A 72,089-nucleotide genomic window follows, 5' to 3' on the forward strand; every position below is an offset into this window, starting at 1 on the left:
AAGGGTATCAACTGGGTTGTGCGGGAGCTATGGCCCATCTAGCCCAGGCTTTTATTTCATATGTTTAGCACATGACCAGTCCAGTTTGTTTTTTTTCTTTCTGAAAATGGCTAGCCAGCTATTTTGTTTTTTGCAGAATAACCAACGTAGGCCAAATTGCTTTTCTACGCCCTGTTGGGCCGGAAATCTTTCAAGACAAGGAGGGATGTATTTTGCCCAGAATATGGGCTATAAGTAATAAGAAATGGGCTATAGGTAATAATAAATGGGCTGTAAAATGAAAAAATACAACAAACAGGCAATTAGTTCCAAAATACTTTTTCCTTTCGGATTTTGATATTTTAAATTTCATTGTTTTTGTGTAGGTAAAATTTCATTGAATTTAAATTAAGGTATATTTAGTTTTAAAATTAATTTGAATTGGCTAGAAATTTCGGGCTGTATGCTGTTTGGGACAGATTTGGAGGCTGACTTGTGGGTCTACTAGGTTGACCTGTATGAAAGGCTTTGTCAACTTAGTCCACAAACGATTCTAGCAGCAGTGACCATTGGATGTTAATACAACGGCGGTGCTGCTTCTTCAATATCTGATCTTCTTGCTCAAGCCGCCCAAACCAGCACCGGTGGGACTGCCTACTCCCGCCTCCCGTGGCCGGCTGTGCTGTCGCACAGGCTGCATCGCCCCACCCTACTCCATTGCTGGCCAGGCCATTCCTCTACTCACCCACACCTCCTGTTATTTTCCGACGACGGCAGCCGGACCAGTAAACCCTGGTACTCCCCACCGCGTGGGAAACCATTGCCGAGTCCTCCCCGGCTCCGTGTCATTCCCTTCCTAGGCCTCGCCGTCGTCCACCTCCATGGTGCTTTCGGCGCAGCCTGGTCAGCGTGGTCAACGAACGACATCCATCGGATGTGGACTGTATGTGGAGAGGATGACAGCTGGGTCCATGGCCGCACACAAGGAAATGCCTCCTTATTACACACAAAATAATGATTCCTCCACCTGACATCCGGGGCCCACTGGAAGGCCTCTATATTTCGCCAAAAACGTGCCCCCCGCTGGCAGGTCAGACCCACCAGCTATATCTTCGCACGCAAGGGAGTGCCTCCTTATTACGCACAAAAAAATGAATACTCCCCCTGCTAGCTGGAACCCAGCATAGTGGGAGGCTGACTTGTGGGCCTACTAAGTTGACGAGGACGGAGGGCTTTGTCAACTTAGTCAATATGAACGATTCTAGCTCTAGTTACTGTATGATGTTCATCCAACGGCCGTAGTGCTTCTTCAACCTCTGGTCTTCTTGCTCCAGCTGCCCAAACCAACGCCGGTCGTGTCGCATGCTCCTGCCTCCCGTGGTCGGCTGTGATGTCGCGGAGGCCTCACCGCCCCCTACTACTCCCACCGCTGGCCAGGACATCCCTCTACTCACCCACACCCCCTGTTGTTCTGCGGTGATGGCAGCCTCACACCGCAGCCGAACTAGTGAACCCTCGTACTCCTCTCCATGTGGGCATCCACTGCCGCGTCTTCCCCGGCTCCGCGTCGTCCCCTTCCTAGGCCTCACCGTCGTCCACCGCCTTGGTGCTCTCGGCACGGCGTGGTCAATGTGGTCAATGACCAACTTCCATCGAAAGAGTACTGTACGTGGAGAGGCTGACAGCTGGGTCCACGGCCGCAGCAAGGAAGTGCCTCCTTATTACGTAGAAAATAATGATTCCTCCACCTCACAGCAGGGACCCACCGTACGGGCAACTGTATCTCACGAAAAAACATTTCCCCCTGACTGTTGGGACCTACCAGCTACATCTTCACACGCAAGGAAGTGCGTCCATATTACGGGCAAAAAAAATTGATTCACCCCCTGACTGCTGGGACCCATCAGCTACATCTTCGCATGCAAGGAAGTGCCTGACAGTCGAGACCCACCTGGTCGAAGCGTACGTAGCGTTGTCATTCTGGTCGCGAACGTGTACATACATACTGGTCGATGTAGAGGCGCGCACGTGTCGTAGTAGAGGCGCATGTGTATAGCGGTGAGGGTGTAAGAAAGAAAATACGGCCACATACGTACATACGGGCGGGGTCTCGAACGCCTACTCGCGCATACGTACGGCCAGGGCTCGTGTAAATGGCTGGGTCGTAACGGAGAAACTGCATCATCACCGTGTTCATGGGGAGGCAACCGGCTGGGTCGGAATGGAATGCGTCATCGTGTTCATCGGGAGGGCTTGGACGGAACAGCCGATGGAAAGAAGGCCTGGCGTACCGCAGAACGGAGGAAACGGCCTTGTGTTCGACTGGCCACGGTCGAAACGGGATCCTGTTCATTGGGGGGGGGGGTCCGGTATACCGCAAAATGGAGGAAACGGACTTCTGTTGGACCTCCTACGGTCGTAACGGGGTCTTATTGATCGGGAGGGGTGTGGCGTACTGCAAAACGGAGGAAACAGACTTGTGTTGGAGCGCTACGGTCGAAACGGGGGTCATGTTCATCGGGAGGGGTGTGGCGTACCGCAAAATGGGACTCCACGGGATACTGTTCATCTACACCGACGACCTCCTCCAGCCTCCACGGGCTATTGTCATCCACCGTCGACCTCCTCCAGCCTCCACCTGCTCCTGTTCATCCACGGGCTCTGTTCATCCATCCTCCATCGCGTGCTACTCCACCGGCTACTGTTCAACCAGCCCTCTCCACGGGCTACTGTTCAACCACCCCTCCATGGGCTACTGTTCATCCAGCCCTCCACCGGCTACTGCTCAACCAGCCCTCCACGGGGTCGTCCTGTTCATCCAGCCCTCCACGGGGTCTGGTTCATCCACCCCAACCGGCTTAATTGGGGTCATGTTCATCCAGAGGCAACACCATGGGGTCCTGTTCATCCACCCCGACCGGGAACTGTTCATTCAACCCCCCCGCCCCCAACAACGCTCACTGTTCATCAAGGGGAGGAGGCAGCAGGGTTCGATCGACTTCAGTTAGCAGCAATAGCGAAGGAATCACTCAGGTTCTGTAACGTAGCTAGTGTAATCGCTCGGGTTGAGTTAGAGCCCAACGCCTCGCTCGGGTTCAGTTAGAGCCCAACGCTTCGCACACACGCGCGTACGTGTACGAGAGAAACACGCATCGCTCGGCCCCCGACCACCCACCGTAACCGGGAACTCCCCGAAATTTTCCTCACCCTCGCTTCTATCATGGTTTTTTCCATCATGGACGGCCCAAAGAATGTCATGCAGCTGCGTCTCCGGCCTGCCCAGGACAAAAAGCCCATTTTCTGTCATGATTTTTTGTCATAGAAGTAGGAGCCCACCACATCTATGATGATACCGCGTTTTGTCACAATTATCGTCATAGAAGTATCATAAGTATGACAGAAAAAATCGTTCGGCCCAAAATGTCACGGATGTGTCTTTTTTGTAGTGCGAATGGACTCCAGATCTGGCCTCCCGATGAAGAACAGGAGGTGGCGGCGGCTCCGTATCGTAAAACATGATGAATCCTTCTCTCTGATTTTTTTCCCCGAATGTGAATATATGGAGTTGGAGTTGAGGTCGGTGGAGGTCTAGGGGACCCACAAGGCAGGGAGGCACGCTCTCCACCCTTGTGGACAGCCGGTGGGTCCCCTCTGGTTGATTCTTTCGTCAATATTTTTTATTTATTCCAAAAATATTCTCCGTGAAGTTTGAGGTCATTCCGAGAACTTTTATTTCTGCACAAAAATAACACCAAGGCAATTCTGCTGAAAACAACATCAGTCCGGGTTAGTTCGATTCAAATCTTGCAAATTAGAGTCGACAACAAGGGCAAAAGAGTTTGGAAAAGTAGATACGATGGAGACGTATCAACTCCCCCAAGATTAAACCATTGCTTGTCCTCAAGCAATTCCGTTGACAAACTAAAAGTGATAAAGAAAAACTTTTACAAACTCTGTTTGATTTTGTTGTTGCAAATATGTAAAGCCAGCATTCAAGTTTTCAGCAAAGATTGTGAACTAACCATATTCACAATAACATTTAGGTCTCACACTTACTCATATCAATGGCATAGTCAGCTAGCGAGCAATAATAATAAATCTTAGATGACAACACTTTTTTAAAACAATCATGATATGATATAACAAGATGGTATCTCGCTAGCCCTTTCTGAGACCGCAAAACATAAATGTAGAGCACCCTTGAAGATCAAGGACTAACTAGACATTGTAATTCATGGTAAAAGAGATCCAGTCACAGTCATACTCAATATCAATTAATAGCAATGCATACAAATGACAGTGGTGCTCTCTAACTGGTGTTTTTTATAAGAGGATGATGAATCAACAATAAAAGTAAATAGATAGGCCCTTTGCAGAGGGAAGCAAGGATTTTTAGAGGTGTCAGATCTTGAGATTTTTGAAACAGATAAATATAATTTTGAGCGGTATGCTTTCATTGTCAATATAACAACCAAGAGATCTCGGTATATTCCATGTTGGATACATTATAGGCGGTTCCCAAATAGAATGGTAAATTTTTTACTACCCCTCCACCAACAAGCACATTCCACGGCTGGTCCGAAACAATAGATACCGTCCATACAAACAACAGCCATGGGGGAGTTTTGTTTGGAGTTATTTTGATTTGATTTGAGCATGGAACTAGCCATCCCGAATACCAGCCACTTTCTCGTGAATGACAAGTGAATCAACACTCATCGTGAGAAGAACCCACCTAGCATGGAAGATGCTGACAGCCCCCAGTCGCTACATGAGCAATTCGGGCATACAAAATAGATTATCATTTGAAGGTTTAGAGTTTGGCACATGCAAATTTACTTGGAACGACAGGTAAATACCGCATATAGGTAGGTACGGTGGACTCATATGAAACAACTTTGGTTTTATGGAAGTGGATGCACAAGAAGTATTCCCGCTTAGTACAAGTGAAGGCTAGCAAAAGATTGAGGAGCGACCAACTAGAGAGCGACAGTAAACATGCATTGAGATTAACCAACATTGAATGCAAGCATGAGTAGGATATAAATCACCATGAACACAAATATCATGGAGGCTGTGTTGATATTGTTTCAACTACATGCGTCAACATGTGCCAAGTCAAGCCACTCGAATCATTCAAAGGAGGATACCATCCTATCATACTACATCACAACCATTTTAAAAGCATGTTGGAATGCAAGGTAAACCATTATAAACTCCTAGCTAATTGAGCATGGCATGAGTAACTATACTCTCTAATTGTCATTGCAAACATGTTTCATTCATAATGGGCTGAATCAAGAACGATGAACTAATCATATTTACAAAAACAAGATAGGTCAAGTTCATACCAGCTTTTCCTCATCTCAATCATTTCATCATATATCGTCATTATTACCTTTCACTTGCATGACCGAACAGTGTGGATAATAATGATAGTGCACACGCATTGGACTAAGCTCTAATTTGCAAACATTTATTCAAAGGAGAAGACAAGGTAATATGGGCTCTTTGTTAGATCAACAATAATGCATATGAAAGCCACTCATCATTTTCATCATGGTCTTATCCACTCGACCCAAAGAAAGGAAAAACAATTTCAAAGAAACACACTGAAATATTTTTAGAGTTTTTGTTTTTCTGAAGAAAGAGAAATAAGAACGAGAAAAACTATTTACATGGGAAAGCTCCCAACAAGCAAAAGAAGAACGATTAATATTTTTGGGTTTTCATTTAATAGTACTACTAATTAAACATGGAAAGGAAACTAAAAGGAAGCTACAACTAATATTTTTGGATTTTCTCAAAGTTTTTGAAACACAGAAGAAGCAAGCGAGAAAAACAAAATAAACTATCATGGATAATGCAATGAAAAGTATGAACACTGACAACTAGAATGAGTGTGTGAACATGAATGTAATGTTGGTGAGAAATACGTACTCCCCCAAGCTTAGGCTTTTGACCTAAGTTGGTCTATGCCCATGGATCAAAGTAGCCCTCTCCGGAGTGCTGAGGAGGATCCTGGGGGTTCCACTGGTTAGCGAGCTCATGTGGCTCCCACTGATAAATAGACTCCTGATAAGGATCAGGTGATGGCTCTTTCTCAGGAACTGGGGATCACGTCCTCTCCTAGTATGCATAAATGTCCTCGGGAAGAATGAGGTATGTGCCTGAATGAATATTGAACAAAGAAGGTGCAGGCAAAGTAATAATCTGACAAGTTTTTTGGCTAAATACCAGGTTATAGATGAGTCTCTTATCCTTATCATCGCTAATAAATCATGTGCTACCATGTTGTTGTAATCTAAGTATAAAGTGGGTAACAGCATCTCCTCTTCCTCATCGTGCCTAATGGTATCTCAAAGTGTTTAGCAAGGCGGGAGGCATAGATACCTCCAAAGATAGGACCTCTCAAACGGTTTAAACTCAACCGTCGAAAGACCATAGCGCCCAAACTGAAAGTTCTATCACGAAGTAAAGCATGGCGCAAAATAGCAAGGTCAGGATCACTAAGGCCTCCACTCTCCCCATGACCAATTAAACATCTCCCAACAAATAATGAGTAATAGCGTAAAACAGGAAAATGTAAACTAGCCACTCTCACTTCCGACACCTTTCTCCTTTCCCCTACGGTAACTTCTTCAATAAAATCTTCCACATCCCTAGGACATGGTTCGTCGACGCTGCCCTCATAAGGTAATTTACAAACCTCACAATAGTCATAAAGTGTCATATCATTGTGCTCATCATATAAATAAAATTCTACCGTGGGTGGTGATCTCCTAGCATGAAAGTGAAAATTTTGCACGAAGGTATTAGTGAGTAGGAGGTATTGATCACACTTATCATGGAGGAAGTTGGTGATGCCTGCATTCTCAGCCAAATAATAGAAATCCTCATAAATTCTGGCCGCCCCCAAGAATGCATCACATGGCCGAACCTCTGCGGTGCGAGGAAGGTTGTACTTGGGCTTCTTCTCTTCATTTTCATTTTCTTTAGAACCCCGGCTTGAAGAGCCTCTCAACCATCTCTTCATCATTTCTTTTCTCTAAAAATTTCTGAGATTTTTAGTGACTTAAAATAAAAGTGAACCAAACTCAACAAGATTGATAGCAACTACTCCCACAAGCGTCTAGAGGCTAAATTATGCATCAAAACTACTTTGGACCATATAAATTTGACATGTAAGTTCAAGAATAAGGTCACCACAACAGAATTTTTTTGCAATAAATAAAGCACTAGAACAAAAACTAATTGGACCATTGGAGGAGTCACATACCGAAGAACAATCCCCCAAAACAGTTTTGCAAATGGAGCTTTGCACAAGGAGATAAAAAATAGCAGCAAGATGAGCAAGAACACGAGTTTGAGCAACGGGATGATTTTTTATGGAGGAAGACGGAGTGGATGGGTGTTGGAATAAGTGAGGGGGCCCACGTGGAATCCACAAGGCAGGGGGCGCGCCCAGGGGGTAGGGCGCGCCCTGCACCCTTGTGGCCCACTGGTGCAACCCCCTGGTGCATGTTCAGTGCCAGAAATTTTAAAATATTCTATAAAAATCATACTAAATTTTCAGGGCATTTGGAGAACTTTTATTTTTGGGACATTTTTTATTGCACGGATAATTCAGAAAACAGATGGATAATACTATTTTTGCTTTATTTATTCTAAATAACAGAAATTAAAAAGTGGGTACAGAAAATTGTGCTTCCTAAATTCATCCATCTCATGCTCATCAAGAGGAATGCATTAACAAGGTTGATCAAGTCTTATTAACAAACTTCTTCCAAATGACATGAAACCGAAGAACTTTCGAATAACACTAGGTTACCTCAAAGGGGATATGCATGTCCCCAACAATAAGAATATCATATTTCTTTTTGTCAGTAGGGAGAGGGAATTCAAAACCTCCAATAGTACTAGTTGAAATTTTTCCAATAGAATTGATACTACGAACTTGAGGTTGTTTGTTTGGAAAGTGTACCGTATGCTCATTACCATTAACATGAAAAGTGAAATTGCCTTTGTTGCAACCAATAACAGCCCCTACAGTATTCAGAAAGGGTCTACCAAGGATGATTGACATATTGTCGTCCTCGGGAATATCAAGAATAACAGAGTCCATTAAGATAGTAATGTTTGCAGCCACAACAGGCACATCCTCACAAATACCGATGGGTATATCAGTTGATTTATCAGCCATTTGCAAAGAGATTTCAGTAGGTGTCAACTTATTCTATTCAAGTCTGCGATATAAAGGGGAAGGCATAACACTAACACCGGCTCCAAGATCACATAAAGCAGTTTTAACATAGTTTCTTTTAATGGAGCATGGTATAGTTAGTACTCCTGGATCTCCAATTTTCTTTCGTATTCCACCCTTAAAAGTATAATTAGCAAGCATGGTGGAAATTTCAGCTTCTGGTATCTTTATTTTATTAGTAACAATATCTTTCATATACTTAGCATAAGGAGACATTTTTAGAATATCAGTCAAACGCATACGCAAAAAACAGGTCTAAGCATTTCAACAAAGCGCTCAAAATCCTCATCATCCTTTTTCTTGGACGGTTTAGGAGGAAAGGGCATGGGTTTCTGAACCTATGGTTCTCTTTCTCTACCATGCTTCCTAGCAATAAAGTCTCTCTTATCATAACGTGGATTCTTTGATTATGGGTTATCAAGATCAACAACAGATTCTACCTCCACATAATTATCATTACTAGGTTGAGCATCACCATGAACATCACCATTAACTTTAGCACTAGGTTCATGTTCATCACCAGATTGTGTCTCAGCATCAGAAATACAAATATCATTTTGGTTTCTCAGGTGTGTCTATAACAGGTTCACTAGAAGCATGCAAAGTCCTATTAGTTTTCCTTTTCTTTTTATTACTAGGACTAGGAGCATTAGTATTAAATCTTTGAGAATCTTGCTCAATTCTCTTAGGAAGGCCCTCGGGATACAAAGGTTCCTGGGTCATTTTACCACCTGTAGTCATAACCCTAACAGCATTATCATTGTTCTTACTATTAAACTCATTGATCAAATCATCATGTGCCTTAAGCACTTGTTCTACTTGAGTCTTAACCATGGAAGCATGCTTACTCATAATTTTCAGATCACTAACAGTTCTACTCATATAATCATCCAAGCAGTCAAGCATGTAAACATTACATTTCAATTGTCTACTAACATAAGCATTGAAGTTTTCTCGTTTAACAATAAATTTGTCAAACTCATCCAAGCATTCACTAGCAGACTTATTATGAGGAATATTACCTTCATCAAATCTATAGAGAGAATTTACCTCTACTACCTGTGTCGGGTTATCAAGACCATGTATTTCTTCAATAGGCGGTAAGTTCTTAACATCTTCTGCTTTAATACCCTTTTCTTTCATAGATTTCTTTGCCTCTTGCATATCTTCGGGACTGAGAAATAGAATACCTCTTTTCTTTGGAGTTGGCTTAGGAGTTGGTTCAGGAAGTGTCCAATTATTATCATTACTCAATATATTATTCAATAGCAATTCAGCTTACTCAATAGTTCATTCCCTAAAAACACAACCAGCACAACTATCTAGGTGGTCCCTAGAAGCATCGGTTAGTCCATTATAAAATATATCAAGTATTTTATTTTTCTTGAGAGGATGATCAGGCAAAGCATTAAGTAATTGGAGAAGCCTCCCCCAAGCTTGTGGGAGACTCTCTTCTTCAAATTGCACAAACTTAACTATTTCCTTTAAAGCAACTTGTTTCTTATGAGCAGGGAAATATTTTTCAGAGAAGTAGTAGATCATATCCTGGGGATTACGCACACAACCAGGAGCAAGAGAACTAAACCATAACTTAGCACCACCCTTTAACGAGAAAGGAAACAATTTAAGAATATAGTAATAGTGATTTTTTTCTCATGAGCAAATAGGGTGGCTATATCATTCAATTTAGTAAGATGTGCCACAACAGTTTCAGATTCATAACCATAGAAAGGATCAGATTCAACCAAAGTAATTAACTCAGGATCGATAGAGAATTCATAATCCTTATCAGTAACAAAGATAGGTGAAGTAGCAAACTTAGGATCATATTGCATTCTAGCATTCAAAGATTTCTCTTCCCACTTGCATAACAATTTCTTAAGATCATCTCTATCCTTACAAGGAAGAAAGTCCCTACCTACCTCTCCATCCATAACATAACCCTCAAGCATAACAGGCAATTCATATCTAGGAGAGCTAGGTCTAACAGGTGTTTCAAAGTTTTCAATTTCAATAATTGCATCAGTTTCAGAAATATCATCATCTTCAACATAATCAAAGGTTCTAACTCTAGCAAGATGTTCATCAAGTAATTCACCCAATGGCACAGTTTTATCAAGTAGAGTAGTTGCATCATAAGCATCATTCATAGCAGAAGTAGCATCATCAATAACATGCGACATACCAAAACCAATAGCAGGTGTATGTGTCGCAAGCTTACTCAAAATAGAAGGTGAATCAAGTGCAGAGCTAGATGGTAGTTCCTACCTCCCCTTGTAGTAGAGGGGAAAATCTTGGTTCTAGTATCTTTCAAATTCCTCATAGTGATCAACAGATATAAATCCCAAGTGGCTCAAAGAATAGAGCTATGCTCAATGGCAACGGCGCCAGAAAAAAGTCTTGATAACCCACAAGTATAGGGGATCGCAACAGTTTTCGAGGGTAGAGTATTCAACCCAAATTTATTGATTCGACACAAGGGGAGCCAAAGAATATTCTCAAGTATTAGCAGCTGAGTTGTCAATTCAACCACACCTGAAAGACTTAATATCTGCAGCAAAGTATTTAGTAGCAAAGTAGTATGGAAGTAATGGTAACAGTGGCAAAAGTAACAGTAGCAGTTTCGTAGCAATTGTAACAGTGGCAACGGCAAAGTAACGTAGCAAAGATCAATATGGGAAAAGCTCGTAGGCAATGGATCAATGATGGATAATTATGTCGGATGACATTCACATGCAACAGTTATAACCTAGAGTGACACAGAACTAGCTCCAAATTATCAATATAATGTAGGCATGTATTTCGTATATAGTCATATGTGCTTATGGAAAAGAACTTGCATGACATCTTTTGTCCTACCCTCCCATGGCAGCGGGGTCCTAATGGAAACTAAGGGATATTAAGGCCTCCTTTTAATAGAGAACCAGACCAAAGCATTAGCACTTAGTGAATACATGAACTCCTCAAACTACGGTAATCACCGGAAAGAATCCCAATTATTGTCACCTTGGGGTATGCGGATCATAACTCGTAATAGGTGTCTACAACTTGCAAGATAGGATCAAGAACACATATATATTCATGAAAACATAATAGGTTCAGATCTGAAATCATGGTACTCGGGCCCTGGTGACAAGCATTAAGCATAGCAAAGTCATAGCAACATCAATCTTAGAACATAGTAGATACTAGGGATCAAACCCTAACAAAACTAACTCGATTACATGATAAATCTCATCCAACGCATCACTGTCTAGCAAGCCTACGATGGAATTACCCATGCACGGTGGTGAGCATCATGAAATTGGTGATGGAGGAAGGTTGGTGATGATGATGGTGACGATTTCCCCTCTCCGGAGCCCGGAACGGACTCCAGATCTGGCCTCCTGATGAAGAACAGGAGGTGACGCGGCTCCGTATTGTAAAACACGATGAATCCTTCTCTCTGATTTTTTTCCTCCCGGAACGTGAATATATGGAGTTGGAGTTGAGGTCGGCGGAGGTCCAGGGGACCCACAAGGCAGGGAGGCGCGCCCTAGGGGGTGCCCTCCACCCTTGTGGACAGCCGGTGGGTCCCCTCTGGTTGATTCTTTCGGCAATATTTTTATTTATTCCAAAAATATTCTTCGTGAATTTCAGGTCATTCCGAGAACTTTTATTTCCGCACAAAATTAACACCAAGGCAATTCTGCTGAAAAAAATGTTAGTCCGGGTTAGTTCCATTCAAATAATGCAAATTAGAGTCCAAAACAAGGGCAAAAGAGTTTGGAAAAGTAGATACGATGGAGAGGTACCAGCTAGCACCCAAGACACATCAAGATTCACCAAGCCGTGTGCCGGCAACCCCGTCCCCTCTAGTTTATCCTCCGTCATAGTTTCTGTTATGCTTAGAGAAGCCCTGTGGAGATTGTTCTTCACCAACACCGTCACCACGCCTTCGTGTTGCCGGAACTCATCTACTACTTCGCCCGTCTTGCTGGATCAAGAAGGCGAGGACATCATCGAGCTGAACATGTGTTGAACGCTGAGGTGTCGTATGTTCGGTACTTGATCGGGATGGATCGTGAAGGTGTACGACTACATCAACCGCGTTGATAAATGCTTCCGCTTAGCGATCTTCAAGGGTATGAAGATGATCTCCCCTCTCGTAGCTATGCATCTCCATGGATAGATTTTGCGTGTGCATAGATTTTTTTTTTTGTTTTCCATGCAACGTTTCCCAATAGGAGCTGCGCCGGCGGGCACAAAAATGCGGTGGAGGGCTTGGCTAGTGGCAGGATTCGGCTACGGTGCACCTCCGGGCCCGTGGCTAGGGGCGTTCGGTCGTGGGCGTCGATTCGCGTCGAACCGCGATAGTGGTTAGGCCGGGGGTGGCCGAAAACAATGGGGGTGATCGGCAAGGGCGGCGGACGGAGTCGGGCCGGTGGCGATCGGCGCTACGGGGCACGGTTTCATGCGGGATCTAGCACGTTCAAACATGGTAACGAAGTCGCGTCAAATTGAGGTGGTGGCATCGCTGGAGTTGGCCGGAGCTGACGGCGGCGAGCGCAATGGTGGCGGTGGGTTCGGCCATGTTGTTGGGGGTGAACTACGGGCGCGGAGAGGGGCAAATGAGAGTGGGGAGACGGCGCGGGGCTCACCACGGTTCTGTAGGCGAGCAAAGTGGGCGCGAGGGAGGCTTGAGGTGGCCGGAATCCTCGACGACGTGCGGAGGCCCGAGGAGGAAGACGTTGGCGCTGCGGGCGCTCCGGTGGCTCCCGGCCCGCGTGCGTGGTCGGGGACGACGACCGAGGTGATGGACATGACGTCGCGGCTCGATGAGGCCTGTGGCCGCGGTGGGGCGAGGTGAGCGACGGTGTTAGCGCTCGGGCGAGGCAGATCCATGGAGGGGGAGAGGGAAGAGAGGGCGAGGGAGTGGGGAGAGCGAGCAAGGGCGAGTGGGAGAGAGGACCGAGGCGTCAGAGGGGACGGCGTCCTTATCCTCCCAACAAGGACGGCTAGGTGGTCGGGGGCGACCGCGGGCGCCCAGTCGGTCGAACATTGGAGGGGGGAAGACGACAGTGGGAGGTGCTAGGTCGGGCCTGTCCCTGTGGCCTTAGGCCTAGGGGCAGGGGTGCTTTTCCTTTTTTTCCTTTTTCTGTTTTTCTTTTATTTCTAAAATAAAAATACTTTTATAAATACAAGACTTGCTCCTAAATTAGTGTTATTAATTAAGTCACTGCCGCAAAAGGTTTGGCATTTAAATAAAATAGTTTAGAATTTTTATAATTTAAAAAGCATTTAAATTATTGTTTTGGCCCTGTTTAAATATTTTAGGGCATTTAAACGCTTTACAATACGTTGGTTTCTCCACCATAATTATTTATGGATTATTTTCCACACTATGAATATTTTAGTTTTCATGTTTGTGAAAATCTTTATTTCACTTATGATTTGAATTTGGATTCAAAGTGGAATGTGAAATGAGATATTGAGACAAGGATGATCAAGCACTGTTTAGCAAATGACTTAGCTTAATCATAGGGGTGTTACAGAGAGGGACTTAGATTCAGATAAGTAAAAACCTTGCACCTCTCCTTGTGTAGATTTAGATTGTTCTTTTTCAAAAGTCCTATAGATTGCATGACATTGTAATTAACCATTTCTATGTCCTTGAAAGAAAATCTGAAACTCGTGTTTTCAACCAACTTATTCTATGTTGTTCCTACATATATTTTTCTCCACTCCTTTTGCAGCTACATAGTTAGTAAGCGACAAAACAAACACCGAAAAAAGTGGAGCGCACATCCATAGCTCAAAAGACATCAGACAAAGACAAACACAACCCACAAGGCCCCGACTAATGCCCAAAAGGGGAAAATACAATATTCGACAAGGGGGGCCTGAATAGGCTAAAGCCCACATGCATGACATCTGCTGACTGAGACTTGATTAAACCTGACTGTACTGAGTCCTAGCCACATCCATATTTTTATGCCATGTAGACTACCCACAAGCTTTTTTGGACTTTGTTTTTTTAATCTAATCTAGCAACCTACAAGGCTCAATTTCAAAGTTGGTTGCCACACATTTGTGGGCTGTCCTTAAGCTTAATGACTTATGGTCATCTCCCGTGGTGTATAGGATTTTCCTTAATGGTGTGGATTATGGGGGCATGGTTCTAGGCGCACCTGCAAACGCATATAGTTCTAAAAAATCTATTACAAATCATACATTTGTGAAACTTTTTTTCTGGCGAACATGGTTGAGTGTTCTACTCATGCATGAAGTTTCATGAAGAAATGGCTTTGGTGTTCTTCTAGGCAAAAGAATATAAAGTTGCAACTTTCAAAAAACTAGAGGAATAATTTTTATATATAACCAATTTTGTTTTCTCTCGCACAAAAAAATGGAAAGTCATTTATTCACGAAACTTTACACGTGGGTATGACACTAGACCATATCAGTTACAAAAAACTTTTACAATTGTTTAACTCTTTTTTGCTATTTTTAAATATATTTTAATGTGGGTATGCATAGACCCAGGTTCCATTGGATAGTTTTGCTGCCCTTAGGGGTACTTTCTTGCTTAGAGCATCTCCAACAGCGTGCAAAATGACCGTCGTGCCGCAAATTTGGCCTTTTTAGCACGCGCAAGCGGTAGAGTGGCTCCGGCGGACGCGCAATAAGCGCGCGCGGCGTATAGAGTTAGACGCGCGGTTCGAATCGCCATCGCACGCTGTGTATTTGGTGCGCCCACTTCCGCGCGCGGCACACTCGAGCGCTCGCGCCGTACTCTCTTCGTCGCGCCACCTTGCCCCGCACGCGCCGTCGCCGGCGAACTGTCCCGATGGACGTCCGTGCCGGCACCCCCCTCACCTCTTCCTACAGCCGCGACCACTCCGCCGCCGCCGCCGCAAACCCTAGAGCGGGGAGCTTTGGCTTCGCCCCCGCCGAAGTTCCTCCGAGCACTGGCATCGTGCGCGGCCTCTTCATGCCGCCGCGGATGACCTGGTGGCGGGTGGCGTCACGCCGGCGCCCGCCGTACCATGTGCCCCCCTTTCGAAGCTCCCAAATGCGGCGGGGCTGAAGAATGCTTCACGTGATGAGGATGCGGCGCGCAACAATGAAGAGGAGGAGGAAGAATCATCTTCGGAGGAGTCGGATGAATCGGAGGAAGATGAGGATGAAGACGAGGACGAGGCTTGATTGTTGTGCCTTTCGTTTGTGTCATAAACTTGGTTTGCATTTTGAACTTGGTTGAATGATGTTGTGGGCATGAATTTGAACTTGTAGGCATGAACTTTTGGTCATCAACTTGTTTGTGATTTAAATTATATGCCATGTCTTTGTTTTGTGATGTGTGAAATTTATTTTGTGTCCAAAATGACATTGCGCCAGCTGCTCGCGCGCGCTGCATTCGCTGTATTTTAGCACGGCTGCTGGAGCCAGCGCTGTGCGCCACATCAAACCTGACGATGGGCGTGCCGCAAACCAGTTTTAAGCGCGCCGCGCGTTGCGCAGCTGTTGGAGACAACCTTTTTTGCACATTGTGGATATACACTAGCAAAGAACTTTGTGCAACTAAGACTTTTGGGATCCACAAGCACTGCAAGAAATAATTTCCTTCATTCTTTAAAATTCAATAAGAAAAGTTATCATGCAATTGTTTCGTGGCCGTTATATTAATCAGAAATTAATAAGGCCACTCTTTTCCTTGACTTATCTGTTCTAGACTGTCTATACTCAATTAAGTAAAATATTCTTTTAGAGGAAAAAGTAAAATATTCAAGCGTATAAGTGTCAGAGAAACGAAAATAACAGAGGATCTTTCAAATCTTGTGCAGGAGCAGATGGGCGGTTCAGTTAACAGGAAAATAAGACGAAATCATGTACGCTTTCTTTGCCACAAGAAGGAGATTCTAATTTCACGAACTGTATTTATATGATGTAAGTTCCTAGTTCTTACAAACGAAAATTATATACGTGAATGAAGGGAATCAACAATATAAAGTGATCAACAAAGAGGAAGCAGAATAAAAACAGAGTCTATAATAGTGTTCTAGTACTTTTCTACGTATTAATATTCAGTTAACGCTTAGGCTAGTTTTGAGAGTCTAGGAAAGCATAACAAGGAGCTTATTATTTCTATGATGTATGTAAATTCTTACAAACGAAAATTATATATACATGTAAAGAGTGATGGACGAGAGGAAACAGAACAAAAACATAGCCTATAATATTTTGGCACTTCATTCTCTAACAATGGTTACTAGATCACTTGTACAGATCATCTTCATCCTCATCAGCTGTCGCGGTGGTGTCGGCAGCAGCTTCTGCTGCCTGTGGCTGCGCCGGGAAGCGGAACTCCGTACCGAACCCCCTAGACTGCTGCAGCGTCTGCGCGAAGGCTTGGTACTTTCTGATGTCGGTGTCGCTCACGCTCCTTCTCGCGTACTTCATCGACTGCTCGAAGTGAGCCGCCTTTATCTCAGCCACCTCGTCCTCTTCCTGCCCGTTGTCCACCTCCATGGTGTCTTTCCCCATCCTCTGCCTCTCCATGTCCTTTTCAATGTCTTCTCTGATCGCGTACTTGCATGCCTTCTGGCAGATTTCCGTGATGTCGGCACCGCTAAAGCCGGCGGTGAACCTTGCGAGAGCACCGAGGTCGACGTCCTTGGCCACGGGAGACTTCCTGAGGCAGGCCTTGAAGATCTGGTGCCGCGAGGCCTCGTCCGGCAAGGGGATGTAGATGAGCTGGTCCAGGCGGCCAGGACGGAGTAATGCCGAGTCAATAATGTCCGGCCTATTGGTGGCGCCGATGATGAAGACCGTCTTCTTGGCGTTCATGCCGTCCATCTCGGTGAGTAGCTGGTTCAGGACCCTGTCCGCCGCACCACCGGCGTCGCCCACTCTGCCGCCCCTTTGGGTTGCGATGGAGTCAAGCTCGTCAAAGAACAGCACGCACGGCGCAGACTGACGCGCCTTGTCAAAGATCTCGCGCACGTTGGCCTCGCTCTCACCGAACCACATGGTGAGCAGCTCTGGCCCTTTGATGCTGATGAAGTTGGCCTGGCACTCGTTGGCGATCGCCTTCGCCAGCAAGGTCTTGCCGCATCCTGGTGGCCCGTAGAAGAGGACGCCCTTGGACGGCGACATGCCGAACTTCTCGAATTTCTCTGGGTGCTCAACTGGGTACTGGACGGTCTCTTGCAGCTCCCTCTTGACGCCGTCGAGGCCGCCGATATCGTTCCAGCTGACGTTGGGCACCTCCACGACGGTCTCACGTAGCGGGGACGGGTTCGTGCCGACGAGAGCCGTCTTAAGGTGGTCATTGGTGACGGCCATGGAGTTCAAGATCTCGGCGTCGATGGTGTCGTCCTCTAAGTCGATCACGTCCATCTTCTCCCTGATGCACTGCAGCGCCGCCTCGGTGCAGAGCGCGGCCAAGTCGGTGCCGACGTAGCCGTGCGTATCCTTGGCAACCACCTCCAGGTTGACGTCCTCGTCCAGCTTCATGTTTTTGGTGTGGATGCGAAGCACTTCGAGACGCCCGACCTCGTCCGGCACGCCAATGTCGATCTCGCGATCGAACCTCCCGAAGCGCCTCAAGGCAGGGTCGATGCTATTGGGGCGATTCGTGGCGCCCATGACGATGACATGCGCGCGGGCCTTCATGCCATCCATCAGTGTCAGCAGCTGGGAGACGATGCGCCTCTCGACCTCGCCGTGAGTCTTCTCCCTGTTCGGAGCAATGGAGTCGATCTCGTCGATGAATATGATGGAGGGTGCGTTCTTCTTGGCTTCTTCGAAGGCCTTCCTCAGGTTGCTCTCGCTCTCTCCGGCCATCTTGGACATTATCTCTGGGCCGTTGATGAGGAAGAAGAAGGCCCCGGTCTCGTTGGCGACCGCGCGGGCGATCAGCGTCTTGCCCGACCCGGGAGGGCCGTAGAGGAGGATGCCCTTGGGAGGCTTGACGCCAATGCTCTTGAAGATCTGCGGATGCCTGAGCGGCAGCTCGACGAGCTCCCTGATCAGAGTGAGCGGTTTCCCCATGCCACCCACGTCGTCGTAGCCGACGCCGTCGAGCCTCTCCTCGTCCTCCCGCTTGACCGGCTCGCCCTCGCAGAATATCTTCGTGTCGGGCGCCACGACGCAGTAGTCCACCGCGGGGTCGATCTCCATGACCTTGAACTCGACGCTCCGCATGCCGCCACGCACGAGGAAGAGGTCACCCTTGTGGACCGGGCGGTAGGCGTCCACGAAGTAGGGCTTGAGGTAGGCGTCGAAGAGGTTCCCCGCGATGCCCTCGACGGTATCGTCCAAGGGGAGGATGTGCACGCGTCTGCCGAACTTGGCGTCGTGGCACAGGTGCACCGACACGACGTCGGCGATGCACACTCGCAGGTTGGAGCGGGCCACCTTGTTGATCCTGAGCTTGTGCCTCTCGCAGGTGTCGTCGGGCAGTGCCATGCAGACCGTGTTGTGGCGGCGCTTGCCCTTGAGCAGCACGATGTCGCCTTTGAATATGGAGAGCTTCTCCATGGTGGCGGGGTGGAGGGTGCACACAGAGTTGTCGTCGTTGGTGGTGGCCTCCTCCACCACCAGCCGGTTCGCCGCCTTCTTCGACGCCGCCACGCTCGCCATCGCGTTCAACTCTCTTTGGTCGATTCGCTGCGTCTCTCGTGGATTACTACTCTCGTTGGATGTCGAGGGCTTCGTGTTGTGGTGAAGAGGGTACCTGGGGGTCAGCCCCCCTTTTGAAGGCCCGGCCTGAAGAAATCGACTCGGGTTGGAAGGCCCGTACGTTCCGAGTCGAGATCGTTCGCCTCATACTCGTCCACGGACGTGCACGTGAGCGGCAGGGGTTTGCTCCATGGACACCGGTGAGCGCTGTGAGGAGGGAGGCGTGCTGTCCTACAACGGCAGGAGGTAGGAGAAAGGGTGGTACGGGGAGGAGGTCGGAAGAGCTCTCCCGCCGGGCTCGCCATCAGCCTTCACCCGTTGGGCTCATCCCCGGCGGCGACCGGAGCTTCTTCTTTTCTTTTCCCTCTGCCAAATTGATGCGAGCTCCATCCCCGCCTCAGTCCAGGATGGTGGCCACTGCAGCGTACGGGCGGAGGCGCCAGCGACCTCAGGCACCCGTCACTCGGCGGTGACAGAGACAGACGCTTATTCTTCCTCTCCCGCCGTCAACATTACGTGTGCTCATGTCCTTCATGTTCTCTCCCAATCTGTCTGTCTTTATTTTTCTGCCTAAATGCTACGGTAATTCACTTCTGAGCCCAGTCTCAGCTGCACCCCCCCCCTTATGAAAAAAATCAAAACAAATACTAGAAAAATTCAAAAAAATCAGTTTTTTTGTATGTGGTAGATAATTTGATGCGTGAGGTACGCTTCAATTTTCAAACCATTTGGACATATGAGCAGCTCTCAGCAAAAAAGACAAACTTGGGGTCTGTAAAAATGCTTACTGTTTATGCATTGTACTGACCTGATTTGTCTTTTTTGCTGAGAGCTTCTCAGTAGTTCAAATGAGCTAAAAATTTGAGAGGACCTCACGTGATAAATTGTCTACCATGGAAAAAAGACTGGAATTTTTTAAAAAAAAATTAAATTTTTTATGATTTTTTTCTGGACCGGTGCAGATGAGCCTGGGCGCCGAAAAAGCTATCTATATTTATGTGTTGTGGCAGTGGGAAGGTGAAGCCTGTCCGAGGGGTGAGATAGATGAAAGATGTTACTGAAGTGGTTCCCGATCGGTTATCCCTCTTTTGATCCCCATTTCCGATTTCATTTCGCGCAGTTTGTGTTTGTTATACTCTTTTTTCTTCTTCTAAAGAAGTGTCTCATGTCAATACTGGATGAATGCTAAAAACTAAGAGCAACTCCAACGGGCCAATCCAAACGGACATCGTTTTTGTCCGTTTTTCGTCCGTTTGGATTGGCCAGACGGACATGCGCGTCCGTATGGGTCGGCTTGGCCGTCCAACAGGAGGCGATCCAAATGTGCTGACATGCAAAAAAAATGGTCACACGAAATAAACTTAAAATAGACATAATTAAACATAAGTGGCCGGTCAAACGCCGGCCAAAGTCCACTTAAACATAATTAAACATTAATTAAAACATTAAAAAAGTCTGCGCCCGCCTTCTGCCGCCTCGCACGCTGCCCTAGATGTCATCGGCCTTGCCCTTGCCCTTGGCGTTGACGCCGTCGTCGCCATCGGCGGTGAGGTCGATGAAGACGAGCAGGGCCTGCCTACCTGAACGCCGCCTGGTACGCTGCCAGGGCAGCCTCCTCCGGCGTCTGCTGGGACGGCGGCATTGCGGCTAGCCGCGCGTGCTCCTCCTCCTCCTCCTCGAGCTGGAGCGCCTCCGCATCGCGCTGGAGCATGGCCTCGTAGCGCATCTGCTGCTCGCCGTCGGCCTGCTCCTGGCGAAGCCAGTGCGCCTTCCAGCGCTCGAGGTGGGCGGCCTCCTGCTCTGGCGTCGCGGCGAAGTGGACGGGGGGCGCGCTCACCCACTCGCGGTACTGGCCTGTCCATGAGTAGGCCTCCTCCGGCCAAGTGGGTGGAGGCGGGGAGCGCTTCCGCATCGGCTTTGGCTCCGGCTTGGGCTGGATGGGCGGCGACGGTGGCGGTGGCGGCATGAACAGCGGGGAGTGGACGGAGTCCCCCGCCGCCGACAGGGCGAGGGCTTGCTCCAGCCCATCCCAGGGCGCGTCCTCCTCGAGGCGGCTAGCCTCCAGCCCCTGATGCAGGGCCTCCTCGAGGGCGGCCTGGTACTCCGCCTCTGCCTCCTCATCCTCCGGCTGTACCTGCGGGGGCGGCGGTGGGAACGGCGATGGGACGGCGTCGACACCCGAGCGTCGTTGCTCCTCGTGTTCGAGGGCGAACCAAGCCTCCCAATTAGGAGAGTCGGCGGCGTACTTGGACAGCCGACGCAGCTCCGGCCTGAGCTGCGCGCGGCACCGGCGCACCTCGTCGTCTTGCGCCCAATGGCTCCGCGGAACCGCCGGCACCAGGATCCGCTGGGGATCCAAGTGCCAATGGTGCGGCAGCTTCACGTCGGGGTAGGGGAGGGGCTGCCTGTACTCCCAGTGTTGAGGAACATAGTAATTTCAAAAAATTTCCTACGTACACGCAAGATCATGGTGATGGCATAGCAACGAGAGGGGAGAGTGTTGTCCACATACCCTCGTAGACCGTAAGCGGAAGCGTTATGACAACGCGGTTGATATAGTCGTACGTCTTCACGATCCGACCGATCCAAGTACCGAACGTACGGCACCTCCAAGTTCAGCACATGTTCAGCTCGATGACGATCCCCGGACTCCGATCCAGCAAAGTGTCGGGGATGAGTTCCGTCAGCACGACAGCGTGGTGACGATGATGATGCTCTACCGGCGCAGGGCTTCGCCTAAACTCCGCGACGATATAACCGAGGTGGAATATGGTGGAGGGGGGCACCGCACACGGCTAAGGAACGATCCGTAGATCAACTTGTGTGTCATGGGGTGCCCCCTGCCCCCGTATATAAAGGAGCAAGGGAGGAGGAGGCCGGCCCTAGGAGGAGGGCGCGCCAAGGGGAGTCCTACTCCCACCGGGAATAGGACTCCTTCTTTCCTAGTCCAACTAGGAGAAGGGGGAAAGGAGGGAAGTGGAGAAGGAAGGGAGAGGGGGGCCGCGCCCCAAACCCTTTGTCCAATTCGGACTGGGCTTGGGAGGGGCGCGCGCCACCTCCTGGCTCCTTCCCACTAAGGTCCATTAAGGCCCAATACTCTTCCCCGTACTCCCGTAACTCCCCGGTACTATGAAAAATACCTGAATCACTCAGAACCTTTTCGAACTCCGAATATAGTCGTCCAATATATCGCTCTTTACGTCTCTACCATTTCGAGACTCTTCGTCATGTCCCCGATCTCATCCGGGACTCCGAACTCCTTCAGTACATCAAAACTCATAAACTCATAATATAACTGTCATTAAAACCTTAAGCGTGCGAACCCTACGGGTTCGAGAACTATGTAGACATGACCTAGAACTATTCTCGGTCAATAACCAATAGCGGAACCTGGATGCTCATATTGGTTCCTACATATTCTACGAAGATCTTTATCGGTCAAACCGCATAACAACATACTTTGTTCCCTTTGTCATCGGTATGTTACTTGCCCGAGATTTGATCGTCGGTATCCAATACCTAGTTCAATCTCGTTACCGGCAAGTCTCTTTACTCGTTACGTAATGCATCATTCTGTAACTAACTCATTAGCTACATTGCTTGCAAGGCTTATAGTGATGTGCATTACCGAGAGGGCCCAGAGATACCTCTCCGACAATCGGAGTGACAAAACCTAATCTCGAAATACGCCAACCCAACATGTACCTTCGGAGACACCTGTAGTACTCCTTTATAATCACCCAGTTACGTTGTGACGTTTGGTAGTACCCAAAGTGTTCCTCCGGTAAACGGGAGTTGCATAATCTCATAGTTACAGGAACATGTATAAGTCATGAAGAAAGCAATAGCAATATACTAAACGATCAAGTGCTAGGCTAACGGAATGGGTCAAGTCAATCACATCATTCTCCTAATGATGTGATCCCGTTAATAAAATGACAACTCATGTCTATGGTTAGGAAACTTAACCATCTTTGATTAACGAGCTAGTCAAGTAGAGGCATACTAGTGACACTATGTTTGTCTATGTATTCACACATGTATTATGTTTTCGGATAATACAATTCTAGCATGAATAATAAACATTTATCATGAAATAAGAAAATAAATAATAACTTTATTATTGCCTCTAGAGCATATTTCCTTCAGTCTCCCACTTGCACTAGAGTCAATAATCTAGTTCACATCACCATGTGATTTAACACCAATATTCATATCTGTATATGATTAACACCCATAGTTCACATTGCCATGTGACCAACACCCAAAGGCTTTACTAGAGTCAATAATCTAGTTCACATCGCTATGTGATTAACACCCAAAGAGTACTAAGGTGTGATCATGTTTTGCTCGTGAGAGAAGCTTAGTCAACGGGCCTGTCACATTCAGAGCCGTATGTATTTTGCAAATATTCTATGTCTACAATGCTCTGCATGGAGCTACTCTAGCTGATTGCTCCCACTTTCAATATGTATCCAGATCGATACTTAGAGTCATCTGGATCAGTGCCAAAACTTGTATTGACGTAATCCTTTACGACGAACCTTTTGTCACCTCCATAATCGAGAAACATATCCTTATTCCACTAAGGATAATTTTGACCAATGTCCAGTGATCTACTCCTAGATCGCTATTGTACTCCCTTGCCAAATAAAGAGCAAGGTATACAATAGGTCTGGTACATAGCATAGCTTACCTTATAGAACCTATGACTGAGGCATAGGGAATGACTTTTCATTCTCTTTCTATTTTCTGCCATGGTCGGGTCTTGAGTCTTACTCAACTTCACATCTTTGCATCACAGGCAAGAACTCCTTCTTTGACTGTTCTATTTTGAACTATTTCAAAATTTTATCAAGGTATGTACTCATTAAAAAATCTTATCAAGCGTCTTGATCTATCTATATAGATCTTGACGCTCAATGTGTAAGCAGCTTCACCGAGGTCTTTCATTAAAAAACTTTTATTCAAGTATCCCTTTATGCTATCCAGAAATTCTATATCATTTCTGATCAACAATATGTCATCTACATATAGTATCAGAAATGCTACAGATCTCCCACTCACTTTCTTGTAAATACAGGCTTCACCGCAAGTCTGTATAATACTATATGCTTTGATCAACTTATCAAAGCGTATATTCCAACTCTGAGATGCTTGCACCAGTTCATAGATGGATCGCTGGAGCTTGCACAATTTGTTAGCACCTTTAGGATTGACAAAACCTTCTGGTTGCATCATATACAACTCTTCTTTAAGAAAACCATTAAGGAATACAGTTTTGTTTATCCATTTGCCAGATTTCATAAAATGCGGCAATTGCTAACATGATTCAGACAGACTTAAGCATAGATACGAGTGAAAAAATCTCATCGTAGTCAACACCTTGAACTTGTCGAAAACCTTTTACGACAATTCTAGCTTTGTAGATAGTAACACTATCAGCGTCCGTCTTCCTCTTGAAGATCCATTTAATCTCAATGTCTCGCCGATCATTGGGCAAGTCAATCAAAGTCCATACTTTGTTTTCATACATGGATCTTATCTCAGATCTCATGGCCTCAAGCCATTTTGCGGAATCTGGGCTCATCATCGCTTCCTCATAGTTCGTAGGTTCATCATGGTCTAGTAACATGACTTCCAGAATAGGATTACCGTACCACTCTGGTGCGGATCTTACTCTGGAAGACCTACGAGGTTTGGTAGCAACTTGATTTGAAGTTTCATGATCATCATCATTAACTTCCTCACTAATTGGTGTAGGAATCACTGGAACTGATTTCTGTGATGAACTACTTTCCAATAAGGGAGAAGGTACAATTACCTCATCAAGTTCTACTTTCCTCCCACTCACTTCTTTCGAGAGAAACTCCTTCTCTAGAAAGGATCCATTCTTAGCAACCAATGTTTTGCCTTCGGATCTGTGATAGAAGGTGTACCCAACAATTTCCTTTGGGTATTCTATGAAGACGCACTTCTCCGATTTGGGTTCGAGCTTATCAGGTTGAAACTTTTTCACATAAGCATCGCAGCCCCAAACTTTTAAGAAACGACAATTTTGGTTTCTTACCAAACCACAGTTCATAAGGCGTCGTCTCAACGGATTTTGATGGTGCCCTATTTAAAGTGAATGCAACTGTCTCTAATGCATAACCCCAAAACGATAGTGGTAAACCGATAAGAGACATCATAGATCGCACCATATCTAGTAAAGTACGATTACGATGTTTGGACACACCATAATGTTGTGGTGTTCCAGGTGGCGTGAGCTGTGAAACTATTCCACATTGTTTTAATTGAAGACCAAACTCGTAACTCAAATATTCATCTCCACGATCAGATCGCGGAAACTTTATTTTCTTGTTACGATGATTTTCCACTTCACTCTGAAATTCTTTGAACCTTTCAACTATTTCAGACTTATGTTTCATCAAGTAGACATACCCATATCTGCTCAAATCATTTGTGAAGGTCAGAAAATAACGATACCCGCCACGAGCCTTGATACTCATTGGTCTACATACATCAGTATGTATTATTTCCAACAAGTTTGTTGCTCGTTCCATTGTTCCGAAGAACGGAGTTTTAGTCATCTCGCCCAAAGGCACGGTTCGCAAGCATCAAATGATTCATAACCAAGTGATTCCGAAAATCCATCTTTATGGAGTTTCTTCATGCGCTTTACACCGATATGACCCAAACGGTGGTGCCACAAATAAGTTGCACTATCATTATTAACTTTGCATCTTTTGGCATCAATATTATGAATATGTGTATCACTACGATCGAGATCCAACAAACTATTTTCATTGGGTGTATGACCATTGAAGGTTTTATTCATGTAAACAGAACAACAATTATTCTCTGACTTTAAATGAATAACCGTATCGCAATAAACATGATCAAATCATATTCATGCTCAACGCAAACGCCAAATAACATTTATTTAGGTTCTACACAAATCTCAAAAGTGTAGGGAGAGTGTGATGATGATCATATCAATCTTGGAACTACTTCCAACACTCATCGTCACTTCCCCTTCAACTAGTCTTAGTTTATTCTGTAACTCCTGTTTCGAGTTACTAACCTTAGCAACTGAACAAGTATCAAATACTCAGGGGCTACTATAAACACTAGTAAGGCACACATCAATAACCTGTATATCAAATATACCTTGTTCACTTTGCCATCCTTCTTATCCACCAAATATTCAGGGCATTTCCGCTTCCAGTGACCACTTTCTTTGCAGTGTAAGCACTCAGTTTCACGCTTTGGTCTAGCTTTGGTCTTCTTCACGGGAGTGAAAACTTGCTTGTCATTCTACTTGAAGTTCCCTTTCTTTCCCTTTGCCCTTCTCTTGAAACTAGTGGTCTTGTCAATCATCAACACTTTGATGTTTTTCTTTGATTTCTACCTTCACCGATTTTTGCATCACGAAGAGCTTGGGAATTGTTTTCATCATCCCTTGCATATTATAGTTCATCACGAAGTTCTACTAACTTGGTGGTGGTGACTAGAGAATTCTGTCAATCACTATCTTATCTGGAAGATTAACTCCCACTTGATTCAAGCGATTGTAGTACCCAGACAATCTGAGCACATGCTCACTAGTTGAGCGATTCTCCTCCATCTTTTAGCTATAGAACTTGTTGGAGACTTCATATCTCTCAACTCAGGTATTTGCTTGAAATATTAACTTCAACTCCTGGAACATCTCATATGGTCCATGACATTCAAAACGTCTTTGAAGTCCCGATTCTAAGCCATAAAGCATGGTGCACAAAACTATTAAGTAGTCATCATATTGAGCTATCCAAACGTTCATAATGTCTGCATCTACTCCTGCAATAGGTCTGTCACCTAGCGGGGCATTAAGGACATAATTCTTCTGTGCAGCAATGAGGACAAACCTCATATCACGGATCCAATCCGTATCATTGCTACTAACATCTTTCAACATAATTTTCTCTAGGAACATATCAAAAATAAACATAGGAAAGCAACAACGCAAGCTATTGATCTACAACATAATTTGCAAAATACTACCAGGACTAAGTTCATGATAAATTAAAGTTCAATTAATCATATTACTTAAGAACTCCCACTTAGACAGACATCTCTCGAGTCATCTAAGTGATCACGTGATCCAAATCAACTAAACCATAACCGATCATCACGTGAGATGGAGTAGTTTTCAATGGTGAACATCACTATGTTGATCATATCTACTATATGATTCACGCTCGACCTTTCGGTCTCCGTGTTCCGAGGCCATATCTGCATATGCTAGGCTCGTCAAGTTTAACCTGAGTATTCTGCGTGTGCAAAACTGGCTTGCGCCCGTTGTAGATGGACGTAGAGCTTATCACACCCGATCATCACGTGGTGTCTGGGCACGACAAACTTTGGCAACGGTGCATACTCAGGGAGAACACTTCTTGATAATTTTTAGTGAGAGATCATCTTAAAATGCTACCGTCAATCAAAGCAAGATAAGATGCATAAAGGATAAACATCACATGCAATCAATATAAGTGATATGATATGGCCATCATCATCTTGTGCTTGTGATCTCCATCTCCGAAGCACCGTCGTGATCACCATCGTCACCGGCACGGCACCTTGATCTCCATCGTAGCATCGTTGTCGTTTACGCCATCTATTGCTTCTACGACTATCGCTACCGCTTAGTGATAAAGTAAAGCAATTACAGGGCGTTTGCATTTCATACAATAAAGCGACAACCATATGGCTCCTGCCAGTTGCCGATAACTTCGGTTACAAAACATGATCATCTCATACAATAAAATATAGCATCACGTCTTGACCATATCACATCACAACATGCCCTGCAAAAACAAGTTAGACGTCCTCTACTTTGTTGTTGCAAGTTTTACGTGGCTGCTACGGGCTTAGCAAGAACCGTTCTTACCTACGCATCAAAACCACAACGATAGTTCGTCAAGTTAGTGCTGTTCTAACCTTCGCAAGGACCGGGCGTAACCACACTCGATTCAGCTAAAGTGAGAGAGACAGACACCCGCCAGCCACCTTTAAGCACAAGTGCTCGTAACGGTGAAACCAGTCTCGCGTAAGCGTACGCGTAATGTCGGTCCGGGCCGCTTCATCTCACAATACCGCCGAACCAAAGTATGACATGCTAGTAAGCAGTATGACTTGTATCGCCCACAACTCACTTGTGTTCTACTCGTGCATATGACATCTACGCATAAAACCTGGCTCGGATGCCACTGTTGGGGAACGTAGTAATTTCAAAAAAATACCTACGTACACGCATGATCATGGTGATGGCATAGCAACGAGAGGGGAGAGTGTTGTCCACGTACCCTCGTAGACCGTAAGCGGAAGCGTTATGACAACGCGGTTGATGTAGTCGTACGTCTTCACGATCCGACCGATCCAAGTACCGAACGTACGGCACCTTCGAGTTCAGCACACGTTCAGCTCGATGACGATCCCCGGACTCCGATCCAGCAAAGTGTCGGGGATGAGTTCCATCAGCACGACGGCGTGGTGACGATGATGATGCTCTACCGGCACAGGGCTTCGCCTAAACTCCGCGACGATATAACCGAGATGGAATATGGTGGAGGGGGGCACCGCACATGGCTAAGAAACGATCCGTAGATCAACTTGTGTGTCATGGGGTGCCCCCCCTGCCCCCGTATATAAAGGAGCAAGGGAGGAGGAGGCCGGCCCTAGGAGGAGGGTGCGCCAAGGGGAGTCCTACTCCCACCGGGAGTAGGACTCCTTCTTTCCTAGTCAAACTAGGAGAAGGGGGGAAAGGAAGGAAGTGGAGAAGGAAGGGAGAGGGGGGCCGCGCCCCAAACGCTTTGTCCAATTCAGACTGGGCTTGGGAGGGGCGCGCGCCACCCCCTGGCTCCTTCCCACTAAGGCCCATTAAGGCCCAATACTCTTCCCCGTACTCCCGTAACTCCCCGGTACTATGAAAAATACCCGAATCACTCGGAACCTTTCCGAACTCCGAATATAGTCGTCCAATATATCGCTCTTTACGTCTCGACCATTTCGAGACTCTTCGTCATGTCCCCGATCTCATCTGGGACTCCGAACTCCTTCGGTACATCAAAACTCATAAACTCATAATATAACTGTCATCGAAACCTTAAGCGTGCGGACCCTATGGGTTCAAGAACTATCTAGACATGACCTAGAACTATTCTCGGTCAATAACCAATAGCGGAACCTGGATGCTCATATTGGTTCCTACATATTCTATGAAGATCTTTATCGGTCAAACCGCATAACAACATACTTTGTTCCCTTTGTCATCGGTATGTTACTTGCCCGAGATTTGATCGTCGGTATCCAATACCTAGTTCAATCTCGTTACCGGCAAGTCTCTTTACTCGTTATGTAATGCATCATTCCGTAACTAACTCATTAGCTACATTGCTTGCAAGGCTTATAGTGATGTACATTACCGAGAGGGCCCAGAGATACCTCTCCGACAATCGGAGTGACAAAACATAATCTCGAAATACGCCAACTCAACATGTACCTTCGGAGACACCTGTAGTACTCCTTTATAATCACCCAGTTACGTTGTGACGTTTGGTAGTACCCAAAGTGTTCCTCCGGTAAACGAGAGTTGCATAATCTCATAGTTACAGGAACATGTATAAGTCATGAAGAAAGCAATAGCAATATACTAAACGATCAAGTGCTAGGCTAACGGAATGGGTCAAGTTAATCACATCATTCTCCTAATGATGTGATCCCGTTAATCAAATGACAACTCATGTCTATGGTTAGGAAACTTAACCATCTTTGATTAACGAGCTAGTCAAGTAGAGGCATACTAGTGACACTATGTTTGTCTATGTATTCACACATGTATTATGTTTCCGGTTAATACAATTCTAGCATGAATAATAAACATTTATCATGAAATAAGGAAATAAATAATAACTTTATTATTGCCTCTAGGGCATATTTCCTTCACCCAGTGCCACCGTGCTTGGTGCACCGGGATGTGCAGGCACCGGCGTTCAGGGCAGAAACGCGCCGACGGTGGAGAGGGAGGGGGAGCACGGGAGGACGAGGCGTCGGGAGTGCCCTTGCTCTTGCCCTTGCCATTGTTGCCGAAGATGCCCATGGCGGCCTAGGATTTCCTGTCGCCGGCGAGGAAGCAAGCAAGTGGTGGGGGGCCAGATGTGGACGGGAGAAGTGGATGAGGCTGGCCCCCCGCCGCACGCGTGCTTAAAAAAGGACGTTTCCTGAGGCTGACAAGTGGGCCCGCTGTCGGTGATCGTCATAAATAAGACGACCGGTGGCGGTTGTGTGGCCTACAGGTGGGGACACGGCGGACGACGAGAAGACACGCGGCGCGTCTTCTTTGCGTCCGCGCCGACGCATTCCAGGCGCAATTTTGGGCCAGAAGTGGGTCCGCGCGGACGCCAGACGAACGCGATTTGCGTTTGCGTCGCCGCGTTGGGCCTCCATTTTTGTCCGCGCCGACCCAAACGGACGCAGGCAGACAAAATGGATCGCCCCATTAAAGTTGCTCTGATTAATTATTTTCGTAACCACATTAAAAAAATTAGTTTGTTGTTTTGATGCCGTGTTTGTTTGCCAATGTTGATTCTGCAGGTTGGATCGTCATTTGTGAGTGCATTCTTAGTATTTGGCGGCTCAGTCTATTTACCCTTCATTTGCTTTTGTTTGTAAGAAGGAAGATTCGACGAGGGATATCTACACTTCTGCCATAGATAGGAAGGGAGATTAGAGGAATTGGCTCGTTTAGTTCTGACTGTGACTGGTACATGTCACTTGTGGTGGATTGCTTTCTGTAGTGTATGTTGGGATTCTGCCAACAATCCAGCACGCAACCATATGTTGTTCCCCTACAACTTAGCTTATCATCAACTTAATTTATTCATTCCTATTCATTTAGCTCGTCATTATCATTTATCCACATCTGAAACTAGCCTTTAGTATTTAGATTCAGAGGGCACTTAGCATTGAAACTGCATGCGCACTTGTTTCTTCAGTATTCACTCCTATTATATACCTATCTTCCTCGCCCTTTCTATTACCCAATTTCATACTAAGAATCTCTCAAGTCGCGTTTATATACACTTGCTCATTTGCTTGTGTGTTAGTTCATTCTTCAATCAATCTTCAGATTAATTGAAGAAATTTATATTGTTCGTATTTATCTAGTGCCATCCGTAATTGGTTTTAGAGTATTGACGATAAACTTGGTTGAGGGACTAATATGTTCGTGAGATTCACTGGAGAACACAGGTAGAAGTCCCTATTGATTCGGTTTACCCATCGAAGATGAACCCTAAAAATATATAAAGACATTGAAGACACTGGTGGTTCGCGAAGACATACGTGTCAAAGATAATGAGACGTGAAGATCATTTGCTTGAAGACAATGGAGTGCGAAGACATAATTCTTTTGTAGTTTCATTTTCTTCTTTCTTGAGTCATAGAAACCACCGAACTGTCAAGTGGGGTTCAAGCGAACAAAGTCAGAAAACTGACGTGATGCTTAACCCAAATCCGATGTCTTCGAGCGAAGACAAATGAGAGAAAATGTTATCCTGAGTTGGATGAGTCAGCTTTGCTTGCAACCCAAGTCAAGTTGTCGCGTGTGTTTAAAATCCGATCGTTGGACAGTGTCGGTTCCCCAATGACCAAGGGTCATTTCGAACAAATCATGCCGGGTTGCCCCCTGGCTATAAATAGTCATCCCCTTTCACCATAAATTGGTGGCTGAGTTAGTACACGGCTTTTGTCGTTTGAGAGCAACCTACCTCCAAAGCCTTTGAGAGAGAATCCTTGCGAGGACAAAACCCAAAACATCCAAAGCCTAAAGAGTGTTCGGCATCACTGAAGTCTTTCTGTTCCGCGTGATCAGAGAACTTATTACACTTGAAGAATTCCAGTCGGTTAGGCGTCGCGTTATGAGGATCCAAAAGTCATTGTGAATCGCCGGTGAATAAAGTCTGTGAAGGTTTGAAAGTCTACCTTGAAGACTTACCTGAGGGATTGGGCGAGGACTAAGTGATCTTAGCTCAAGGGGAATAAGGTGAAAACGTGGTCTTCTGAGTTCAATCTCAGTCGTCTTAACCAGACGTACAGTTGTCACAGCAAGTGGAACTGGTCTACCAAATCCTTGTCTTCTTCGAGCAAAGGGTTCTATCACTTCACCTCTTATCTTTCTGTTTAACTTCGTGAAGTCATTGTTTGCCTGCTCTGGTTGAATACTTGTGTGAAGACATTCACTCTGATTGCATATTTGGCTTCACACTGTCTTTCTATTCTGATCTGTTCTACCTAGCTGCTACTTGTCCTCGTGATTTCTCTGTATTGTAGGCTTTGTTTCAACTGCCCGACTTCGAAGACATTGTCTGTTTCGAAGTCTTTCATAAAAATCACATATTCACCCCACCGTAAAGAAGAGAAGAGCGCCACCGGCAAGAAGGGTAGGAGGGTGGCCTTGCTTTGACACAATCAATCGTCGTCTTTCCTGGGAATCTTTTCATTCACGCCGGCACTTTTGTGGTTATTTCAATGCTGGTTTCAATCGTACGAGTACCAGAATCACCCAAATCATTGAGGAAGTACACGTGCTTTTCTTTTGAGGGAGAGTACACGTGTTAATGTCATATAAAACATAATCCGGATTGCCAGGTATTAGCAAATATTACATCAACCGAACTTGCATAACCCTACTACGGCTACAAAGAGATTCCAGTCATACATAAACACATCAAAATAATCCTTGTTAGTACACGGTTTCGCACCGAAGTGCAGGTCACATTCGATATCTTCATACTCCTTAGTACTATGTTTGAAGCAGTCTACTACCCAACCAATCTGTGTCCGGCCTTTCAGAGGCGACTACAGTCTACCTTCATGTTAGCTGTTCAGCGATATGAACCGCTAGAAATATATACAACAGGAACAGGATGAACCAGGTACCCAACCTTTTTCTGGTCCACAAACGAGACAAGTCATCAACCATTGCAGTGCCCCCAAAGGCACAATGGCGCAGCTCCTTCATCCTCCCTGTACTAAAACCGGAACAACTGGATATCCTTCTGTAAAAGAACAGCTGGGTATCCTAATTGGTTCTTTAGTCGAAGTATGGCCTTGAAGACCGATCCAGAACCAATTCTCTATCATTCCGATCCAAACCGACAGCACGCTTTTGAGGTACTTCAAGCTGTTGAAAACAATATTCACTCGAAAGTTTGCAACATAGAGCGAACTTGTAAGCCTGTAAACCCTGAAATTTCCCCCGAGAACACTCGTCTAGGTTAAACTTGGAATATCAATAAAAGATAGCAACAGAGTGGATAAACTACCTGCAGGATGGAACCGCCATCACCACCATATGTGCTTGCATAACCTTAAGCACCATATCTCTTCAAAACTTTGCTTAGTGCTGGCATCACATTATATGCTTGATAGGACCTTCTAAGTTCAATGATTGAGCCCACCTAAATGATCATTATAATACATGCCAAAATTAGTATCTAATGCCCATTAATGAATGAAAGCACGCCGTTAAATCTAATGTAGCAGTTCACAATCAGAGGCTCGGTGACACAGAAATTCTGCAAAGCTTAGCTTGATCAAATGTAATGCTTTTAAGGTTCTGACATATTGTTAGGTCTGTAGCTAACTATATGGTACCTGTCAGCTATACCCAATTTTTATTTTATATTTGAGATGAGCTATACCCCAGTTTTGGGAGTTGCTTTAGGGCTTGTTCGGTTAATCCCTCCCACAAGGGGATTGGATGGGAGAATATCTGGTACTCCCACCCCTATGGTGCTCCCGGTGCTCAAAACTCGGTAGCACATTTTTAAATGTTCAGAAAATTCTGAAAAAAATCCAGCACATAGACACAACACCAACGTATGTTGTCACAAAATTTGAAATCAAAACTCGAAACATAGCTTGAGAAACATAAATGACAAATTCGACAGTAAATAGCACACAACATAAGTTGGGCTTTAGATTTGGCCCATTATCACACTGATGTCGATTTTGTCATTTTTGTATCTCGAACAATGTTTTCAATTTTAATTTGAATTTTTTGGACAACATACATTGATGTTGTGTCAATGTGCTAGATCTTTTTCAGAATTTTTTGACCATTTAAAAATATGCTACCGAGTTTGGAGCAGCGGGAGCACCCTAGGGGTGGGAGTACCAGATATTCTCCTGGGATTGGAAAAGATTGGAGGGGATTAAGGTGAATTTTGACTTGTAGGGGATTTAATCCCTCTCAATCCCCTCCAAAACCCTTCAAATCTGAAGGAACCGAACAAGGCCTTATGTATCACTGAAAAACGCCCAGTTTCATCATAGGCCACTGAAAAACGTCAAGTTTCATCATAGGCCACTGAAAAACGCCCAGTTTCATCATAGGCCACTGAAAAACACTATTCATTGTATATGACTCACTTCCATAATCTCTTCATTCTTTTCTTTCCCTGTTAGCTGGGTGGGTGTTATGACTTTTGTCAAGTAAGTAAAGTGACCATTGTATCCTGGTTTAGCAGTGTGGCTACTGTGTTCGCCACTTAAGGAGTGCTAGTCCACTGCCACCATGGGTGCCTTACAGAGGTGAAGCCTCACATACAGGAAGCCATGGGGGAGCATCAAACCAGACAAGGCCTATTAGTTGTTGATCATGGCCAATTAGGCAGTTATAAGTGAAAATACTGACATCTATTTACCCCTTAATGGAAGTACACCAACAGCACACTCATGGCGGTGACCAACAGTGAAGTTTTGGAAGTGGGTTGGTACAGAATGAATTGGGAATCTTCCAGTGGTATATGATAAAACTGGTAGTAATTCAGTAGCATATAAACAATTATCTGTTTTCAGAAAATAAGCTTCAGGACACAGCAGAAGTGTCCCAATTTCTAAAGGGGGCAGCCTGGTGCATGTAGCTCCCGCTTGCGTAGGGTCCGGGGAAGGGTCCGACCACTTGGGGTCTTTAGTACGCCGCCTTTCCCTACATTTCTGCAAGAGGCTGTTTCCAGGACTTGAACCCGTGACCTCATGGCCACAAGGCAGCAGCTTTACCACTGTGCCAAGTGTCCCAATTTCTAGAGGATGAAAAATCAATGTTGGTGGATGGAACTATACACATTTAACAAAAACACCACATCCATCAAATATTTTTATTTTGAATTCAGAAGAGAGGAACATGCATTATTATTTTTCTACCAAAGGCAGCAAAACAAACAGCAAAATAGTTAGTGGGTGGCATCTATATAGTTATATATGGTAGCACACAACATGACATCAATAGCGTTGAAAAACTGCAAATCAGCTGAAATCCCTGCAAGCACTTCGGCAAGTTTGATTTCATTAAATTTGAAGTCCTCTAGAATTTAGAATTTTAGATCCAGCTATCTAGATCTGATTCAGCGCCATTATATCTACACAATCTATGTTTACAAAATAGGCAATAGCTGATGAAGTCAACATAAACTTGCAAATCACAACTATATTTTTTCAAGATATCAATAATGAAGAATTTGTTTGAGATGAACTCACGATAATCAAGACTGATGTGAAACCTATAGAAAACCCCTCATTTATTTGTCTGAGATATCTGTCAAGTAATAACGAGGAAGTTGCCAGCAAGCTCAGTAGTAGACCTCCTACAAGGGATAGATATAGACAAAATGACATGTCTGCAGGAGGTAAAACCAACGAAAAGTTTCACCATGTGAACCTACCCCAGAAACGTGTCGATGTTTGTATCTTTGTAAGATAATCCACTGTTGCTCTTCCAGGTTTTATCTTTGGCACTCTGGCACTCATCTTATTCAGGTAGTCAGATATCTCTTTTGGCAAGTTGGCCTGCGGTGCATGGTATGTAGATTAAGGTACATTTCGGTAGCGCGTGTACAAATGGAAGTGTGCCTCAGAATCTAAAATAAGGATATCATGCTCCTAAAAAATGTAAAAAACAAGCATCCACTAATAAATTATAAGAGTCAAGATTGAAGATCATAAGCTGTCATATTTGTGAAAAATTATAAAAGCAATATCCTAAATGCCAGTGTGGTAGTACTTGCTTCCATATACACTAATGGCAAGCAACTATTATAGAACATCAGGCAACTATAACAGTAATACAACATCATGACAACAAGATAATCAAGGTATAGGTTTATCCTGAGAAACAAAATGCACTAATATTCAATCTTCACAAGTACTAAGCAGTTGAACGCAAAGCAGGCAAATTTTAATGTTTAGCATACCTTTAAGTGTTAGTACAAAGGTATTCGATAGCAGCCAAAAGAAAAATAATTCTTGGCTGTCTCAAGAAGGTGCACATTATAGCAGCCCAAAGCTAAACTAGACACAAACATGAACCCTGTTGCAAGAGTCTTTACGTTTTAGTTTAGAAGTCCATACCAATACATTAGTGTGACATGATGCATAACTCTATTTTGTGAAAATAGAAATGAAAAAAGTATATTCATTATTTTCACGCACTTGTGTGTGTTGAACGTGTGTCTTATAGTGTTGGCAGGTTCTTTTTGGTTGTTTTGGTGAAATAACATTGGTCACTTTGTTCATTCCATCATTTGAAAAGTTCAAGCTAGCAATGACTAAACCCTTCCCGGACAAACAATTATAGTATAATATATTTAGAACTGACAGTTTAGTTGTGTGTGTCTTCTATAATACATAGTGCATGAATGCTTATATATCTGTTAATTGTTAAGCCAGTTTCTGCAATAGCACTTCAAGGTAGGGATGCCACGAGTTATGAAGATTAAAACAAACTTACAATGTCAAAAATGTTGAAGACGAAGACGAAAAATGCATAGGTCAAATAATAAATCCAAGGACTACCACCAACTGAAGTCATTGGATTCAAAATTTCCTTCAAATTTTCCCAAAATGGCGAACGAAAAATGCTGCAGAAAATCCACATCAGAATTAAAGGAAAAGTGGACATGCACACACATGGAAACAATGGATTACCTGGCCATAATGCTTGGAAACGCAAGTAGGTATGAGGTTGTAAGCAAAGGCTGCATCCCTGTTGGGTTTATATTGAAGGGGATATATGGCTCAACCTCTGTAACTGGGGAGTTTTCGTTCCTACAAAAGATTGGGGAAGGGAAATAGAAGGGAAATTATAAGGATTCAATCTACTATCAGCAAAAATTTCGTTCGATGGGTGATGGTAACCATCAAGTAATTTCTGTTGGTCAAAATGCATCCAGCATCTCATTATGACATACCAGGGTAAAGCTAAACAGTTGGTAGAAGAGTACAACAATACATGCTAAAAGTACACCGAAGAAGCACCGTGGTTTTCTGAGTGATGTTAAGTATTTCTTATTAAGAAAGTTTATAATAGAAGTATCTTCCTTTCCTCTGTAAATAACTGACAGTTAAGGCAAAAAAAAAGGCTCCTGGCGAAACATTTCTTTGACCTGGACCGTAGTACAGCAGACTAACTTAAGAATTCAGCTTAGCCTAGCCAAAGACAGGATGAGAGGTGACGGTAGTCATGAGCTAAATGCCGCGCATCTCCTAAGATCAGTATATGATGTAAGCAATGTAACCCTTATTTTTAATAAATACAATTATAAGGAAAGCATGTGCTAACTTAATAAGTACTCCTAACAGGTAACCATTTCCATCTTGCGCACATAATGTTCTAGTGTGACATAATAATTTTTGCAAGTTCGAAAGAAAGTGATGATACATCTTCAGAGAAATACAGTGTTAAGCAACATAAGAAAAAACTAATAGGTAACCATTTTGCAGATAATGTTCCAGAGTTAGCTGAGAGTTTTTGCGAAGTTATTGGCATATTGCCGCAAATAACAGCATTCAAAATTGTGCCGCAACAAAAATTAATGCAGAATCAAACTACTTTATTACCTTGCACTAGAAGCCAACTTGAATCCATAGTACTGAAGCTTTATCTTCCTACATCCTTCAGTCACCAACACTGCCCCCATGGTAACCATCATAAAGATCCCAGCTACTCCCAAGATGTAGGGCCAAGATGTGCACACATTTCCTGCTCCGACAGGCAAGGTCAATTGTTTAAATAAGAGGAAACAATATGAAACGGAACTCCGCCTATGTCTTCTAGGCATAGCCGGTCCCAAGCCCGGGTAAAGGACGAGGGTTGTGATAGGCTTGGCGAGCCAAAGTAAAAACTAGCCAGTCCCATGGGTATGAAACCCATCTGAGCGAGAGTAGTACTAGGATGGGTGACCTCCAGGGAAGTCCTCGTGAAAGGGTTTCATATCTAAGGGTTGTGATAGGCTTGGTGAGCCAACGTAAAAACTAGCCAGTCCTTTGGGTATGAAACCCATTTGGGCGAGAGTAGTACTAGGATGGGTGACCTCCTGGGAAGTCCTCGTGAAAGGGTTTCATATCTAGCCTACCCCAACTTGTTTGGGACAAAAGGCTTAGTAAGTAAGTAAACAATATGAAACAGAACTGTCACACTATCAGTTACTGCATATTCTACTACATAAACTAACACAAATGTTCAACTGAAGCACTTTGTGTTATAAACACGATGTTGACATAAAACATGTTAAGATTAAATGGCACTAACTGTTCACAGCACACATGATGCTGGATGAGCTACAATATGTTATGTTGAGCTAAAGAGATAGATCTAATGGCATAGTTAGAAAAGATAGTGTCACTGCCAAGATATCACAAAAGAGGCAATATGGCAGCATTCCCTACAATTTAACTGCAAGCTTCAACATAAGATTTTCCTAAGCTTAATTAATTAAAACACAACCAAAAAAATAAATTGAGGGAATTCTTTAATTTATTCCAGTAAACTTGGCAGAATACAATGATAATTTGATCTTTTTTTTTTGAGAAAACGCAAAAAGGCTTTTGCGTTTCATTAAATTGAAAAGAGAGGGATAGTTTGTTACATCCTCCTAGGAGGCACCATTACAGGCGAGAAACACAAAATAACTTCAGTGGACATCCCAGGTCTGTGGGAGGATGACACGCAGGCCTCGAGCACCCGCGGTCGCCCAGAGCGCAGCTTCTTCTTTGATCTTTGCAACCAAGACGCTAGTCGAAGGGGTGGCTGCATTGAAGACACAGTCGTTGCGATGCTTCCAGGTCATCCAAGGGATCAGCAGCGTCGCGGATGTTAGTCCTTTGTGCATCAGCTTGGGTGTGGTCTGCCGCGCCGTGTGCCACCAGGTCGACAGGGAGTTTTCACCATTAGGCGCGCTGCAAGGGAGGTGCAGCCAAGACAGGATGTCGTGCCAAATCTGCTTGGTGAAGGGGCAGTCCATGATCAGGTGGTTCATCGATTCCGGCATCTGATCACATAGCGGGCAGCGAGGAGGGTGTGGCAGTCCGCGGCGAGCGAGACGATCAGCTGTCCAGCAGCGTCCCAAGCTAGCGAGCCAGTGGAAGAACTTCACTCGCGGGGGGGCCCAGCCTTTCCAATTAAGTTTCCATGCCGGGCAGGAAGTAGAGCCATGGAAGGTGGCTAGGTACGCGGACTGGGCGGTGTATGTGCCAGCAGCATTCCACTTCCAATGGAGCTGGTCTGGATCACCAGAGAGAGTGATATTCTCAATGGCCCTCCAGGTTAGCAAGTATTGGCCAATCTCTTGGATGCCAAGGGCGCCATGGATGTCTGATGCCCATGTGTGCGTCTGGAGGCCATCGGCCACTGTTCTTATTTTGCGGCGGCGCTTGGGGATGAGGGCATATAGCTGGGGGGCGATCTCAGAGATGGATTGCCCGTTGATCCATCGGTCTTCCCAGAACAATGCTCGCCGACCATCGCCAAGGACCATGGAGGTGGACGCAAAGAAGAATGCACGTTCCTCACTGGAGAACTGCAGATCGAGGCCAGCCCAGGCCCTGTTTCCGTCTGTGCGCGCGAACCAGAGCCATCTGGTGCGCAAGGCAAGGCCCGTGCGCTCCAGGTCATGAATGCCGAGGCCGCCTAGGCGTGTGGGGCGACAGACGCGGCGCCAGTTCACGTGACAGTTGCCATTTTGAGCCTCGGTGCGGCCAGCCCAGAGGAAGCCTCTCTGGATCTTCTCAAGGAGTTTGAGGACTTTCTTCGGTGGCGCGAGCACAAGGAGTTGATGCAGGGGAATTGCACAGAGCACGGATTTGACAAAGGCGAGGCGTCCAGCCTTGTTCCTGAGGTGCGCCTTCCAAGTGGGCAGCTTCCCGGCAGTCTTGTCGACGATGGGTTGCAGTTGGGCAGCAGTCGGGCGTCGCAAGGTGAGGGGGATACCCAGGTAGGTGATGGGGAACTGCGCGATGGGGCATCCCAGCGTCGCGATGGCCGGAGCGACCTCCTCGGCTACGCAACGAATCATCGTGGCCGTGCTCTTCTGAAAGTTTACCCGCAGGCCTGAAGCTCTGCCAAAAAGCTGCAGGATCTCTCTGACCGCCAACGTGTCGCTAGGTGAGGGGTGGCAGAAGAGGATGACGTCGTCGGCATAAAGCGAGATGATGGGGATCGCACGACGGGGGTGCAGCTGTTGCAGGATGTTGAGCTCAGCAGCCCGGCGAAACAAGCGCCCCAATGTGTCGACAGCAAGCACAAAGAGCTGCGGTGACACCGGGTCGCCCTGGCGGAGTCCACATCGATGCGAGATCGCCGGGCCAGGCGCGCCATTTAGGAGGACTCGGGTGCTGGCCGACGAGAGCAGGATGGCGATCCAGCCAAGGAAGCGATCACCGAACCCATATCGACGCAGGGTCTCGAAGAGGAAGGGCCATGAGACGGAGTCGAAGGCGCGGGTGAGATCAAGCTTGAGGAGGATGCGCGGAGCTCCCAGCTGGTGGAGGAGGCGCGCCGACTGTCGCACGATCAAGAAGTTGTCGTGGAGGCTGCGTCCGGGGATGAAGGCGTTCTGGATGGGACTGATCAAGTCATTGAGCTTGGGCGCGAGGCGGAGAGACAGCACCTTCGCGAAGATCTTGGCGACGAGGTGGATGAGGCTGATGGGCCTGTAGTCGAACAGGCTGGCAGCGTCGGCGCGCTTTGGGATGAGTGTGAGCAGCGCTTGGTTCAGATAACTGAATCCTCGTCCACGGAGCGAATGAAGCTGCTGGAAGGCGCAGACGAAGTCGTGCTTGACAACGGGCCAGCAGGATCGAAGGAACTCCGCGGTAAAGCCGTCCGGGCCGGGCGCCTTGCGCGCCGGCAGGCGTTTGATGGCTTGCCAAATCTCGTCTTCAGTGAATGGGGCCTCCAGGTCGTCAAGGGCGGCCGGCTCGATGAGATGCTGCAGGTCAAGGGCGCAATCTCGAGGTCGATCGGTCCCGAGCAGAGAATCGTAATGCGCGAAGGCCGCCGCAGCCATGTCAGTCTGGTCGGTGAGCACGACGCCGTCAACCGACAGGGAGTGGATCCTGTTCTTTTGCTTGCGATAAGTGCACTGGCGATGGAAGAAGGATGTGTTGGCGTCCCCGTCTTTGAGAGAAGAGATGCGCGCGCGTTGTCGAGCCAGGGTTCGCTCGAGCGAAGCGAGGCCAAGGTATGACAGCTTGATCTGTCGGCGGAGCCAGTCCTCGTGGGGCGTGAGCTGGCGAAGCTCCTGGGCCGAGTCAAGACGCAGGAGCAGCTCGCGCGAGATCGCGAGCTGGTCGCGGATGTTGCCCACGGCGCGAGCGCTCCAGCTCGTGAGTCTGCGTGCGGTGGCCTTCATGCGCCGCATTATGCGGCGGAACGGGCTCGGGTCGTCCACCGAAGACCAAGCAGCTGCAACCACGTCTTGGAAGCCGGCAATGCGCGTCCAGTATTCCTTGAATTGGAAGCGCCGGTGCACCGGGGGCGAGGGCGAGCAGTCCAGCATGAGCGGGCTGTGATCGGAAACAACCGAGGCAAGGCAGCGCAGGTGGCACTCGCCGTGCCGCTCCTCCCAATCCGCGGTGCAAAGGACTCGGTCGAGGTGAACCAACGTGGGCGGGGTCTGCTCATTTGACCATGTGTATCGTCGACCGTTGAGGTAAACTTCCTTAAGCGCGAGGTCGTTGATAACACGACGGAAGCGCCCCATCATGCGTCTGTTAATATTCCCGTTGTTCTTGTCTTCGTCTCGGTAGATCAAGTTGAAGTCTCCGCAGAGCATCCAAGGGCCGTCGCAGTTAGCACGGACGTCGCGGATTTCCTGAAGAAACGCGATCTTCTCCTGGTCTTGCTGCGGCCCATATACAATGGTCAGCCACCAGGGGGCGTCCACGCTCGATGGAGTCAAAACCTGGGTGGTGAGCGTGTTGGGGCTGAACATGTGATTGTCAATAGTCACCATCCTGCTCTTCCAGGCCAGCAGGATACCACCGCGAGTGCCAATCGCCGGCAGGTAAACATAGTCATCAAAGTCCGAACCAAGCGTTTCGAGGATAGTGGACATGTGGATGAATTCCATCTTGGTTTCCTGGAAGCAGACGATCGACGCGTCGGTAGACACGATCAGCGAGCGAATGGCGGTGCGCCTAGCGCGGGTGTTTAGTCCGCGCACATTCCAGACGATAATCTTCGGTCCATGATCCATAAAAGCATGATCGACACAGGGGGCACAAGCGCACAGCTAGGCCTCGATCGGCCTGCCAGCGATGACCGTAGTAACCGGTGCGACAGAGGGGTCGGCGGGAAGCTCGCGCCCAACTAGTGCCGCAATGGCCGCAAGGACCGTCTTGGGAATCGGCGCGGCAAAGATGTCATCATAAGCTTTCATGGCCTCCGGGGTGATCGCCTGATCCGCGTCAACGATACCGAGCGTGCGCAGTATTTGCACCTGTGTGCGGCGTGCGGCAGTCGGCGGTGCCCCGGTCTTCGTCTTGGCCACGGTGGTCGAGCGCCCGCGCCGAGGTTGGGCAAAGCTCGGCGGCTGCCTTCTCGGTTTACGGCCCGGAGCGGGGAGGACCGAGCTGAGCTGCCTGGTGGCCGCGGCGAGAAAGTCGCCAAGGGTCCAAGAGCTTGTCGAGGGGGCACGCGGGCAGCTGCGGCGGAGCGTGACAGGGGGGGACGCGAAGCGTGTCGCACTTCTGATGGTCGGCGTTGGCGTCTGGACTGCATCTTCATCTAATGGGCCGTCAGCGAGAGGGCCGGAGGGCGGTGGCCTGGGAGAGTCCAGGTTTTGGGGTCTTTGAAGGATCTGCAGTTGTGTGTGGGCCGCTTCAGGGCTTGCGGGCTGGCCATCAGGTGCATCAGCAGTCGGAGCAATCAGCTGGCCATGGGTTGGCGGCTGGGCGGCACCAGGTTGGAAGTCCCGCGCGTCCGCCCGCGCGGATAGATCAGCATGTGGTGCGGCGGCCGTAGGCGCTGATGTGCACGAACTGACATCTTGTCCCGACAAAGGATCATCATCCACTGTGTCGACGGGCGGCACCATTGGTTGGGTGTCCAGGACCGCGCTGCATGTGGGCTCAACAACAGTCGCCGTGCCCACCCAGTCGCTAGGCGACGCATGTGACGGGGCCGCGTCTGGCCCGGCGTCAGAGGTGGGGGGTGGGTTGGCGCCAGCAGTTGGGGGCCAGATGGGGCAGCGACATGCGTGTCCCCCTGCTGAGGCGATCTTGTCGGGGGAGTTGGCACCAGTGGATAGGGGCCAGCAGGGGGAGCGACATGCACGGACTCCCGCTGAGGCGATCCTGTCGGCCTGGGATCTGCTGCCGCCGCAGCCTTGGTGAGCGCAGCCTCCTTTCTTTCACGCTTTTTCTTTCCTCCCCTCTTTCCTCTCTTAGCTTTGTGACGAGAGGGGTGGCCCTGGGTGCAGGCGGTGGGCCAGGCGTCCATACATCGGGCCGGCGACGGTACGGGCGGTGGCGTGTCTGCGCGCACGGCGTTGCAGACTCCGGACCAGCGATCGGCGACGGCTAGGCCGTCAGCGCGGTGCTGGCCACGGGGGTGCGTCCAGCCGGCAGCGTCGACAGTCATGCCGTCGGCACGTCCCTCCGGAGCAGCGGCAGTGCGGCGGCGCTTGCGGCCGCGGCGACGCGAACAGCCTCGTCCGGGGCCCTGGCCGGCATCGGCGTCGCCATCAGCCGCCGCGCGCCTGTCACCCGCGCCATCTGGGCGAGCTGCATGACCAGAGGGGGCGCGAGCTCTGTCGACGTCGGATCGGGCAAGGGCGATGGTGATGGGGTACGTGAGGGTGGTGACCGTGGGGGCGGAGGAGGCGGTGCGTCCCGGAGTGACCTCGACGATCTCCAGTGTCGCAGCGCGGCGGATGTCGGCAGGGTCGTGCGCGCGACCAGAGAGGCGGAACGTGGCCAGGTCGGCGCGGGAGCGCGTCTGCGGATGGAGGCGCTCAATCCAGACCCCGGTCCCGAGGATGTGCTCCGCCGTCGCTAAGTGCCAGGCATGGGCGGGGATGCCGCGGAGCTCGAGCTCGACGCGGTATTCGAACCCACCGGAGCCGGCGTGGGCAAGCTTGCACCAGGGGCGAAGCGACAGTGAGAAGCGCGGGCAGCGGATGTAGTGGTCGCCGTTCATGCGGTCCTTGGAGGCGCGGGAGCCGAAGATGATCAGGAAATCTTCCGGCTTGTGGAGGTGGGTGGTGAAGTCGCCTTCTTCAAAACCGAACGTGGAGTAGAGGAGCTCAGCAACGTCGGCGGCGGACACCTGGGGACGAGTCCCAGTGATGGTGGCCACCATCGCCCGGCTGAGCACCTCCTCCGCTTCCTCCATCTCAACAGTGCGCGACATGATGATGCGCGTTGGTGCAGCAGCGCTCATGTGCGCGACCGTAGCTGGGGCCGGTGGCTGGGGGGCGACCTGCACAACCGGAGCAGGAGCCGGTGTCTGGGGCGCGGCAGTCCGCTGGGCGGCGGGGGGTCGCGGCCGGCGTGGTGCTCGGCAGCCCTTGGGGCGGCGGGTGGAACGCGCCCAGCGCGGCGGTGGAAGTCGTCACATCCACGGGAGTCGTGGCCGGAGATGAGGCACCGTCGGCAGCGAATGTCATTGGTGCAGTCGCGGACGCGGTGGCGGGGGTCGAGGCAGCGGAAACAGAGCCCGGCAAGCTCTTCGGGGGACAGGCTGCGCTGGCGCCGCAGCGACGGGCTCCGCGCAGGCTCGCGGCGAGGCCGACGTCGATTTCTGCGGCGTGGCTGCTGGTAGCCGTCGGCGTCCACCGAGGCGCCGCGCGAGACGCGGTGCACCTCCGAGCGGGGGCCAAGGCGGGCGGAGGCGGGCAGCCTGGGGGCCGCCGGGGCGGGGCCGCCGGGCGCCGACGCAAGGACGATGTCGTGGACGGGCGGAGCCGGCGGTGGGGTGCGAGCGACGTCGCGGTAGGAACGAGGGGGAGCCGCGCTGTCCGAGCCGGAATCAGACCAGCGGCTGTCGCCGGAGGAGACGCGCTCGCCGGAGAGGGAGCGGGTGGGCGAGGGGGGGTGGGGGGCCATGGCAGAGCAAGGGAGGGGGGCTACCGGCGTGGAGTCGACGGCGGCGGGGTTGGTGGAGAGGGGAGCTAGGGGAGCGGGAGGGGCATCAGGACGCCCTTGTTTAACGTGCTTGGTATGCATCATGATAATTTGATCTACCAAGGAGTATTAGAATTTAAGATTTCAACCATGATTTTTTGTTGCCAGTATGAAAGGCAGCCCCGAAATAAGCAAGAAAATAGGGCATGTAAAAGTAACAAATACAGTCTAGCAATATACAAATCACCGTCTCTAAGGTTTAACTTGCGTGGAAGACTCAATTAATAAATAAAACATACAAACAATTAGTAAGGAGGGATTACCTGAAAATTGAGTTAGCATCTTGTGTAGTGTATTTGTGTAACCAGTCAATATTCCAACACAGATAATCAAAGATGAGCCATGCCCTGAGCGGCAAAATACACAAGAAGCAGTAAGCATGAAATTGCTAGCCAATAACAAGATATGCACTGCTATTGATGATAATAAACATGGTAAAGTTTACCTCACTACATCCACATAAACATTTATAGAAATGATTTTGCATATGCTATTTTTCAAGTCCATGCAGTAGGAAATCCTACTCATTGATTTTCATATATAGCGAAATCCTTCTCATTGCACAGTTTAGTAATCAGCGGATGAACTAGAACAGAGTGAAAGCCCCAATTCAAAATCACTATTTTATTTTTCTCAGCAACAGTAGTAGCAGCAGTCACATTGGTTGGGACTCAAATCAGTTAGGAAAAATGAAACGAAGTGTGGAATTATTTCTGTCATGAACAGACGCTCCCATATAAAAAATGACCAAATCGGGAAGCTCTTCCACAACATGAGCATGCATTTTTTTTTCCATTAGACATACTGTTAGGGATAAACATCATAGAAAGTAGATCGACTGCGAAGGTTTGAAGAACAGCGATTACAGGAGAAAGTACCCACGCTAGGGTGGAGAGAAACTAGATTAGAGAGAGATATTTGAGGACTGAGTCTCATTGATAATTCTTACTACATCCAACTTGCGGGCCTTCTCATCCCTAAATAGGAGGATACCTAGCAATCAATCTAATTGAACATGCTAGTACTAGGTAACAGATGGCATACAATCATTTCCCATCTAGAACGTGTTTACCTCAAACATAACAACCTAGCATCAGCACTAGCTTTTGCTGATTCTATTGGATTATTGGTACCATGCCAAAGGCCGCAGGACCACATAACATGCTGAGTGCAGCTGCCAGGTTGCAACGCCTAAACTGCTGCTGCTGTTGCACATAGACTGCCCAAAAGGATGTATTTATTCAGCTTATACAGTACAGGTTCAGTTTATTTGGTGCAAACAGTATGCAGAACAAAAATAGAGGGCAGGCCTGGCGCAGTGGTGAAGTCCTCCCCACTTGTGCCAAGAGGTCCTGGGTTCGAACCAGCCTCTCTGCATTGCACTTTGCAGGGGTAAGACTAGGTTCCTATAATCCCTCCCCAGACCCCACCTTGTGTGGGAGCTTCTATGCACTGGGTCTGTCCTTTTTTAGTATGCAGAACAAAAATATCTCATTCAGACAAAAACAACAATCAAATGGTCACAACTTAAGGATATGATGCGTAGACATGTACTCCCTCCATTCACAAATATAAGATATTCTAACTTCTTTGTGAATCGGATGTATATAGACACGTTTTAGTGTGTTTGCTCACTCATTTCAGTCCGTATGTAGTGAAATATCCAGAACATCTTACATTTGCGAACGGAGGGAGTACTATACTAGTAATATGAAAAATGTGACTCAAAACAGCCTCTTATGAATAACCATTCAAGACTTCCATGTACAGCATGTACATGACAGAATGTTGAATAGTACAACATAATAACACAAAAGAGTCAACTCATGCAACTAATGGTGCTAAAACAAAATATGAAAGAGATGAAAGTACTACCAAAGCCAGATTCCGTTATGGTGTCACAGATCCAAGTCGTCGACATTGCACCAAGGACAAGCAGAAAGCTTGTTAATATGACATGCTTAACCCTGACACAGATGAAAGCAAAATAAATAGAGTAACAGAGAGAACAGAAAAGCATCCCTCCAGTTCAATCAAATTAGGACAACTTATAATGTCTCGTCAGTGTACAAATGAGTCAGGGCATGCCGTAAATCAAATGATAAGTTATATGCAAACTCTGATAATAGCATACATTTGCGCTAGTTCTAATTTTAAAGTGCCTCCATCTTCCATTGATGTATGGCAAAAGAAAAGGAAAAAAATCAAAGGAACAGGCACGATGTGGTCAATGGTGGAGCACTTCAGCAAGCTTGCCAGATACGAGTAGAACAGAAGTCAAAGTATCATATCATATACGCAAAAAAGGTAATTTACCTGTAACTTGCTGCATATATGGAGTACTGCAGTGAATAGCATGACACAGTACAAGCAGCCACAATTGCAAAACCCAATGATAGCCACCATCTAAACATCAAGATGGAGGAGCTCAGACTAGATGAAGATATACAAAATGGAACAGTTCCCAAGAGAAATTCAATCTCGCTGTTAAAGATAGACGACTAAACACACATATAGCTTTTGATCTTCTCATGCCCGTCTAATCCTTCCTTGCGAATCTTTTCAAGTGATGGAAGAACATGGCAAAGAACCTAAAATAGACACAAGTTGTTATTGTAATAGTAGTATAAAGGGTTGTTATATCTTGGAATAAAAATTGTCTTCAGCTAGTATAGTCAAAAGACACTCTGAAGTTATCCAATTAGACTTTTAGTGGCTTGAGTGTCATAGTTACAACTAAAAAGTGGTTGTTTATAAGGATTCTGGTTTTCTGTGAATGGAGAACTAAGATCTAGGAACAACTTGCTTGTGCCACTAGCCACAGCCTAAATCTCAATCTTACGCTCTTCTTTTCAGACTTGTCCCTACTGCTATCACACCGTTGCTTCAATACATGCATGACATCCAGGTCTGATATTCTCTGCTTGGCCTCGGCAGCACAAAATTAAGACCAAAACCCACCAGTTGTATGACAACAGACCTCATTTCTTGCTCCATTGCGCTAAGGGTATGTTAATTTTGGCCTCTTTGTTTGAAGGGTTGCCAGTTTTTTGCCGTGTCAATGGCTCTTTGCCCACTCTAGTTCATTTTTCTTGCCTATGTTGACACCAACTCATGGGCAACCAAAAGCTTAACAAAAAATTTGGCTAGCCAAATATTTGGCAAGCTTGGGAAAGAACCAAACATAGGCAGCTTCTCTCTGCTACACGAGCTTATCTTATGTGCAGCTGTAATGGTACGTACTAAACGCAAAAAAACTTGAAACTATGTTTTGTATGGATGAAATGGAGCCTAACAGATACAAAAACCTGAACTTTTGTTATGTTTGGAATTTTAAGTGTGGATTTGGTTATTGTCCATGGCATGTTGAAGTCAGGTGCATAAAATCCTTTGGTCATGTTCATTTTGGTTGCGACAATAAACTTCTTTGCCACTGCATAACATATGTCACAAGTTATCTTCGGCTGAGGGTTCAGGCCTTCAGGGTTTAAGGGTTTAAGGGGGGCTAACAGCCGGCTGCCCGCTTCTGCCCACGCCGTCCCGCATGTGTTATGTGGGCATTTGCGGCAACCCACAAAGCGGCACTGTCTAGTATGTATGCTATGTGTTCCAGCTAGTATGCTAGATTGGACACACAGTAACTTTCTCCTAACTGAAATTAATCGATTAACAAACAGAGATATGCATAGTTAAGCTCACTATGTCCGGATAGCGACGGTAATTGATGGGAACGCTCATGTATCAATAAATCAATTTCAGTACTTGTTAAGACCAGTCTAGATGTTGCATATGAACATGAATCAATCGGTGGCACACATCATCAACAGATGATGTCACAACAAGAGTGGAGAGAGACTGATGTGTTCACGCTTGTGTTCAGATTTGACTTCACTGTCTAAGCTGCAGCATGCAATGGCAGAGGCTGATCGATGCGGCCGTTCGCACAGACCACGCGAGAAGTGAGCTTAGTTGTGACTGAGCGGGATGACCCACAAGTTCCACATCTGTTGTGTGCTAACCTGCAGGCATCCGTGTACCATCTTATGTGGGATGGTTCATGCGGGCACTGCTGGAGGCCCACTCCCACTTGGACCTTAAAGTGGGGTTAATCCGTTAATGGGATCTGAACCTAGTTGAACCACATAATATGTCAGGTTCTAAGTCTTGAACTAGCAAAACAAACCAGCTCTGATGAAACGGTAATTGATGGGGATGCATGAATGTAAATTCAAACAACAGTGTAACGGCAATAGTGAGAACTGAGAAGGCAAAAAGAAACGATACATATGAGATTTCTGCTGTGGCTAATGACATTGGAGTATTGCTATCGGAAAAGAGAAGCACATGACAGGACAGAGGAAGAGAATATCTAAATCTAACCTGCATCACAATCGATGCTGATATCTGATGACTGATTCCCAGCTGGAAAAATGACAGCTTCAGTTCAGAAGCAAAATCAACGAGGTCATCTGCATAGATGAAGGCGCATTGCAAACTGCAATTTAAGATGTTTGCTAAAATTCCGTGGCATGCCTACACGCTTCAGCACATGTAGTACAGCTAGCATGACCGAATAAACCGGGGGACAGTAGTACCTGCAGGGAGCGGGGCGAAGCTGAGATACGAGTCGGGGATAAGGCGGCGGTCGAACCCGGGAAGCGGGACGAAGTAGCCGACGCGGCTGAGCACGATGAGCACGGCCGTGACGGCAAGCCGCCGCCGGATTTCGCTGCGGAAGAAGGCCTCCGCCGCGCCTTCCGCCACGGCCCCAAGCCGCGCCAGGTCCAGGAACCTGTTCCGGAACCCGGGCGCCTTCTTCCCGCCCGCGCCACCCTCACGCGCCGGCTCGGCGAGGGATGCGGTGGACGACGAAGCCCTGCGGGCGAGGAGGAGGCGGCGAGGCGGGGGGAGCGGGCGCTGGGGCGTGCGGACGAGGAGGTGGCACTGGTTGGCGCGGAGAGATGGGTGCTTGGATGCGAGGCGAGGTGGCGGGAGGGGGAGCGCGCACCGGGGTGGGAGCGAGAGCGCGAGGGAGGAGGACATGGCCGTGGTGGCCGACGAACGAGCCTCCGCCTCGTCGCGCGGCCGCAATCCGCTGGGACGGGACGGGAGGTTTGGGAAAGCCTAACGTGCAACGATGCAGACTCGATTACAGCTACGGAGCGGTCGTTCGGTCGCTGGACACCGCGACTCTCCGCGAACCCCGAGTCGCTGGCTTCCCTCGGTTGCTCTTGCTCCTACACTCCTTCTTTCTTTTTTCTCTTTTTCTCTTGAACATCCTTTTTCTTTTTCTTTTTTATGAATATACACTCCGCTTTATTCAATCGGCGAAGGCTTAGATTACAACACACAATTTAGAATGTCAGGGATTACATCATAGTTGTGTAAAACTTCTCTCGCAATGCGATGAGCTGCCTCATTCATTTGCCTACGAACGTGTAAAAGGTTAAACCCTGGAAATAAGAAACTATCTCTAATTTCATGGAGCACTTGATAGGCACCAAAACGTTCTAAACCATCATTCTAGAGTGTACAGACCTCCTGACAACCAGTCTCCATGCACCTCCTGACAACCACTCTTCATGCGTACCTTTAATATTTCTTTATTGCGTGCAAATAGCACTACATCGGCATGCAAGTATCTCAATAGCGAGAGGGGCTACAAACTAGAATACCATCATATCTCGCTCATGTCGCTGCCACAAAGGTCCCAGAGTAGTCTCTGTCGATAAAGTGAATTCCCTTCGTCATCGCCCTACATCGATTGCTCCATCGGTTTTGATCTTGACCCAGCCAGCTTCCGGCGGTTCCCACTTCACCTGCACCACACCTTCTTGTGTTATTTCATGTGTCGGTACCTCGAGGGTACTCGCAATATCATCAACGTTGATCATCGATTTGTGCAGCTGCTACTGCTCTTCACCATGCGTGAACTTATTTTTCGAATACCAAATTACCCATGTTACCATGATCATGATTGCCTCGTCATGCTTGGGGATCATCTTCGCATACAGCATATCTTTTGACCATGTTGCAGGTGTAGTTTGGACGCTTTTGATGTTGAATTAAACCAGGACAGCCTCCCAAAAACGCCTCGCATGATCACATGACAAATAGGCTACGATAAATACTCTCCCGCTCATGACCACACATCAGGCGGATAGCCTCGGTCTTAATATGTCGCCAGTTTAATTCTTCAAAGCATGGTAGCATATTATGGACCACCCTCCACCATAAGACTCTGATCTTTGGTAAGACGTTTACGATGTGTTTGGTTACTGCTCAAGTAATGTAGCGGGTCTCGTTATCAGGAAGCACTGCTTTCGATCTACTTTTACCAGATACGAGCTTTGATTGGTTCGTGAGGTTTGGTCATGTTTCCTAATCAGCTGTCGTTCGGCTGTTTTCGACTCTGTGAAGCGGCGTATCAAAATACACTATTACGGAAGAGGTAGTACTCGAACCAAATGCAATACACTATTATGGAAGACGTATTACTCAAACCAAACGCCATCTATTATTTTGGAAAGCATAGGAAATAGAAAAACTGTGCCAAATCGACTAAACCAAACATGTCGTTAGTTTCCATAGGGGTTTCCAAACAGTAGTATCATCACATGAGTTGCCCACTGAAAACTTTCCTTTCATACGAGCGCCCATGACTTCTCTGTGAGTCAATCGTACTGAAAAGATGCCATTCTTCTCCCACGCCCATGCCCATATATCCCCCTTGGGCCTTCTTGGTCTCGGCATATTGTGGATAGCATCTGCATCAGGCACAAGGAAATCTCCTTATACGCTCAAGGTTCCATTGTCCTATTTCTTCATGGATCAAATCAGACACAAGTTAAACTAAATTTTCCTTAAGCATTCTCATTGGTTTCATGGTGTTAGTCCTGACAATCCAGATACTTTTTCTTTCATGTCGTTCCCAATTCGCCTGACAAGACCTTTCTGAAGCATGTTTCTTGCCCTGATGATAGTTCACCACGTTGGTGAATGACCGATGGGCTACCAACCGATTGGAACTCCCCATGTGGGTAATAGCGCCACTTCTATACATGCAGACATAAGCTTTGCGGGTTTTCCAACAGTTGCAATGCCTACTTAGGGCATCTCCAACAACTTGTATGTTAGCTTGTTGATAAAATATGTCATGTCATCAACCAACACCTTAACATACAACAATCCAATGGATTGTATCTAGTTTGCCCAATAGGATGTGAGATAATAAATAAGGTGCTCTCTCATTCTACATTGGAGCTTGTGCAAGGGGTGTTGGTTCATGTACATACAACCTTCCTCTCTTCTCTCATTTATTGTATGACACATCATCAAAAATCCTATGTGGCAAAGTCTACCAACAACTGTCTTACAACCATTGGAGATGCCCTTAGCTAGCATAACATCATTGAATAGTTCTAGATCCGAAAGCCCAACCCACCTTAGACTTTGGAACAACCATATTCTCGCATGACTTCCAATGCATACATTTCCAACTCAATGATCTAGTCCATCGGTATTTGGATATGTATGCCATTAATTTCTTGCACAAACCTTTTGAAGGAAATATGCCCTAGAGGCGATAATAAAGTTATTATTTGTTTCCTTAATTCATGATAAATGTTTATTATTGATGCTAGAATTGTATTAACCGAAAACTTAGTACATGTGTGAATACATAGACAAAACGTATAGTCCCTAGTATGCCTCTACTTGACTAGCTCGTTAATCAAAGTTGGTTATGTTTCCTAACCATAGACATGTGTTGTAATTTGATGAACGGGATCACATCATTAGGAGAATGATGTGATGGACATGACCCATCTGTTAGCTTAGCATTATTATCGTGTCAATTTCATTGCTACTGTTTTCTTCATGACTTATACAAGTGAAAAAGTCCATTTTACTACCCTGAAAAAAGTTGGTGGTTCACACAACTCCCTGATCTTTATTTCGGTTCCTTTCACCCCCTAAACAATCCTATACCGGGCAAAATCAATCCCTGAATGGTTTTGACTCATCTTGGCGCTGATGTGGCAACAGTCAAATGGTGGTTTTGACCCGTGGGTGGGCCTCCATCAGGTGGACCGCGTTTTGTTGTCGCCTACCTCCCCGAGCATCGCTCCCTCGCACCCGAACCTTGCCCCGCCTCCGACCGACGCCGGTGATTGCCGGAGTTCCAAGGCGCTACCCCGAGCGCCCCGCTTCTCCTTCCTCCCTTCTCTTTCCTCTCCCTCTCTCTTCCCTCGTATCTCTCTCTCAGGTACAGGTCACTCCGCCGCCACAAGCTCGCCGCCGTACCATCTTCACACCACCGCCGGAGTCCGGATCCGGCCGGAACCAGATCAGATGGGAGCGCCACCCTCAGATCTGGTCGTCCCTCGCCTCCCCGGGCCGCCTGCATCGCTGTAGCACCGCCACCTCCACGTCCATGGCCGGCCCTTGCTACCGCATCCACACACCCCTGGCCGGCCGCCTCTGGTCAATGGGAGTCCACGACCTCCGCAGCCGCCTTGACCGTCGCCCCGGCCTCCTCTGCGCACGGCTGCGCCTGAGCACGACCGCGCCGATGCGCCGCCGTTGAAGCCCTCCACGCCGGCGACCTCGGAGCAGGACCACGCTGATGTGGCATCATTAGTTTAGGTCCCCTTCTGTTAATCTGAGACATTGACATGTGGGTCCCCTTCATCACTAGGGTTAGTCTGAGACATTGACATGTGGGTCCCCTTCTGTTAATGATGCAATTAGGGCTAAACTAGTCCCTTGTTAATCTCTGAGATGTGGGCCCCATGTGTCATATTTGACCGGGCCCAATAGTCAGTGAGAGTGTCTAGCTGAGAGGGCCCCACCCACGGGCCAAATACCGCCTTTGACTGTGTCCACATCAGCATCCGATATAGGCAAAACCAGCTAGGGATGGTTTCTGCCCGGTTTGGGATTGTTTAGGGGGTAAGGGAACCGAAAAAAAGATCAGGGGGTTATGTGAACCACGAACTTTTTTCAGGGTAGTAAAATGGACTTTTTTCTATACAAGTTCCTCAGACTATGAGATTATGTAACTCCCGTATACCGGAGGAACACTTTGTGTGCTACCAAACATCACAAGTAAAAGGGTGATTATAAAGGTGCTCTACAGGTGTCTCTGAAGGTATTTGCTGGGTTGTCATAGACCGAGATTAGGATTTGTCACTCCGTGTTTCGGAGAGGTATCTCTGGGCCCTCTCGGTAATACTCATCACTATAAGCCTTGCAAGAATTTTGTGACTAATGAGTTAGTTGCGGGATGAAGTATTACGGAACAAGTAAAGAGACTTGCTGGTAACGATATTGAACTAGGTATGATGATACCAACGATCGAATCTCGGGCAAGTAACATAACGATGACAAAAGGAACAACGTATGTTGTTATGTGGTTTGACCGATAAAGATCTTCGTAGAATATGTAGGAACCAATATGAGAATCCAGGTTCCGCCATTGGTTATTGACCAAAAATGAGTCTCGGTCATGTCTACATAGTTCTCGAACCCGTAGGGTCCGCACGCTTAACATTCGATGACGATTGGTATTATGAGTTTATGTGATATGATGTACCGATGGTTGTTCGGAGTCCCAGATGTGATCACGGACATGACGAGAAGTCTCAAAACGGTCGAGACATAAATATTGATATATTGGAAGACTATATTCGGACACCGGAAGTGTTCTGGAGAAGATTCAGATAAAATTGGAGTGCCGGAGGGTTATCGGAACCCTCGGGGGAACTATTGGGCCTCGATGGGCCTTAGTGGAGAGAGAGAGAGAGGCGCCAGGGAAGGACGCGTGCCCCCTCCCCCTGAGTCCGAATAGGACAAGGAAGGGGGGGCCTTTCCTTCTCCCTCTCCCTCTCCTTCCTTCCCCCTCTCTCCCTTTTGGTGGAAACCTACTAGGACTTGGAGTCCTAGTAGGATTCCCCTCTTGGGGGCGCGCCAAGGAGGGCCGGCGGCCTCCCCTCTCCTCCTTTATATACGGGGGAGGGGGACACCCCATAAACACACAAGTTGATCTTTTAGCCGTGTGCGGTGCCCCCTCCACAGTTTCCCTCCTCGGTCATATCGTCATAGTGCTTAGGCGAAGCCCTGCGCTGGTAACTTCATCATCACCGTCACCACGCCATCGTGCTGATGGAACTCTCCCTCGGCCTCAGCTGGATCTAGAGTTTGAGGGACATCACCGAGCTGAACGTGTGCAGATCGCGGAGGTGTCGTGCGTTCGGTACTTGATCTGTTGGATCGCGAAGACCGACTACATCAACCGCGTTACGTAACACTACCGCTTTCAGTCTACGAGGGTACATGGACACACTCCCCCCCCCCGGTTGTTATGCATCACCTAGATAGATCTTGCGTGATCGTAGGAATTTTTCTGAAATATACTGCGTTCCCCAACAGTGGCATCCGGGCCAGGCCTATGCGTAGATGTTATATGCACGAGTAGAACACAAAGAGTTGTGGGCGATAATAGTCATATTGCTTACCAGCATGTCATACTTTGATTCGGCGGTATTGTTGGATGAAGCGGCCTGGACCGACATTACATGACCGCGTTCATGAGACTGGTTCTACCGAGGTGCTTTTGCACAAAGGTGGCTGGCAGGTGTCTGTTTCTCCAACTTTAGTTGAATCGATTGTGGCTACGCCCGGTCCTCGTTGAAGGTTAAAACAGCACACTTGATGAAAAATCGTTGTGGTTTTGATGCGTAGATAAGAACGGTTCTTGCTAGAAGCCCGTAGCAGCCACGTAAAACTTGCAACAACAAAGTAGAGGACGTCTAACTTGTTTTTGCAGGGCTTGCTGTGATGTGATATGGTCAAGGCATGATGTGATATAAATTGTTGTATGAGATGATCATGTTTTGTAACAAAGTTATCGGCAACTGGCAGGAGCCATATGGTTGTTGCTTTATTGTATGCAATGCAATCGCCATGTAATTGTTTTACTTTATCACTAAGAAGTAGCGATAGTCGTAGTAACAATAGTTGGCGAGACCACAATGATTCTTCGATGGAGATCAAGGTGTCGCGCCAGTGACGATGGAGATCATGACGATGCTTCGGTGATGGAGATCATGAGCACAAGATGATGATGGCCATATCATGTCACATATTTTAATTGCATGTGATGTTTATCTTTTATGCATCTTATTTTGCTTAATACGACCATAGCATTATAAGATGATCCCTTACTAAATTTCAAGGTACAAGTGTTCTCCCTGAGTCTGCACCGTTGCTACAGTTCGTCATGCCGAGACACCACGTGATGATCGGGTGTGATAAGCTCTACGTTCACATACAACGGGTGCAAGCCAATTTTTGCACACGCAGAATACTCGGGTTAAACTTGACGAGCCTAGCATATGCAGATATGGCGTCGAAACACCGAGACAGAAAGGTCGAACATGAATCATATAGTAGATATGATCAACATAGTGATGTTCACCATTGAAAACTACTCCATCTCACGTGATGATCAGACATGGTTTAGTTGATTTGGATCACGTGATCACTTAGATGATTAGAGGGATGTCTATCTAAGTGGGAGTTCTTAAGTAATATGATTAATTGAACTCTTAATTTATCATGAACTTAGTCCTGACAGTTATTTTGCATGTCTATGTTATTGTAGATCAATGACACGTGCTACCGTTCCTTTGAATTTTAATGAGTTCCTAGAGAAAGCTAAGTTGAAAGATGATGGCAGCAACTACACGGACTGGATCCGTAACTTGAGGATTATCCTCATTGCTGCACAGAAGAATTACATCCTGGAAGCACCGCTAGGTGCCAGGCCTGCTGCAGATGCTACTGATGACGTTAAGAACGTCTGGCAGAGCAAAGCTGATGACTACTCGATAGTTTAGTGTGTCATGCTTTACGGCTTAGAATCGGGACTTCAAAGATGTTTTGAACGTCATGGAGCATATGAGATGTTCCAAGAGTTGAAGTTAATATTTCAAACAAATGCCCGAGTTGAGCGATATGAAGTCTCCAACAAGTTCTACAGCTGCGAAATGGAGGAGAATAGTTCTGTTAGTGAACACATACTCAGAATGTCTGGGTACCATAACCACTTGACTCAGCTGGGAGTTGATCTTCCAGTTGATAGTGTCATTGATAGAGTTCTTCAATCACTGCCACCAAGCTATAAAGGCTTCATGATGAACTATAATATGCAAGGGATGAACAAGACTATTCCCAATCTCTTCGCGATGCTAAAGGCTGTGGAGGTAGAAATCAAAAAGGAGCATCAAGTGTTGATGGTCAATAAGACCACTAGTTTCAAGAAAAAGGGCAAAGGGAAGAAGGGGAACTTCAAGAAGAACGGCAAAAAGGTTGCTGCTCAAGAGAAGAAACCCAAGTCTGGACCTAAGCCTGAAACTAAGTGCTTCTACTACAAAGGGACTGGTCACTGGAAGCAGAACTGCCCCAAGTATTTGGCGGATAAGAAGGATGGCAAAGTGAAAGGTATATTTGATATACATGTTATTGATGTGTACCTTACTAATGCTCGTAGTAGCGGCTGGGTATTTGATACTGGTTCTGTTGCTCATATTTGCAACTCGAAATAGGGGCTACGGATTAAACGAAGATTGGCTAAGGACAAGGTGACGATGCACATAGGAAATGGTTCCAAGGTCGATGTGATCGCCGTTGGCATGCTACCTCTACATCTACCATCAGGATTAGTTTTAGACCTGAATAATTGTCATTTGGTGCCAGTGTTGAGCATGAGCATTATATCTGGATCTTGCTTGATGTGAGACGGTTATTCATTTAAATCGGAGAATAATGGTTGTTCTATTTATATGAGTAATATCTTTTATGGTCATGCACCCTTGCTAAGTGGTCTATTTTTGTTGAATCTCGATAGTGGTGATACACATATTCATAATATTGAAACCAAAAGATGCAAAGTTGATAATGATAGTGCAACTTATTTGTGGCACTGCCGTTTGGGTCATATCGGTGTAAAACACACGAAGAAACTCCATGCTGATGGACTTTTGGAATCACTTGATTATGAATCACTTGGTGCTTGCGAACCGTACCTTATGGACAAGATGACTAAAACTCTGTTCTTCGGAACAATGGAACGAGCTACTGACTTATTGGAAATAATACATACTGATGTATGCGGTCCAATGAGCGTTGAGGCTCGTGGTGGGTATCGTTATTTTCTTACCTTCACAGATGATTTGAGTAGATATGGTTATATCTACTTAATGAAACATAAGTCTGAAACATTTGAAAAGTTCAAAGAATTTTAGAGTGAAGTGGAAAATCATCGTAACAAGAAAATAAAGTTTCTATGATCTGGTCGTGGAGGAGAATATTTGAGTTATGAATTTGGTCTTCATTTGAAACAACATGGGACAGTTTCACAATTAACGCCACCTGGAACATCACAGCGAAATGGTGTGTCCGAACATCGTAACCGTACTTTATTAGATATGGTGCGATCTATGATGTCTCTTACTGATTTACCGCTATCATTTTGGGGTTATGCTTTAGAGACGGTTGCATTCACTTTAAATATGGCACCATCAAAATCCGTTGAGACGACGCCTTAGGAACTATGGTTTGGCAAGAAACCAAAGTTGTCGTTTCTTAAAGTTTGGGGCTGCGATGCTTATGTGAAAAAGCTTCAACCTGATAAGCTCGAACCTAAATCGGAGAAGTGCCTATTCATAGGATACCCAAAGGAAACTGTTGGGTACACCTTCTATAATAGATCCGAAGGCAAAATCTTTGTTGCTAAGAATGGATCCTTTCTAGAGAAGGAGTTTCTCTCGAAAGAAGTGAGTGGGAGGAAAATAGAACTTGATGAGGTAATTGTACCTTCTCCCTTATTGGAAAGTAGTTCATCACAGAAATCAGTTCCCATGATTCCTACACCAATTAGTGAGGAAGCTAATGATGATGATCATGAAGCTTCAGCTCAAGTTACTATCGAACCTCGTAGGTCTTCCAGAGTAAGATCCGCACCAGAGTGGTACGGTAATCCTGTTCTGGAAGTCATGTTACTAGACCATGATGAACCTACGAACTATGAGGAAGCGATGATGAGCCCGGATTCTGCGAAATGGCTTGAGGCCATGAAATCTGAGATGGGATCCATGTATGAGAACAAAGTGTGGACTTTGGTGGACTTACCCGATGATCGGCAAGCCATAGAAAATAAATGGATCTTTAAGAAGAAGACCGACGCAGACGGTAATGTTACTATTGACAAAGCTCGACTTGTCACGAATGGTTTTCGACAAGTTCAAGGAGTTGACTACGATGAGACTTTCTCACCCGTAGTGATGCTTAAGTCTGTCCAATTCATGTTAGCAATTGCTGCATTTTATGATTATGAAATTTGGCAAATGGATGTCGAAATTGCATTCCTGAATGGATTTCTGGAAGAAGAGTTGTATATGATGCAACCAGAAGGTTTTGTCGATCCAAAGGGTGCTAACAAAGTGTGCAAGCTCTAGCGATCCATTTATGGACTGGTGCAAGCCTCTCGGAGTTGGAATAAACGCTTTGATAGTGTGATCAAAGCATATGGTTTTATACAGACTTTTGGAGAAGCCTGTATTTACAAAAAAGTGAGTGGGAGCTCTGTAGCATTTCTAATATTATATGTAGATGGCATATTGTTGATTGGAAATGATATAGAATTTTTGGATAGCATAAAGGGATACCTAAATAAGAGTTTTTCTATGAAAGACCTCGGAGAAGCTGCTTACATATTGGGCATCAAGATCTATAGAGATAGATCAAGACGCTTAATTGGACTTTCACAAAGCACATACCTTGATAAAGTTTTGAAGAAGTTCAAAATGGATCAGTCAAAGAAAGGGTTCTTGCCTGTGTTACAAGGTGTGAAGTTGAGTCCGACTCAATGCCCGACCATTGTAGAAGATAGAGAGAAAATGAAAGTCATTCCCTATGCTTCAGCCATAGGTTCTATCATGGATGCAATGATGTGTGCCAGACCTGATGTGTGCCTTGCTATAAGCATAACAGGGAGGTACCAATAGTAATCCCGGAGTGGAGCACTGGACAACGGTCAAGAACATCCTGAAATACCTGAAACGGACTAAGGATATGTTTCTCATTTATGGAGGTGAAAAAGAGCTCGTTGTAAACGGTTACGTCGATGCAAGCTTTAATACTGATCTGGATGACTCTAAGTCGCAAACCGGATACATATTTTTATTGAATGGAGGAGCTGTCAGTTGGTGCAGTTCCAAGCAAAGCGTCATGGCGGGATCTACGTGTGAAGCGGAGTATATTGCTGCTTCGGAAGAAGCAAATGAAGGAGTTTGGATGAAGGAGTTCATATCTGATCTAGGTGTCATACCTAGTGCATCATGTCCAATGAAAATCTTTTGTGACAATGCTGGTGCAATTGCCTTGGCAAAGGAATCTAGATTTCACAAGAAAACCAAGCACATCAAGAGACGCTTCAATTCCATCCGTCATGATGTGTCGGAAGGGGACATAGAGATTTGCAAGATACACACGAATCTGAATGTTGCAGACCCGTTGACTAAGCCTCTTCCACGAGCAAAACATGATCAACACCAAAGCTCCATGGGTGTTAGAATCATTACTATGTAATCTAGATTATTGACTCTAGTGCAAGTGGGAGACTGAAAGAAATATGCCCTAGATGCAATAACAAAATTATTATTTATTTTCTTAATTCATGATAAATGTTTATTATTCATGCTAGAATTGTATTACCGGAAACTTAGTACGTGTGAATACATAGACAAAACATATAGTCCCTAGTATGCCTCTACTTGACTAGCTCGTTAATCAAAGATGGTTATGTTTCCTAACCATAGACATGTGTTGTCATTTGATGAACGGGATCACATCATAAGGAGAATGATGTGATGGACATGACCCATCCGTTAGCTTAGCATTATGATTGTGTCAGTTTCATTGCTACTGCTTTCTTCATGACTTATACACGTTCCTTAGACTATGAGATTATGCAACTCCCGAATACCGGAGGAACACTTTGTGTGCTAAAAAACCTCACAACATAAAAGGGTGATTATAAAGGTGCTCTGTAGGTGTCTTCGAAGGTATTTGTTGGGTTGGCATAGACCGAGATTAGGATTTGTCACTCCGTGTTTCGGAGAGGTATCTTTGGGCCCTCTCGGTAATACTCATCACTATAAGCCTTGCAAGCATTGTGTCTAATGAGTTAGTTGTGGGATGAAGTATTACTGAATGAGTAAAGAGACTTGCCAGTAACAAGATTGAACTAGGTATGATGATACCGACGATCGAATCTCGGGCAAGTAACATACCGATGACAAAAGGAACAACGTATGTTGTTATGCGGTTTGACCGACAAGATCTTCATAGAATATGTAGGAACCAATATGAGCATCCAGGTTCCGCTATTGGTTATTGACCGGAGATGAGTCTCGGTCATGTCTACATAGTTCTCGAACCCGTTGGGTCCGCACGCTTAACGTTTGATGACGATTGGTATTATGAGTTTATGTGATATGATTTACAAAGGTTGTTCAGAGTCCCGGATGTGATCACGGGCATGACGAGGAGTCTCGAAATGGTCGAGACATAAAGATTGATATATTGGACGACTATATTCGAACACCGGAAGTGTTTCGGAGAAGTTTCAGAGAAAACCGGAGTGTCGGAGGGTTATCGGAACCCCCAGGGGGAACTATTGGGCCTCGATGGGCCTTAGTGGAGAGAGAGAGGGGCGCTAGGGAAGGACGCCCCCTCCCCCCTGAGTCCGAATAGGACAAGGAAGGGGGGGGGCGGCGCCCCCCTTTCCTTCTCCCTCTCCCTGTCCTTCCTTCCCCCTCTCTCCCTTTTGGTGGAAACCTACTAGGACTTGGAGTCCTAGTAGGATTCCCCTCTTGGGGGCGCGCCAAGGAGGGCCGGTCGGCTTTCCCTCTCCTCCTTCATATACGGGGGAGGGGGGCACCCCATAGACACACAAGTTGATCTTTTAGCCATGTGCGGTGCCCCCCTCCACAGTTTTCCACCTCGGTCATATCGTCGTAGTGCTTAGGTGAAGTCATGTGCCGGTAACTTCATCATCACCGTCACCATGCCGTCGTGCTGACGGAACTCTCCCTCGGCCTTAGCTTGATCTAGAGTTCGAGGGACGTCACCTAGCTGAACGTGTGCAGATCGCGGAGGTGCCGTGCGTTCGGTACTTGATCGGTTGGATCGCAAAGACGTTTGACTACATCAACCGCGTTACATAACGCTTCCGCTTTCGGTCTACGAGGGTACGTGGACACACTCCCCCCCTTGCTATGCATCACCTAGATAGATCTTGCGTGATCGTAGGAATTTTTTTGAAATTACTGCGTTCCCCAACACCTTTGTGAGTTTAAATCAATTCATAGAATTGGGTGGAAGTGCTTGAACCACTGTTTTAAGGATAACCTCTTTCATTGCACAGACATAAGTCTCACACCACCTTGCACCCCCAGACCATGACCTTTCATGAATATGCCCAAATTGTTGTTCTGTTGACCTTCCCACCTCAGCCGGTAGGCCAAGGTACTTCTTAGACAATGCCTCCCTCTGGATATTTAAGACTGTCTTAACTCCTCTCATGGCCGAAGCCCCACAGTTCGGGCTAAAGAAAATTGAGCTCTTATGTTATTCATCCTCTTTCCAGAACTAAGACTATAATTGTTCAAAATATCATTTAGTCGTCTTGCACTCCTCCTATCCGCTTTCATAAACACCAAGCAATAGTCAGCAAATAACAAGTGGGATACCCATGGAGCATGAGTGCTAACACGAATACCTGTGTCTATCCAACCCTTATCATAGTTCTTGAGCATACAAGATAAACCTTCTCCACATTACTCCTATAAAGGATGCTGGAGTACTCGCCTCCTAAGGGCCTTCGAGGGAGAAGAGGGCCTCCACGTCGTTTGTATCCAAGTAGCATGCTGGGGTGTAAGTGCATCTAGTGCCACCCCTAGTTGGTTTTGGAGTATTGACGACAAACTTGGTTGAGGGACTAATGTGTTTGTGAGAATTGCAGGATAACACAGGTAGTAGTCCCATATTGATTCGGTTTACCTACCAGAGATGACCCCTAAAAATGTGTGAAGACATTGAAGACAATGGTGGTCTGTGAAGACATTCACATTGAAGACTATGACATGAGAAGACATCGCATGAAGACTATGGAGTGCGAAGATATGGTTGTTTCGTAGTTTCCTTTTCTTCTTTGTTGAGTCATAGGAACCACCGTACTGTTAAGTGGGGTCCAAGTGAACAAAGTCAGAGTGACTTATGTGATGCTCAACCAAATCATGTGTCTTCGAGCGAAGATAATGAGAGCAAATCTTATCCGGAGCTGGATGAGTCAACTTTACTTGTAGCCCAAGTCAAGCTGCCGCGTGTGTTTGAAATCTGACTGTTGGACACGTGTCAGTTCCTTAGTGACCTAGGGTCATTTCAGACATATCAGGTCGGGTTGCCTTCTGGCTATAAATAGCCCACCCCCTACACCATAAATTGGTGGCTGCTCAGAGTTAGTGCACAGCTTTTGTCATTTGAGAACAACCCACCTCCGAAGCTTTGAGAGAGAGAGAATCCTTGCAAGGACAAAGTCCAAAACACCTAGAGCCAAAAGAGTGTTAGGCATCACTGAAGTCTTTCTGTCTGTGTGCTCTGAAGACTTATTACACTTGAGGGCTGTGAATCCTCCAGCCGGTTAGGCGTCGCGTTCTGAGCATCCAAGAGTCATTGTGGACTGCCGGTGAACGAAGTCTGTGAAGGTTTGGAAGTCTCCCTTGAAGACTTACCAGAGTGATTGGGCGAGGACTAAGTGTTCTTAGCTCAAGGGGAATAAGGTGAAGATGCGGTCTTCTAAGTTAAATCTCAGCCTCCCTAAACAGACGTACAGTTGTCACAACAAGTGGAACTGGTCGAACAAATCCTTATCTTCTCCGAGCAACTGGTTCTATCCTACCTCTCTTGCTTTACTTACAATGTGTCTTCATGAAGTCTCTAACTGCTTGCCTTATCTGTTTGACTTCACTGAGTGAAGACAATTGTCTGTTTGGCTTCATACTATCTTCCATCCTGATCCATACTACCTAGCTGCTCATAGTCTTCGTGCTTTCATTACATTGCTTACTTGACTATGGCTTGTCTAGTGTAGTCTACCTTTCGCTGCATATCAATAGGTTCAATTCTATTGTTTGTCTTCAAAACACCCTTGCTTTGAAGACTTTCATAAAAATCGCCTATTCACCCCCCCTCTAGTCGAATACTAGCACTTTCAATTGGTATCAGAGCAAGGTGCTCCCTTGTTCTGTGTGATTCGGTTTAACCACATGGAGTTTAGCTATGTCGAATGCAGGGATAATCAAAGTCTCTATTGCGTGCCATGTCTTCGATGGCACTGATTACCCCTACTGGAAGAATAAGATGCGCATGTATCTTGAAGCCATTGATGTTGATCTCTGGTATGTCGTCAAGAACGGCGTTCCCAAGACTGGTGAAGGTGTCACTCCTGCTGATGTCAAGAAGTTCGTGCAACTGGACTCAACTGCCAAGAACATTATATGTGGTCATCTGACCAAGGGGCAGTATGGTCGTGTGAGTGCTCTGGAAACGTCAAAGCTGGTCTGGGACTGGCTCTCCAAGGTCAATGAAGGCGTCTCAACACAGAGAAATTCAAGGATCAGTGTTCTTCACAATCTCTTCAATCGCTTCAAGAGAAATGACAATGAGAATGTCCAGCTCACATTTGATCGCCTCTCTGACATCACCAATGAGGTTCATGCACTCGGCGCCACTGAGATCACCAAGCATGAAATCGTCAAGACACTATTGAGATCTCTCGATAGCTCATTTGACACCCTGGCCCTGATGATTCAAGAGCGCCCTAACTTCAAGACTCTCGATCTGTCTGACATACTTGAGAGGCTCAACACACATGAGTTCCAGCTATCTGAGAAAAGAGATATCTATGGTCCCAACTATGGCCATACTCGTGCTTTGAAGGCAAAGGTCGTCTCCTCGTCTGAAGAAGAATCTGACTGCGGTTCTGGTGATCCTGAATACACTGGAAAGGAACTTGCTATGCCTGTGAAGAAGTTCTAGAAGTTTACCAAGAAGAAAGACTTCAAAAAGTCTTCAAGATCCAACTCAAGGAATGATGAAGCTTCCTCTGGTGATCACAAGAAGAGAACCTGTCACAAGTGCAAGAAACCTGGTCACTACATCTCTGAGTGTCCACAGTGGGACACCGAGACAAAGAAGAAGAAGAAGAAGAGCAAGGACTATGATTATGATGACAAGAAGAAGAAGAAATCTTCAAAGTCTTCTTCCAAGTCTTCGTCAAAGTCTTCTTCACACAAGAAGAGCTCATCTGGCAAGGCTCGTGCTTTTGTTGGCAAGGAAATGGATACAGAGGAGGAGTCTGTATCTGAGGAGGCAGAGGTGGAGTCCAAGGAGGAATCTGATTCTCGAGTGGCAAGCCTGGCTCTAGCTTCTGCATACGTCGCCAAGTCCATCTTCAACACTGAAGACAATGGCCTTTACCACCAACGTTGATGCCAAGGATGAGGATGACTCTGCCCCCACCTACTGCTTCATGGCACGTGGTGCCAAGGTAAACTTGCGCGATGCTTACTTTCAAACATCAAGTGAAGATGACTCTGAATGTGAATCTAAACCTAGCTACAAAACACTTACTAGAATTGCAACTAAACAACAAAATGACATGGAACATATTAAAAAACTGTTAGACAAAAGCGATGACCTGTTGGACGCGGAAATGACCTGATCTCAGTCCTTAATCGGAGACATAAAATCTTCATGTTAAGTACCAGGAACTTGAAGGTCGACATGAATCGCTCTCAACTTCTCATGAAAAGCTTTCCTATGATTATCTTCAAAGGAAGCAGGAACTTGAGAAATTGAGATTGGCTCATGAAGATCTTCAAAAGGAAAATGAGTCACTCCATGCTCAGAAGACCAGTTCTGCTCAAGAAGGTTTTGAACCACCATGTCTAAAATGTATTGAGCGTGATAATGTTGTCTTTGTTGTTGAATGTTCAACTGCTACTACTGTTGCAATATCTTCAACTGCTGATGTGGTAACTAACCCCTCATCTGAGGATACCACTACTATTGCTGATGAGAATGCCAGGTTGAAGTCATTACTTGAGACATGAATGTACAAAAGTCTCAAAGGGCATCAGACACTATGTGATGTCCTTAAAAAGCAGATTCTGAACCGAAACCCTAGGAAAGAGGGTGTTGGGTTCGAGATGAAAATGAATGCTGATGGTTCTTAATGGATGCCTGAGCAGTACCCCAAAACCACATGGGTTGCTGCTAAGGGACCTTCAGTAGATCCATCTACCTTATCTGGATTCACTAGTGCTAACCGAATTATCATTGATGAATCCTTTGATGCAAAATATAAACTGTTCAGGAATCAGAATGGTGAAGTGTTTGCCAGGTATATTGGTACTAACTGCAGGAATGGACCACCTCTCAAGAAGATCTGGGTGCCCAAAAGGTGTCTTGAAAGTCTTCCAGTGAATGTCGTCATGACACCACCTGGGAAGAAGACAAACCCCAGACCAAAAGCTTCATATGGTCCAAAGGCTTCATACAAACAGAGGACTCACCTGAGTCACCCCAACGCCAATGTCTTGCAGGGAAATCATACTCAGACCTTTGAATATGAGCGTGTTTCATCAAACGGCTATGTTCACAAATCTAAGGACTTTTCTGCATATTCTTATGAGTATTATTCTCCTCCTGCTAGGCTATTTGCTAGGGATTCAAAGCCAAAGTTCTCAGATGCTACACTTAGACTCATTGCTTCTAAGCCACCCCTGAAAATGTGGGTGGTTAATAAAACTTAACTCTTTTGTAGGGTAAGGTCTCCAGCCAGAAATCAAAGGCGTCTGATGCTTATGCTGGGGACCTTAAACATCTTGTGGGACGCAAGATAAAATGTCCAAATGGTCTTACTATGTATTTTATTCTGGGATTCCTTGACACTCATCCTATCTATCCTAACCAAGATCTGAACTTCTATGTTCTGCTTGTTCGTCAAATGTTTCTGCTTCACAACTCTCTTGGTGAAGCCTATCCCCCAAACTGTATTGTAGGCTATGACACCTCAAGCTTTAGAATGGATTATGGATAGTGGCTACACCAACCACATGACTGGTGATCGAAGTCTTCTGATGGATTCAACTCTTCGACCGTTTGATAAGAGTCATATCACATCTGCTGACACTGGTAAAAGTAAGGTATTGCACTACAAAAAAAGACACATCCATGACATTTTGGGCTGAACGAAACTTTTTTCTGTCATACATATGACACTTCTATGACGATAATTGTGACAAAACCCGGTATCATCATAGATGTGGTGGGGTCCTACTTCTATGACAAAAAATCATGACAGAAAATGGGATTCTCGTCCTGGGCGGGCCGGAGACGCAGCTGCATGACATTCTTTGGGCCGTCCATGACGGAAAAAACCATGGTAGAAGCGAGGGTGAGGAAAATTTTGGGGAGTTCCCGGTTACGGTGGGTGGTCGGGGGCCGAGCGATGCACGTTTCTCTCGTACACGTACGCGCGTGTGTGCGAGGCGTTGGCTCTAACTGAACCCGAGCGAGGCATTGGGCTCTAACTGAACCCGAGCGATTGCACTGCAGGCTACACGTTACTGAACCCGAGTGATCGATTCCTTCGCTACTGCTGCTAACTGAAGCCGATCGATGCTGCCTCTCTGGATGAACAGTGAGTGTTGCGGGGGGGGGGGGGGGTTGGATGAACAGTGAGCCGTGGGAGTGGATGAACAAGACCCGTGGTGTTGCCTTTGGATGAATAGGACCCCGATCGATCGAGCCGGTTGGGGCTGGATGAACAGGACCCCGTGGAGGGCTGGATGAACAGGACGACCCCGTGGAGGGCTGGATGAACAGTAGATGGTGGAGGGGTGGATGAACAGTAGCCCGTGGAGGGGTGGTTGAACAAGAGCCCATGGAGAGGGGTGGTTGAACAGTAGCCAGTAGAGTAGCGCGCGGTGGAGGCTGGATGAACAGGAGCTCGTGGATGAATAGTCGCAGGTGGAGGCTGGAGGAGGTCGGCGGTGGATGAACAGTAGCCCGTGGAGGCTGGAGGAGGTCGACGGTGGAGATGAACAGTATCCCGCGGAGTCCCGTTTTGCGGTACACCACACCCCTTCCGATGAACAGGACCCACGTTTCGACCGTAGCACTCCAACACAAGTCCGTTTCGTCCGTTTTGCGGTATGCCACACCCCTCCCGATCAACAGGACCCCCGTTTCGACCGTAGGAGGTCCGTTTCGTCCGTTTTGTGGTACGCCACACCCCTCCCAATCAACAGGACCCCCGTTTCGACCGTAGGAGGTCCGTTTCCTCCGTTTTGCGGTACGCCAGACCCCTCCCAATGAACAGGATCCCGTTTCGAATGTGGCCGGTCGAACACAAGGCCGTTTCCTCCGTTCCGCGGTATGCCAGGCCTCGTTTCCATCATCTGTTCCGTCCAAGCCCTCCCGATGAACACGACCACGCATTCCATTCCGACCCAGCCGGTTGGCTCCCCATGAACACGACGACGACGTTGTTTCTCCGTTCCGACCCAGCCAATGTACACGAGCCCTGGCCGTACGTATATATGCGCGAGTAGGCATTCGAGACCCCGCCCGTATGTACACATACGTGGCCGTATTTTCTTTCTTGCACCCTGGCCGCTGTACGTACGTGTACATGCTACGTGCGCGCCTCTACTACGACACGTGCGCGCCTCTACATCGACCAGTATATATGTACGTACACATTCGCGACCAGAATGACAACGCTACGTACGCTTCGACCAGGTGGGTCTCAACTGTCAGGCACTTCCTTGCGTGCGAAGATGTAGCTGGTGGGTCCCAGCAGTCAGCGGGGCAAATCGTTTTTTTTCGAACGCACTTGCATGCGAAGATGTAGCTGGTGGGTCCCAGCAGTCAGGGGGGCGAATCGTTTTTTTGCCCGGACGCACTTCCTTGCGTGCGAAGATGTAGCTGGTGGGTCCCAATAGTCAGGGGGGAAACGTGTCTTTCGCGAAACACGGTGGCCCGTCCGGTGGGTCCCTGTTGTCAGGTGGAGGAATAATTATTTTCCGCGTAATAAGGAGGCACTTCCTTGCTGCGGCCGTGGACCCAGCTGTCAGCCTCTCCACGTACAGTCCACGTACGATGGAAGTCATTCCTTGACCACGTTGACCACGCCACGCCGAGAGCACCAGGGCGGTGGACGACGGCGAGGCCTGGGAAGGGGACGACGCAGAGTCGGGGAAGACGCGACAGTGGAAGCCCGCGCGGAGAGGTGTACGAGGGTTCACCAGTTCGGCTGCGGTATGAGGCTGTCGTCGCCGCAGAATAACAAGGGGTGTGGGTGAGTAGAGGGATGCCCTGGCCAGCAGTGGGAGTAGTAGGGGGCGCTGAGGCCTGCGCGACAGCACAGCCGACCACGGGAGGTGGGAGTAGGCGGTCCCGCCGGCGCTGCTTTGGCGGCTGGAGCAAGAAGATCAGAGATTGAAGAAACACGATGGCCGTTGGATTGACATCCAACAGTTACGTCTGCTAGAATCGTTTGTTGACATATATAATAACTAGAAAAATCTTGCATACGCGTCAACTAAACAGTCCCACAAGTCAGACCACTCCTTCTTTTTTTAATAATATATATAAAGCTCATGGCAACTTCTTATGCGATTTATTGCAGTCGTTTTTTTGGTTGGCCAGGGCCAATTTCGCATATTTCTGTGGGTTCCAAACTATTTTTAATACCGAAATGTCAAGCCAAATTTAAAGTACTTTGAAGATATATTTAAATTAGGTTAATGCCCAGTGAAACAGGACACTGAAAATGTGAAAAAAAAATTATAAAGTAATTGCCAATTTGTCATCTATTTTTATATTTACAACTCATTTCATATTACTTTCAAGATTTGCAGGCGTCTTGAAAGAGTTGTAGCCCATCAGGGCATAGAAAAATAAGTAGGCCTGGATTGGGTATTCTTCAGAAAAAATAAACTGGGCTCATTTTTACAAAGAAAAAATAGCTGGGCTGGTCACATGGTGAACATAAAATATAAGCCTGGGCTAGACGGGCCACAACCCAGTTCAAACACTGCTCCGTCTCAACAATAACAAAAAAAATACTGCTCGAGCAGCTATGTCCCAAGTGTCAGCCAATCTTGTGCTGTTCTCTTGTCTATTGACTATATACGCTCACAATGACGTGGGTCCCAGATGTCAGGAAAACACTAGGAGGAAGCACTTTATTTTTCCATACGCTGACGTGGTGGGCCCCTACTGTCATCCTATCCACGTACTTCTGCCGATTCCTGTTTTTTGTTGACCATGTTGACAACGCGAGAGGGCGGCGCCGCGGCGAGCGCACCAAACCACGCGGAGGACATCAGCGTTAACGATTTAGGAGACGGTGGGGCGGCGATGCGTGCGCTGAGGCGCAGCCAGCCGTGGGAGGCGGAAGCAGGCGGCCCCGCTGGCGCTGGTTTAGTTTTGGCGGCTGGAGGGGAAGACAGGACTGAAGAAACACGACAGACTATAAAAGCAGCAGGAGTACTTAACAACCTTAACTAAAACCAACAGGGGCACTTAACAACCAAAGCTGAAAGCAGTATGAGTACTTATACAGATTCAACCGTACAAAGCACGCCTCGAACAGTGCTACTTTGCCTACAGTTAACCAAGTGTGAGGCCGCCAAGCCCCAGGACCGCCACCCCGCGCATCCACAACCTTCTGAAAGCGGCTTCATCTCGCAATGTGGTCAATAAACAGGATATTCGCTTTAGAGCCATGGAAAAGCACGAACATAATCTTCTGTCCTATTCTCCAAGATGGACGGGCCTTCATTATTTGAGACCACCCATGAATAAGTATCTTTTCACCTCCAAGGGGAATTGAGTAGGTCGACATAAATACCATGTTGTGACCAAGCGCAAGTCTGACCCGACCATGGGCAGGCATCTGTATAGGAACAATAGAACTGGGTAGTTCCTATTTCAAGAAGATCACAGCTGTAAAACTTGTATAAGCAATAGTTTATGAACAACATATATAACAGAAAACAGCTTGTACCATAAGTTTCTCAACACAATTGGACCTGTTCAACGAGTGCAGCAGTGGCATACATATCCCACATGGCCTTCCACGCCCCACAAGGACCTCAAGATGATCAATAAAGTGTAGGAACTTGTGGATGTCGATCCAGTCAACTTCAGTGCCATTAGTAACAGCCGAGTTATTACAGAGTAACAAACGAGCAGACTGCTTAACTCTGAAAAAACCTACACGTGCCACCAATTATAAGAAAATATTAGTTAGAAGTAGCATCTTCGTGAGAGATTCGTTGCTACTTCTAAAGTTAAATTATGATTAGTTAGACAGAATAGGTGGATTAAGAAGTAATCAAGGCAACAAGCAAGAACCAGATACAAAACTAAAATGGATGAACAATTGGAACGACGCCGGGGTGGAAGATCGCAGTGAAGATGAGACCAGGTTCTGCTATTTCCATCAACATTCGTGCGCCAACTTTCAGTCTGTAAC

At 46.8% G+C, this 72,089-nt stretch overlaps 2 protein-coding genes across 3 annotated transcripts; both read right to left on the reverse strand.

Annotated features, from left to right (window-relative positions):
- Positions 1–16,498: 16,498 nt before the first annotated feature.
- Positions 16,499–18,939, reverse strand: LOC123092688 (cell division cycle protein 48 homolog). Its single transcript, XM_044514513.1, has one exon. It carries the CDS (start codon positions 18,866–18,868, stop codon positions 16,499–16,501), a length of 2,370 nt encoding a protein of 789 aa, XP_044370448.1. The 5' UTR covers positions 18,869–18,939.
- Positions 18,940–32,518: 13,579 nt separating this feature from the next.
- Positions 32,519–50,556, reverse strand: LOC123131848 (preprotein translocase subunit SCY2, chloroplastic). Of its 2 annotated transcripts, XM_044551545.1 has the most exons (13): positions 50,008–50,556; positions 49,793–49,881; positions 47,924–48,003; positions 47,729–47,818; positions 47,288–47,379; positions 45,676–45,759; positions 37,847–37,988; positions 36,935–37,054; positions 36,738–36,867; positions 35,674–35,797; positions 35,489–35,595; positions 33,274–33,408; positions 32,519–33,194 (listed from the first exon to the last, which is right to left on the reverse strand). In XM_044551545.1, exons 1-12 carry the CDS (start codon positions 50,453–50,455, stop codon positions 33,319–33,321), a joined length of 1,596 nt encoding a protein of 531 aa, XP_044407480.1. In that variant the 5' UTR covers positions 50,456–50,556; the 3' UTR covers positions 32,519–33,194; positions 33,274–33,318. The 2 variants fall into 2 exon arrangements, with proteins under 2 accessions (XP_044407480.1, XP_044407487.1); XM_044551552.1 differs by lacking the exons at positions 47,924–48,003; positions 50,008–50,556 and having other exon boundaries at positions 49,793–49,812.
- Between the last annotated feature and the right edge of the window lie 21,533 nt (positions 50,557–72,089).

This window comes from Triticum aestivum, chromosome 1B, assembly GCF_018294505.1.
Source record: "Triticum aestivum cultivar Chinese Spring chromosome 1B, IWGSC CS RefSeq v2.1, whole genome shotgun sequence".
In the NCBI taxonomy this organism is placed as follows: Eukaryota; Viridiplantae; Streptophyta; class Magnoliopsida; order Poales; family Poaceae; genus Triticum; species Triticum aestivum.

Excerpts from the sequence above, each read along its gene's own strand:
- LOC123131848 (XM_044551545.1), bottom strand. The coding sequence starts at position 50,455 with ATGTCCTCCTCCCTCGCGCTCTCGCTCCCACCCCGGTGCGCGCTCCCC. Across the intron at positions 49,882-50,007 it reads CTTCGCCCCGCTCCCTGCAG|ATGACCTCGTTGATTTTGCT; the intron begins GTACTACTGTCC and ends TCATCTATGCAG. Across the intron at positions 36,868-36,934 it reads TTTCCAAGCATTATGGCCAG|CATTTTTCGTTCGCCATTTT; the intron begins GTAATCCATTGT and ends GATTTTCTGCAG.
- LOC123092688 (XM_044514513.1), bottom strand. The coding sequence starts at position 18,868 with ATGGCGAGCGTGGCGGCGTCGAAGAAGGCGGCGAACCGGCTGGTGGTG.